Source organism: Apteryx mantelli, chromosome 3 (genome assembly GCF_036417845.1).
Source record: "Apteryx mantelli isolate bAptMan1 chromosome 3, bAptMan1.hap1, whole genome shotgun sequence".
Lineage (NCBI taxonomy): Eukaryota > Metazoa > Chordata > Aves > Apterygiformes > Apterygidae > Apteryx > Apteryx mantelli.
The window spans coordinates 53516555-53575273 of NC_089980.1; the positions used below are offsets into that span (position 1 = coordinate 53516555).

The 58719-nt window shown below is 39.4% G+C and overlaps 1 protein-coding gene across 1 annotated transcript; it reads left to right on the forward strand.

Moving 5' to 3' along the window:
- The first annotated feature begins 6228 nt into the window (after positions 1-6228).
- NID1 (nidogen 1) lies at positions 6229-56545 on the forward strand. The gene is made up of 20 exons (XM_067293373.1): positions 6229-6444; positions 15050-15349; positions 16660-16889; positions 17543-17970; positions 19099-19248; positions 20538-20789; positions 22033-22233; positions 23541-23786; positions 24838-24981; positions 26699-26827; positions 30329-30472; positions 31237-31359; positions 39866-40090; positions 40748-40920; positions 42999-43125; positions 48759-48930; positions 50922-51079; positions 51880-52003; positions 53140-53252; positions 54747-56545. The coding sequence occupies exons 1-20, from the start codon at positions 6229-6231 to the stop codon at positions 54866-54868; spliced, it is 3777 nt and encodes a 1258-aa protein (XP_067149474.1). The 3' UTR covers positions 54869-56545.
- Positions 56546-58719: the final 2174 nt, after the last annotated feature.

Sequence of the window (58719 nt, forward strand, 5' to 3'; positions counted from 1 at the left end):
AATGGTTATGTTTATAGCATCTCATAGCTTCAATTTTAACTTTAAGGACTAGAAATCTTATGAGAAAAAAATGAAAAAGAGATGAAGAAACTGCTGAAAACACTAAACTGTTGTCCACCAGTTTTCACTAACATTTTGTATGTCTCTCCAATATTTTGCCTATTCTTGAAGACTAATGTTACGATTCAACCATCCTCAGGCAAGCTTTGGAGAGAGAGTATTTTAGCCTTTAAGCACACGCTTAAGTCCATCCTCTTTTAGCAAAATACCTTAAGCTCACAAATAAATTGCAGTAACTTGGTGAAAACTTTGACATATGCTGAGTGGACTCCTGGATTACAGAAAGATTTTTGTTCAGCATGTGCGTAAGTCCATCACTGAGAAGGCTCATCACACTGCTGAAGATGCACAATGTAATGAGTGTAATGAATGTAGAAATTTGGTCAGAGCTTGCATATTATTAGATACATAATCATTCATCAGTAAACACCAAGGGACATAAAAATAGACTTCATAAGTTCCACTGCTTCTAGAGTTACTACATGCGAAACATCTGCTTTACTTTTATCATTTAAAGACAAACTTTCAGTGTAGATAACTGAACAGTTGATCAGGAGATGTCAGGAAACACAAGTATCTTCTTTTTCTTAATGGCAGAAATTTCTCCGTTCTTAGTAGATCTTGTCCAACAAAGAAAACATTTACAAGCAACCTCACTGTAGGAAATATTAATACCTAGTGTTCAATCTGGCCGAGGATAGACTCAAATAAGGAATTCTGTCCTCCATCTATGCAGGGCTTTCACAACTGTCTCTACATGTAAAGGTGAGCCACCAGATAATTTTGAGACCACATCATAAGAACAGGTGATTACTTTACTAAAGATCTCTTACCTTATCCAATCCTGTTGTAAAAAACAGTAATTAAGATTGTTGGCCTTTGTTGCACCACAGCATCATTTACCTGATTGAAAATCCGTTTCTCTGCTTTACTCATAGCTGCCCATGTTAATGATATATTCTTCTTGATGAATTTCACCAGCTTAGGCAATGGATTCCACTTCAGAAAATCGGTTTCAGAAAAAAAGTCCTTTTCCTTCTAAAGAGACCATCAAATCATGGATGGGGAAAAATTAGTAAGTGCCTTTTCTAACTTGTCATGGTTATTTAGACTCATCTGAGAAACCATGTGCTCCCTTTCTAAATTATAAGTGTTTCAACTTGTGTTACTCTAGCAGTCAGAGACTCAAGTCAGAGTTAGGCTCCATGAGACTGGATGCTGTAAAGGCACATACTGCGAACAGAAAACTCTGAGATAATAGCTTGGTTGTCACATGAAAATCTGTGCCAATGTTTCAGGCTTAATTAGCCCTTTTTGAATTTAACTTCATGCAATAGTTAAGGCTGAGCTTCTGTAGTATCATTTGTAGTTGAATTTCTAGCCACCACTAACATCAGACTAGCACCTGGCTTTTCTTTTCTTGTTCATTATCATCTTGAGACTTTACTGCTGGGACTCATGCAAAAAACCTGCATTCTTGGGCAGCTGAAATTCACATTCATTTTCATTGGATTGAAAGTCAGGATGCCTAAGAAAAACAGAAAGCAAAATTTAGCAATATTTTTGGTTTGGGTGCATGTTTATTCTGAAGTGATGGTTTAACATGAGATGCATTAAATACCATCTCATCACCAGACTACAAGGAGATGTAGTTTCCCTGTGTTTACTATTTCTGTTCTGTCTGATACAGTAAGATATCAGTGAGACAGAATACTTATTTTTTTTACTCTCACAGTAGATAGGACATAAAGGATACCTTTTCCATATCTGTCTTCCTGTCCTGTTCAATTTGCTTTTCCACATCGCATTACCATTGTTTAGAAAACAATGATCCTTCATATTGTAATCAGTTTTTTACATATATGAGAAGTTGGTTGTACCTTTTGTCTTCCTGTCTTCTGTGAGGTTTTTTACAAGTCTGAAGTCCATTCTTAGTGTCTTTGTTTGGAGTCTGTTGTTGCATAGAGCTTAAACTTTTAGATAATGACAAAACAGTAAGACTCAGAATAGGTGTAGTAGTTTTGTGCTGTGTTGAATTTTTAAATAGAAGGCTAACTGTAAGTCTTGTTGCCCTATTCCAACTCTCTCTCACTTCAAAAGAAGTCTGATTATTCTTCCTGAGTTAGAGACTCCATTCTTGGGAGACAGCAGGCGTTAGGATGTAAGAAGGATATCTTTTTATGTTTGATAAAAACCCTCATATTTTTCATGTGGCTAAATCACAGATGGGAGAATTGTAAGACTGCTTTTTTAGCTAGCCGGTTGCTGTGAAGCTGTTATTTTTCTATTCCATTTTCCATCTCATTTTTCCAAGATTATAAACTGAGATGAATAAAAGTGTTCATGCTTCTTTATAAGCATAATTTCACTGCATAGCTTCTGATGTGATAATTTTTTTCTGTCCCTTATTGATATAGTTATCAGTTCTAGTAATGGGGCACAGAAATAATTGAAGGTAACCTTAGAAATATAAATAGTTTCTCCTAGCAGCAGACCTAGCAAGGGCCTGAGAACTATTGTTTCACCCATGCTTCTTCCCCTCCTTCAGGCAGTAAATAATGTGTTGCTGCTCTGTACCATTAGATCCCAGCAGTATATCTCTTCTGTACTGACCAGGTCATCGGCCAAGTGTTACACATCCCCATGCCTGCCCAGCTGTTCTCCAGAACAGGATATGAGTTCCCAAGGAAGTTGTCCTTTTGTTGCTTTGCAATATTTCCACATGAGAGAAAAAGAAGGCACTTTACAATCTTTTATACCTGTACTAATGCAGAGGGCATGATACAATATTGCCTTCATCCACATCTCTTAAGCATCTAACTGTGCTTCAAAAATTAGTCTCTTTCTGTAGAGAGTTCAGCTGCAAAATATCCTTTTTTTTGGTGTTGTTCCTAAATTTTGTGACCTCCTTAATGATATAGGGCTCATTTAGAGTTACAGAGGGAATCTCATAATGTTCCACTCTAATGAGCCACAAACATCAAGTGCCAAGCCAGTGATTAATGATGCTCACTCCATGATCTTCCTGCAATCCTTGCCTTTGCTTGTGACCCTCTGATTCCCATGACCTTGTGTCTCTAAAAAATGTTCCTTCTCAGCAGACCTCAGTCCTATTCTTTCCTGTCATTATCCCAACTGTCCAGTTCTTTCCAGTTATTACCATATGATTACTTTTGATGATCTATCCACTAGAATGCTTCATCATCTTTGGACAGCTGAAGATCCTCATGAGAGGCCCACGTCATTGTTTTCCTTCCCCCAACTGGGCCAGCAAAGGGAACATTTTAGCTCCCTTTCTCTGTTAGAACCTGGGGAGGAGGTTGAGAAGGTCAAGAAGGTGATGTCTGAAGCAATATCTGCAGTCACCTTTTCCACATCTCCTCATATCCAGGCAGTGGAAATTTTCAAAGATATGCATGTTTATCTCTGTGAACTATTTATGTAGCGTATCAACATAGAAACTCAAGTGAAAAATCTGATGGGTTATCTTATCCCAGGACCAAACACAGAGTTATTCCTCAAGGTTTGCTCTTTAGTAATCCAATCAACCTAGTGTTGGGCAACTCAAAGGTTTCTATCATTCTGCTTCTACTATGCCAAATCTACGGTTTTCTGAAAATAGACCCCCTGGTTAGGAAGCATTTTCTGATACTTGGTTTCATGGTTTCTTTTAGTTACTTTGATCCCCTAGTTATCTGTACTTCTCAAACTTGTGCATACAATTCTTCCCTCTGTTTGGTAACACCCTTCAGATATTTGAGTTGAAAACAGTTCATATCTTTAACATGAGATGGTAATCAAATTTCCTCCCTGTTATCATTTAGCTAAGTACACATGCTCTGTTCTTTAGTAAGTCTTTGTATGTCACTCCCTCTGGTCCTCTAAACTTTTTCATTGTTTCACTCTGAATTCTCTCCCGTGGTGCATTTTTTGTGAGATCTCTCATCTCACAAACAGTCTGTGGAAAAGCAGTGTCATTATTATCCCTTTAGAAAAGGTCATTCACCTCCTTATAACACAATAAAACCTGCTCATTTGTAGCACAGGTTCTAATTGGCTGTTCTGGACATGGTGTTGCTTTGTAAACTGCTGTCATACCTAATTTGTTATCCACTAAAAATGTGATGTTCCTTTCAGTATTTAATATCTATGTTTTGAAAGATTTTGCTCCATGGTATATTAGCTGGCATTATTCCAGTTTGTTTTTGAATACATTTCTTTTCATCTTTAATTTCACTGAAGTCCTTTACATTCTCCATTCTGACTGGTGTTTGCAATTAATGTCTCCCAAGTTAATTACAACATCTGTGAGCATGCTTTTCCACCCCTTTTCCAAATCATTAATGAAGATGCTAGAAAGGACAGCTTAAATAAAATATTTTTTTGAGTCTTGGAACTAATGATTCTTATTACTCATCACAGTGGGAGCTGCATATGAGGTAAACTTACTCAATTGTGATAGAAACAATGCGATCCTCTCAATATAAAAATAGACTGAACAATCACAATATACTGACTCATGGACAGAGGATTTACAAAGCTGTTAGTGATTTAAATACAGAGCTGTATACATTTAACTCTCTAGCATTCAAATCAATTTCAAATTTACTACAAGAAGGTATTACAGTGTAAACGCTTACATGGGTGAGGAGATACAGGCTGCTTAATTGCTTGTAGTTTAGGTATCTGTTTTGTCAAATGAGAAGGAAGATACCTCACATGGGTCTTCTGAGGATAAACTAATGACTATGCTTAGGTATGGTGGTGATCCAGCCAAGAGTCTACTTTGATAGCACTGATCAGCCAGATATCCCTGAATCCACCAGTTACTGTCTTTTGAGCTGTGAAAATACAGAGAAGTTGGAGGAGAAGCTGCAGATAGCTCTGCACTGTGTGCAGAGAAGGCTTCTCTTCTTCCCAGACCACTGTGCTACTTGTCTCCGTGGTTGTCTTCCCTGAAATACAAAAGTCAACTGTAAGTAGTTGCTAGTGATAACAATGTTCTTGATATACAAGTGGGTTTCCCTCTCTTTAGGCACAGTTATAACCTTACCTTGGAATGTCCTGTGCTCTTGTAACTCACCAAATGCAAAATTGTGTTTTCTTACCAAAAAAAGGTTCTATAAGATTTTAGGAGAAAGAACCAGATGAGTGGAAGACAAATACTAATGGGGCTAATGAGAGAAATGGAATGAGCAGGTGTTTAAAGAAAAGTGGTGTTGCATCTGGCTATGTAAAATAGTGTGTATGAGTAGTGTTTCAGCTGCTTTCCCTTGGGTGCTTTTCTTCTATAAACATTCTGTTGAAATACCATGGTGTATGCTTTGCTGGACAAGATTGATTCCTTGAACACTGCTGTTTTCTAGAAATATGTTTACTTGGGAGTTTAGGAAAAGATATCAAATACATTCATTCTTCAGCTGATTCTGAGTGTTTCCTGGGAGTAGGACCAAGACTCTAAGACAGGAAGACAGAGTCAGAAAGGTCCTATATAGATATTCCATATTTCTTTTGTATATATCTTGTATCATTAATAAGTTTTCATTTACAGCTGGTTTTTGAATTTTATTTTACAATCAAATGAAGCTCTGACATTGATGGAGTTAATTATGAAACACATTTCAGCGTATTTCTTCTGTTTCTTCCAGTAATGAGCAGCTGGTGTTGAAAAGATTTCAGAAAACAATATAAGAATTCCTATTTTTTATTCATACTGATTTTTGATCCATACTTTGTTTCAGTATGTTAGCTGTTGGAACACTATTGTAATACACCGCAGCTGCTGGAAAAACTTGCAGTGCGGCTACCGCTAGAAGAGCTTGCATTTCCAGCACTAACGCAAAGACCCCACCAGTGCTGGGGCAGAGCCGTGGCTTTGGAAACGCCTGCCAGATTCCCGAAGAACTGAACTGATTTCGGGTCCGAAGCCCCTCGCTCAAGAACGGCACACCCCAACCGCGAAAACGGAGGACTGTTTCTCAGGTGGGTGCCGGCCGCGGCGCGCATGCTGGCGGAGCGGGGCCGGGGCCGGGGCGGCGGCGCCCGGCCGCCCCCCGGCAGCTATTGGCGGCGGCGCGGCCCCCCCGCCCGCCGGCCCGCCCGGCCCCGCGCTGCGCTGCGCTTATAGCGGCGGGGCGGCGCGGCGCCGCCGTGCCGGGAGCCGCCAGCATGCGCGCCGCGGCCGGCTGCCCGCGCTGGGCGCTCCTGGCCCTGGCGCTGCGCCTGGCGCTGGCCGCGCCCGCGCAGCTGCCGCCGCCGCTGCTGCTGCCGCACGGCGCGGAGCGGGGCGACGCCGCGCTGGAGCCCGGCGACGATGCGCGCTCGGCGGCGCTGGGGCTGCGCACGGCGCTGCGCTTCTACGGCGCTGCCGCCCGCTCCCTCTACGTGAGTGCGGGCGCGGCGGGGTTGGCTGCGGCGGGGGGCCGGGGGGCCGGGGAGGCTGGTAGGGGGCCCCGCGGGCTTGCTGCCCGCCGCCGTGGCCCTGCCTGGCGATGGGTCGGTGCGTGGTGGTGCCTGTTGGGTTTTACGTCGGTTGCGGTAGCGGCATGGTCAAATGCTGGTCCGTGGTAGTTCTGGTCAGAAGGGCTTACGCGTTCCGGTTGAGTTGTGTCAGGTCTGTGCTCGTTCGCTTCTCAGTGCTGTGGCAGTTGCTGATTCTTTGTGGTATACACAGTCTGCCTGGGAGGCGATGCAACAGATGGTAAGGGGGAAAGGAGCATTTAACCAGCTACCCAGAACGAACGCCATCCCCCAGTAACTTCTATGCCTTCTGTATGGGATACGTTAACAGCTAAGAAATGTCCTTGTCACGGTCTGTGTTTGTGTGCTTGATTGTGCCAAGTCACACAACTTTGACAATGGGTGTCTAAACAGCAGCCTGACATGTCCAAGATGGGCATCTCTTAGTGTTGTGAGTGCCGTTCTGTCCCTTTTCTCAATGCCTTGGGGGCTCTCTGTGTGATGTTCATTGCTTAAAGGTCTGCTGGCGCATGGGAATGCGCAGACAGAGCAACTTCAGGCTTCGTGCTGCAGACAGACCTCTGCCATGTGTGCATGCCTCCTAGCAGAATCTGCATCCCTGCGTTGTGTGTGCGTGTTTACAGCTCATGGAGGACATTTAGTATCTGAAAGTGGGATTGAAAACAGATTGCCTGGAGCAGAACTGCTCAAAGGTAACCAGAAGAAAATGTTGAAGATAGCAGCATGTCTCCAGAGCTTTGCTAGAGTCCTGGCTTGTAGCTCTGTCTGTTTTATCACTGCTTCTTCCTTTCCCCTGAGGCCTCATCTAGGATGGCAGTTGAAGATGCTAACTAGCATATTTAGAAGAGCCTTAGGAAAGGCCCAGTGTGTTTAACATGCTAATCTACTCAAGTTAAAACCCGCCTCCCTGTCCAGATAAACCAACATGCTCTAGCATCATGGGTCTAAGATATGACTTTTGGGACTAATCTACATGGGGACACTCAAGAAATGTAACTTCACACCTTCTAATTCCTTTGCTTTAAAGAATGCAAGACCCTTCACATGGCTGCTGTCATTTCAGGTTTGGTGCAGTTCACATGTACTTGAGTCTGCTTTACTACTGTATGAGGGTGTTCACATGAGGATTCAACATGCTTAAATTACATTGAATTACACTATCATTATGCCTTAAATTGTGCCCTTTTTTCACTTTCTACACTGTCCCCACCTAGATAAGCTCTGAAATCATGTCTGAAATCCAAGATCCAGAGGTATTCAAGTTATGCCTCTGTCGGAAAGGGATGTTTGTAACTGACACTAGTGGTAAAGGTGAAGTAATTTGCAAGTATTAACTGGAGTTGAGACTGCAGTTTGACCATTAGTTCATTATTGTGTCTTCACTTCTCCAAGTTTGGTAACTGATTAGCCAACCCAAGTAAAAAATACGCTTTTTGCCATAGGGACTTCTTGAAAGATAGTGGGCTGTGTATCCAGTCACTGAGAAGCACAGATAACATGTAATGTGTAGGATAAGAGGTGAAAGGGTGCAGTTTTCAAAGAGCAGTGAATTGGCTAACAGCACGAGGTTTCTTTGGTTTAGTGATCTTGTTACTTGCTCATGCCCTAAAGCAGAGGAATGCTTCCTTTTTTTTTTTTTTTTTGTCTGGAAGAATGCCTGTGTAAGGCTACTCCAGAATTGTTTTTAGGGATATTTCAGCATAATTACTGAATACTAAGGATGGGTGATTTTCATTTAGGCAGAGTTTGGTAATGACATTTCAGTATCAGTCTACATAATACCCAGAGACTTTATTTTGCATTTAATCTGTCAGAAGTATTACAAAACAGAAGCACAGTACAAAAAGTAGGGGGATAAGGAAAGGAGATGCATACCTGTTACAGAAATGTATTGAACAGTCCTAAATGCACGGTCACAATATACAGTTTTGTTGTATATTGATTGTAAGTACTTATTAAGCTATATGGTATTATTCTGTAAGCAGAATTTACTGAAGTATTGCTAGCTGATAGTAAATACTATAAATTATTTGATAGTAAATATTACCAATTTATTAACATGCAGTTATTCCAGAAATTCGTATATTAGATTTTGAGTTGTTGTGGTGAAATACGTATTTCTGTATGGTTGATCAGAATAATGTGAAAAGCTTGTCCTAATTATTGAGTGCTTGACTTTTTGCAGCTTTCAGCTTTAATCAGCTCAAAATTTACATGGCACTCTGCCTCTGTTTCTCAAACAGTTGAGAAGCTGCGTTGTTTGAGTTAGCTCTGCATATGAATAAATAAGGCAGGGAGTTCTAAGGAAGGATTGTTTAGTACTGACTTGTCTTAAAATCCCTGGCAACAAAACATTTTTCTTTTTATAGCCAGAAGAGATAGTAACTTTTTTATATAAATTGAAACATGAGGCTTTCACATACTAAAATCTCATGAGAGTATCTTCAAGGAAAATGTGATGTTTTCCTATGCAACAACAAAACAAGGTTTATAACATTGAATCCTATCGCTAACCTGTGTTGATCTGTTTGTTTTAATGGGACACATTTAGTAAAGTTTTATCTTGTTTACGCTAGGGCTTACTGAGGAGGAGAAGCTGAAGGATTTGGGATTGCTTCCTTTTGGGGAAGAACGAGAGTCCTATAAGTCAAGCTTGGATCAATTTGTTAATTGTTACTTTTATTAACTTGCTAAATGAACACTTGGCTATGTTTATATTAGAAAGTTCTACTGCTTTAACTCAGCTGGCACTTGGTTATACAAGCAAATTCAATTGTTCTGAACTCTCTTGCCTAGAAAAGTTCATGTCCTCAAATGCCTGGTAACTGGTCAGGGAAAATCTCTCATTTGTGTGAATTTTTGATTTTGTGTTATACATGCACAGGCATGCCTTTCGCTCGCGCTTGTTTGCTCTCTCGTGCTCATTCGCGTGTGCTCTCCCTCGCTCCCGCGCGCTCTCGCTTTCTCGTTCTCTCTTGCCTGTGTGCTCGCGCTCTCTCGTGCGCGCTCGCTCCCTCCCCCTCCCCCTCCCCCTCCCCGCCTGCCTCTCTCTGTCTCTTTGTGTGTGTGTGTGTGTGTGTGTCTGTCTGTCTGTCTGTCTGTCTCTGTCTGTCTGTCTGTCTCTTTTTCTGGGAGTGTTTTATTGCTTCTTTTTATGCCTCCTTTTCCTCACTTGCTTAGTTGAGCTAGGACTATCTGTAGAGTGTGTGTGTGATTTGTTCTGGTACAAACCGTGAATATATCTTAACTGTGTGTGTCATCCAGAAGTTTAACATGCTAAAAATATATCTGTTTTATTTCCTGTCAATTTAAATAGAATTATACCCTAAAAGGAAAGATGTACAGTACAGCTGGTCTTGAGACAACGCCCCCCTGAGGCCTTTTGCTTTGCTTTTCTTTCCCTTTTGACAGGAATGTTACTTTAATGAAACCCAGTGCTTACTCTGAATTACTTCTCTTTTTTGGGGGGGTTCACACTTTAACTTTCCAGTGTGAGCTTAAAAGGAACAGGGTGAAGTAAAATCATACTATTCACTATCTGTGTCAATATAAATGTATTGTTAAATATGAAAACTAAAAACATTTTTTTCAGTAATGATGAATATTCATTCTCTACACTAGAATCTCTTTACAAAATGCTCATTTTTTAATTTATTTTCATTTAAAGGCTTGCAAATGTTTTCTAGGTGGTAGAGAACCTGCAAGGTTTTTGATCAAGTATTCCCTTAACATTAAATCTGAACTGTCTCATTTATAAGCTACAAGCATAGAATGAAAATGGTTGGCGTTTTTGTATCTCCGTAATAAAATTACTTGGTACAGTTAATTTTTTAGCAATCTAAGAAATGAATAGCCAGAAGCACGCCCCTAATGGGTGAAAAGAGGTGTTAGATGGTTTCTTCTGATCTCTGCTCCCTATTCTATTATATTTAGTAATCCCAATTGAATTTTATCTTAATGTTATTTTAATCTGTTGCATAAATGGGGGGACCATGTAGACACAAAGTCTGCACACTTAAACTCTGATAAATATTTTATACTAATTCTCTGCTCTTTCAAACACCAGTCATCCCTCACAAGAAGATTTAGAGTGGGACTCAGACTGCTTGTGTACAAAAAGTATAAGCAAGAAGAAGGAAGGGAAAAACTTAGACCTGACACTATAAATTCTTACTCTCTACCTGCAACAGGTACTCTTAAGTGCCAGTTTTAAAGGTGGAGTCCACCTCCGTGCTAACATGCCTTAGCAAGCCCACTGTAATGCTCACTGTCTTTCTTGCTGTCTTCCAGTGGTACAATACAGCTGGTGGCTTTTAATTTTGAGGATAAGTCTTAGCTTTGTTTTACAGTGACGATTTATGGTGTGCAGGTGTAACAGATGTTGTGGGAACCATTCTGAAGTAGCTTTCTGTTGCATGGCTGCCTGCAATTGGGGAGTCTGTGCTGGGTTAACCCACCTTGTCTCTGTAGTTCTGTGTTCCTAAAATTCATAGTTTACTTTAGGATCTGCGGCCACTGTAAATCACAAATAGAATAGAGGAAAAATGGTCACTTTATTTGCTTCTTCTCCCCTTTTCTAACATGACCTGCATTCCCATCCTGCTTGTGTAGATTACATAGTGCTTCAATACCTTATATATACTGTTTATGAATAAAGGCAACTTCTTGTTTTTTACATGATCTTAACTTTTGCTGTAGTATTTTTCACTGTAGCATCTAAATACTGATTTATAACTTCTAACTGAATTACTTATGCATCTGGTGAGGATATAGTCCATATAGTTAACCATTTTTTTTAATCACTTCTGATACATCATGTTAGCTATTTGCAAAGTTGAGGCAATGGTTCGTCATGTTGACCATTATCCTGTATCAAGATGGCTGACTGCTGGCCTTTCGCAGGGCACATGCTCTGACCCTGGGTAGTCAAAGGAGGGCTCAAGGGGTGGGTGTGTGCAATACATGAAGGGGTGATTTGTAGCTTAAGTACCTGCACCACCCTTTTTGTGATTTGCTGTATATAGCAGTAGTAATGGTGGTCTGCATTGTAAAGGATGTTGCCAAGACATATACAGCCAAGATACCTGACAGGCTTGCATGCCCCATGCTGACTGGTTACGTACTATTGTTACCCGTGCTAAAGAAGCCTACAGCAGGTACGTTGAAATGTGCTACAGTCTCTCTTTGTTTTCTGTGAGACATATTGAGAGACTCATCTATTTCCTGTTTTGCTGCAGTAGCAAATCTGCAGAAGTGGGAAGGGTGTGTGTGTGTGAGGAGGGGCTCTGTCTTCATTTCTGCCACTACTGATGTCATCTTGGATACAGATGTTTTTGCACTGTCTCTTCAGGAATATTAAGCATTAGTCTGTGAACAGCTTGCTCTGTAGCTTCACATATCTTTTCCATTCCCTTGGAACAGCTGTTTCTGTGAGGAGCTGAGCGGACTAATTAAAATCTGGATTGTTTTTATGGGGGCCACCAAATTCTCTCCTTTTCCTCTTTGCGTTTTCGTTCTACATTGCAAACAACAAATATAGTAACCTTAGTAGCAACTGAATTCTGGGGTGTTTAGGTTTTTAGCTTGGTTTGTTGAGAAAGCAAAGATTATGAAGCAACTTCTGAACCTGTTGGTGAATTTCAATAAACTTTAACAGGAGCCTAAAATCTTTATGATCACTAGAAGTTTCATGTCAGTAGCCCTCACAGTTCTTGTGAAGTGTCCTTTAATAATGTTTCCCCTGAAAGGAAGTGTGAGTGCAGTGCTTATTAGATGCTAGAGAACGTCCTGGAAATGACTAGGAGGTATTTCAAAAGGGCCTTACAGGGATGAATGACTGCATAATAATTAGGAGATGAAATCTACTGTAGATAAATGTGAATAAGGAAAAGCAATCCTTGCTTCACAGGTAAAATGGTAGACACTGAGCTGACCGTTGTCATTCCAGAGCAAGATCTTGGAGGTGTGATTAAAAAAAAAAATCCACAAAAACATTGGCTCAGTAGTAGTCAAAAAGTGAAACAAATGTTCAGAGTATTAGGAAAGGAGTACAGTACAAACTGGAAATCATCATTATGTCACTGTGTGAATGTGGGGTTCATCTGTGCCTTGACAGATATATGTAGTACTGGCCTCCTTGTTTTCAGAAGGATAAAGTGGCAGAGGGGAGAAAAAATCAGAGGCAATGAGAAGGATCAGAGACATGGAACAGCTTTTATGCAGGGAATGAGTAAATAGGCTGGAAGTCTTTGTTCTGGAGGAGAGATTACACAAGAGGAGAGGTGATAGACTGGACAGGATTTGACAGTGTGTCTGAGTACAAAAGCTAGTGGCCATCAAATGAAGCAGGGAGCCAGGTTCAAAACAAAAAAAAAAAGTAGAAGAGAGCTCGGAGTATGAGTCACAGATCTGTGGAATTCCTTTTTAAAGGAATTTGTGGATGTGTAAAGTTTATGTGTGTTCAAGGGAAGACTAACAAATATTTGAAAGAGATCCACTGAGGGTGACTAAACAGTCAAACCACAGGGAATCCCTTCAGCTGAACATGCCTGGAAGCTGGTTGGTATTCGGTGAAGTACGTGCATGTTTTTCTCTTGCTCTTCTGAGGCCGTAAGCTAGTGGCTGCAGTCAGGGACAGGATGCTGGGTTAGCTGGTTTTGCTGTCTGAGTCACTGTGGCAATTCTTATGTTCTTCCAGGCATTCACAAAGGTTACATATATTCTGAATGTCTCAAACATGAAAAAGGTCAGTGGCAATTTGTTCTTGGACATGCAATAATCCATGTGAATGAGACAAATCTGTAGAAAATTGCTCTTTTAGTTTCACAGCTTGTGGTGCCAGTTTTGGGAGCTCTGTGCCCGTGTGAGCCACCTGGATATGTGGCAGCAGCTCCAGAGTCCAAGCGCGTGGCTGCCTGCAGGTAGTCAGATGTGTTTCTGGTATCAGGGGATCAAACACCTGAAAATATATTTGTATGTGTCTGATTCATATGGTGCCATACCCACCTGGAAGAAGGGCCTGGAATAAAAAGGTGTGTGGGAGTGCAGTCTATGCACTGCCTCAAGACCAGTAGTCTTGCTTGCCTCTTCTGCGAGAGTCAGCCCTGGTTTATTGTATACACTGTCAAGAGGGTTGGCTGTCACATGAGGCCATGCCCTAGCATCAAGCCATTTTCCATTTTTTTCAGTCAGAGGTGGTGGGCTGCAAGTAATCATCTCACTGGCCAGTTAAATCTCCCTGAGCCAGTCATGTCTGCAGTCTTCAGACCAAGAGTTTCACTTGCATTTATTAATACTAAATCTTTTTCAAGTAATGGAGCCAGTTCTCCATGTTACTGTGACAGGGCACCTGAAGAGGAACTGTCATTCCCTGCTATGAGGGAATTTACTGGATGGCCTGTATCTGTCATACAGACTCTGTCTCCTTGGCTTCTAGAGTAAGCAGCAGCTCATTGTGGTCTGCCTTGCACAGTGGCAAAAAAATTCCTAGGAGGATGGTTGTAGTGAAGTGAAAATTAGAGCAGTCCCAGCCAGTCAAAGTCTCTGTCATTGTCTCAGAAGACTTTCACCTAAGCTATTACAATATTTAAGCAGAATGGAGCAGCTTTTTGGGTAGACCTCTCTGTGTAGACTGATATTTTGCCCAGAAATTCTCTTATCACCTTCTGAGGCAGTGCTGTATTAGCAAAGAAAAGCTCAACTGAACCACTTCCATCCTAACAGCCTATGCAGGATTTCATGGAAATGGTACAACCTGTTGTGGCATGACTTCTTCGTGTATGAGGGGAACAAGAGAGAGCTGCTTACTTTCTCCTCTCCCCTTTTTCATCAGTGCCAGACTTTCACAGGAATGAACAGTTTTCTAAACTGTTCAGATTAAGCCTCCTCTGCTTTCATAGTAGAAGTTAAATTCTCAGGGGTGTGACTTCAATACAGCTTCTCTGCAGTCAGCTCTGTTTTAAACACCAAGTAAGAATTTAGCTTACTGGTTAACCAGAGGAGAAACTCTTGCAAGTACTTGCTTCCTCCCCACCATCTCCAGTCTTGCTGTTGTAAAAATACTTTGCAAGAGAGGAACAGTGAAAAAGTGAGATGAGTTTATAATTATCTAAGTGGGTCTGTGCACAGTTCTTTACAGACTCACAGAAGGGTTGCACTGGGTCTTGGTTTGTGAGACAACTGGAAACATGTGAAATGTGGGGGTTCTGTACATATTTGTTAGAAGAGGCAATAAAAATTTGAAATTTAAATACCTAAAATCTTGTTCTGGAGGGAGAAGGTTGGTTTATCCCTAAAGTAGACTTTTGGGGAACTGAAATCCTAAGACTCCTGACTTGGGATATAAAACAAAACAAAACTTGTAAAATTTCAGTTACTTCACAAATACCAGACTGACTTTTAGCTCAATTTATTTTAGAAATACAATGAAAATACCATGATCTCAAGCACATAGGTGTGGGAGACAGTCATATGAACAGTATTTATCTTATGATTTCCACTTTTTTATTAGATTGCCACTAATGGGATTATTGCAGTGAATGAACCTTCAAATGAAGAAGAATATCTTGGTCAGTTCCCAGTCAGTTTTGGGGCTATTGCTCCCTTTATGGCTGATCTGGACACAACAGATGGACATGGAAATGTGTATTACAGAGAAGATTCATCCCCAGATGTCTTACAGCTTGCTTCAGACTACATCAAAAGAGGTTTTCCTGAGACTACATTTGATCCTAGCAGTGTTGTGATTGTTACGTGGAAGCTTGTGGCTCCTTACCGGGCACCTGGAGAAGATGTTACTTTGAAAGAAAAGGTGAATGTTAAGCAGAGCTTTAATACATGTTGGACAGCAAGTTCAGCAGAAGTTTCACACCATAATCTATTGTTCTGAAGGCTTGAATTCCTTTGTGTGTAAATAAATCCTGTACAGTTAAGAATGTATTCTTTTGTTGTTGAAAGGGATGTAGCAAGATGGGAGTTTCCAGAATTTTTACTTGACTTTTATAGTATTTTAGTCATTTAGAAGAAAATGCTTAAGCCTAAATAGATGAATTTCTTTGTATTGCCCAACAATCCTTATTTTGAATCTGTTAGTTGTGATGTGGCAATAGCTGGAAATACTAGGATGTCCTGCTCTGTATCTGTGCGGTATAATCCAGCTGGCTTGCACTGTTCAACAGACTCTTTAAGTCATTTTATTTGGTATCAAACTATCCAAAATGTGATAGGTATATGGACTAGTAGAAACTTTAATTATGCTAAACTGTGAACTCATTTTCAATGGATGACATTGCATTCACAAAAAGCTCATATATTGTAGCTACTCTTTTGGTAAGAGACTATTTATCTTCCTTGATTGAAGAAGTAGGTGGCTTATTTGGAAGAAGCTTATTTTTTGTATTACTTGCATTTCATTTTCCCTTTTTGAAACATGTAAGGTACCATCCTGCAAAGACTTCAGAACATGTGTAACTATGCACTGTAATAATCCCAGCTGGTGAATCTGCTCACAATGTATTAAGTTGAGAGCATCACTGTGACTTAGCAGATCTTATTTTGCCTAACATAATTTCTTGTGCCTGACTTGGCACAACAACTGTTTCACAGTAATGGTTCCACACTGTGGTAGTGATGAGTAGCTGATGTATGAGGTACTGTCTTGATGGTTCCTACAGTATGTAGGAGTGTTCCTACAGAGAATGACAGAGTTGCAACAACATAAAACTTGAACTCTTCTTTAAATATTCTGTTTATAAATATACTCATATCAATTTTATACATCTTTCTAATTAGTCTAGTACATCACTCTGTTTTAAGGAGACTGTCTAGCATGCTCTGCATGTTATAGAATTTAGGACTGTTGTGCTTTAGGCAGCCTCTATGGCTATTTTGTAACACCTTTAACTTACCTTTTAATATTTATCAATATTTAAGCAAAAACTACCATAGCAAAACGTAAGCTTGCTTAATATTGATTTATCTGAAAAGTTGGTTGACCAGTCTATAATAAGTACATGATACATTACCTCTTACAGAAACTCAGATTTTGACTGTAAAATATCATCCTGTTGTCTATCTTGACTATTTTTCCATGAGTAAGTGGATTTTAAATTTTCTTCACAGAGAAACACATTCCAGGCTGTTTTAGCCTCTTCTGACTCCAGTTCCTATGCTATTTTCCTTTATCCAGAAGATAGTTTGCAGTTCTATAGTACATACTCCAAGAATGATGATGGAAAGATTCCTGCTATGGTTGGCTTTAGTCAAGCCTCTACAAATTACTACTTTTGGGAAAAACCGGGATCCTACAATGTCATTGCTAATGATGAAGGCACCATCAGAAACCTACAGAAGTATGCTTCTTTTGTTTGTTTAAACTCCCCAAGAAAATACCGAGGAGTTCCACATTCTTTTTAATAATTGCAGCATGAGACAATGAGAAATTACAAGATGCCATTAGCAACTGCATGAGAAATCGCAAAGTCTGCCTGCCAGTGATAAATATACACCCTCTCAAAGAATATAAGGACTTTGGTCTAATTTGTCAGAAATCCATAGTCCTGTTGTCACTGGTAGCTGCTGTATACTCAGCCCTTCTAAAAATTGGCACTTATTTAGTACTTTAACTCTTAATACTTTTACCTGTACAGTTTTTTCTGCAAAAATGTGGGCAAGAATAAAAGGGAATGTGTTAGAAAGGTCTAACAACTGTTAAGAAAATTTTTGTGGCTCAGATGTCTCCTCCTTTTGTTCCCATCTCTTTGGAGGCAAGGAGGGTAGAAGTTCTCAAGGAGAGCTCTGGCTGTGGAAGGTAAATGCTGCCCAAACTCTCAGGGGTGTGTTATAGCTTAATAAACTGTACCTATTTAGTACTATGTAGAAAAAGATAACCCAGCAGTTTTGTCCTGGTATTTCTCAGTGGAGTATAACATTTTATGTGTAGGATGTAAATATCACAGAATTTGTACTTGACCAGTTCGATTTGGCATATGCTTCTCTTTGACAGAGGTAGCAATGCTGGCAGGCAAGGTGTCTGGGTGTTTGAGATTGGTAGCACGTCTGACAGTATTGTGCCTGCCAAGATCAGCAGCGTTTTGGAGAGCCTAGAGTCAAGTGAACAAGACCAAGAGATGACTTCAAAACCGTTTATGTCAGATTATGGCTCCACTGAAATAAGACTGGAACACGTAACCAGCACTATGGACAGTACAGAAGGGGATCAGCCCCACATTACATTTAGTGTTTCTCACCTACCTGCAGAAGACTTTATGACTTCATACCAAGATGTAACAGAAACACCTTCAACTGAGTCTTTTTACGGTCAGCAAGATTTCCCAACAGCAAAAGCTCCACCTCGCCAGTTCCAAGTTCAGCAGTTCCCGCCACAACAACCCCAGGTCATAGATGTGGAAGAATTTGATGAAACTGGGATAGGTAAGGTCTCTTGTAGTGCTTGGGTCCTTGTACGGTGGGTAGGTTGGAAAAAATCAGAGATGCACATGAAATTGAGTTATTAAAGGAGTAATCTGTTTCCTTCTCACTACCTTCATATTTAAAAATCTGCACATATTTAATGAGTTTGTGTTATTCATGGAGGCAGTTAGGTTGGATGTCACCTCTGATTCAGATCCTGCCAGTTTAGTCAACTTATCCTACTAGTCAAGCTCACAGGAGAGCAAGTCTGCAATGTATCTGTGAGACCTGAATCTGTCCTAAGGAAAGCCTCCTATAGGGATACTGGTATTTCTAAAGCCAACACATTCTTGGTAGAAACTACTTTATCCATGTCTTTTACCCAGGACTGTTGTTAAAAGTATGATCTGAACTTCAATAGCTGCATTAACTGGCTGTTTCTAGTAAGGATTTTATGATCAGATCTATTGAAACCTAGTTTTTTGCCTTTCATAGACATGCTATTGAATACAGGTGATTTAATAAAGGCTGAGAATAGCATCTGCTGTAAAAATTGTCAACTTAGGGTTTCATGGCCTTGTGTTTTACAAGGACAGGATTGGCAAATCTAACTTCTGAGGGAGTGTTTATAGAAAATTCAAAACAGTATGACTGACTGCCCAGATGTTAAATGTTCCTTGAACTAGATGAGAAGATTGCCATCTCTATGAATTAATGGAGTAAGCCGCTAGAATTACAGGGTACATCAGTTGGTATGGGCTCCTAAGTACTGTATTGATGCGGTTTGTTCTGAGTTTAGAGAGGCTACTTTTTGCTTTGGTTTGGAAACCAGAACATGTTAAACTTTCTGTGTATTTTTTTTTTCACCAAGACAGTTTGTAAACCACTGTATATTAATACAGATCCACTGAAGTCAATAGAACTACACAGATTTCTAACATCTGAAGCCCTGATGTTTTCTGGAAAATAGTGGACTGTTACTTGCATATTGCAACGTTAGCATAAGTCAATTGCAGTTGTTTGTTTTCCATAAAGACAATGTGAAAAACCTGATCCAGTGAGTCTACTGGGATTTCAAAACTACACCTGGGATGTGTGAATACTATAGTAGCTACTTCTAGTTTAAATGGCTGATCTTATTTTCTGCAGTGTTCCGCTACCACACGGATGTCCAACAGACCTGTGCTAACAACCGTCACCGGTGCTCCATTCATGCTATTTGCAAAGATTATCCCAATGGATTTTGTTGCAGTTGTATTGCTGGTTACAAAGGAAATGGCAGACAGTGTGTAGCAGAAGGTAACTTTTGAAAATTGGACACACATGCAGCAATTACACATGACATTTTTGAATGAGACAACCTATTTTCAAGAGTAAAAAAAAGATATGTCATAAATACTTCTTAAAAGATTTATCAATAGAGATGTTTTGAAAGGTATATTAAGAAGTGAGCTATACTTTAAAAAAGGATTGTTTTTTTAAATGAAGCAAATTATTTTGGGTGATCAATTAAATGCATTATATTTTAGTTTGACTTTTTAGAGCAAATAAACTCCTATGTAACAGACATAACTTAATCAATAGCATAACATCCAGTGTTTATTACTGGAATTACAGTAATGAAGTTCCAATGTGTTGTATAATCTGATCTGGTCACCAGTCTAGAAATGGACAATTTAAAAGGGATGAGCAAATTAACTTTGATCATCAAAGTAAAAAGCATGGCTCTTCTTTATCTGATCCTTAAGCTTCTTTACTAAAGGGCTAATCTGCCAGGTTTTTGTTAGATATCCATTTAAACTTTGTTCCTGTGCAAGATCCATGAAGGAATTTCTTATGTATACACTGGTAATCCTCACAGTGACTTGACTCAGACTATAGATGCATTTCAACAACTAAAATAGCTGACTGCAGACTTCATGTTTTATAAGGCAGGAAAGCAAAAACTACTGCTTAGCATTCAGTTGATGGATTTTCCAGAGAAGGAAACAAAGCCTCTGATGATAATGCAACATGAGCTTATCTTAGGTACTTAGGAAATTATATATAGAAGACACTTAGTAATCCAACGTAACTACCTCTATACTTCTTCTTAAAACAATTTTTCTCTAAAGTGGGTTTATTTTCCACATCTTCAGGTAAATAATCAAGTTATTCTGAATGCCTAATGGTGGTAGCCTTCTAATAAGGGATGACCAAATTTGCATTCAGGAGGTATTGATATGAAGTGTGATCTTCCACTGAAATTACTGTATGCCACTTATGGTCAGAGATACTGTAACAACTTAGTCTGTTCATTGAGTTATCCACAGATGAAAAATTGTTAATGAGGATAACAAACATCTCTTTAGGCAGTTATAGCCATTCAGTCACCGTGTAATGACAAAAACATATATAACCAAATTCACACACTGTTTGTAGGCAGTTTCCTGCCTAGCCTGTCTATTTAATTGTTTTTTGCTTGTTTGTTGTTTTTGCTCTTCATGTTGATATTAATATCTTTGAACACAGTGAATGCTCTGAACATGTTTCTTGGAGAGTATGTGAGAACTGTCATTTTATTCTGATTCACTGTATTGATTTGCCAGGATCTCCTCAGAGGGTCAATGGGAAAGTCAAAGGAAGAATCTTTGTGGGAAATAACCCAGTTCCAGTGATATTTGAGAATACTGACCTCCACTCTTATGTTGTGATGAACCAAGGGCGTGCCTACACTGCCATCAGCACAATCCCAGAGACTTTGGGGTATTCTTTACTGCCTCTTGCCTCTATTGGAGGTATCATAGGATGGATGTTTGCTGTGGAACAAGAAGGATATAAAAATGGATTCAGTGTTACTGGTAACTTTTTAATTAAAATAGTGTTTAAAAATGGTGTTATTCTTTCATCTGGCTTGAGATAAAAGAAATGCTTATCTAGAAGCAATACAGGGTGAAAAATTTACTTGTTCTGAGTTGAAAATGGATTGCTTTGTCATGATCCTTTTCATTTTTCCTGTTTACATTGTATTGATATTGGGATTTCTATTTTACAATCAGTGCACAAGCATGTAAGTCTCTTACAGAGAAGGATAACGGATCGGCCAAGGAGAATGAATTGGCCAGTTCCCATATAAGAAACAGATTATAAGAAATTATCTGATTTTTGGTAGCAAAGTATGCAGAACTACTGCAATAAGATGCCTGTAGTCTACAAGAGGTGTAACATATTAATTGCCAGTGGTCTTCTAGAGCTACACCCTAGCTGCATTTTCACCTCCTTGCTGCCTCCCGTCTCTGTTGCTGATTTCATTCTCCTGACAGACTTCTTTTCAGGGAATTAATATCTAATTAGGTCTGTCTTAGATTGTGCCAAGGGCACAAAACACAGTGGAAGTCTGACCTCGTGAAGGTCTGAAATTCTAAACAAGGAATTTCTGCATGAGATGCTAATGAGTCTTTTAACTTGTTTGAGGGAAACCCCACTTCAGAATTAAGGCTCTTCATAAGTAGATACGGGCCTGGACTCTTACTTGTGCACATGAATTTAAGCCGTAGGTCCAGCCTGTTTTAGGAGAACACGTGCTTTCTTTTTTTTCCTTTACAGTGCTGTAGTGTGAATTTAGATTAATATCATCATTGTGTTAGCTGAGCATAACTTTTTTTTTTTTTGATTTTGTGTGTTTAAGGTTTTTCCTGGAATTTACAACATGCATTTCTCTTGATTTTGATTTGGAAATAAGTGTATTGAATCTCTTTAACTGACTGTATTTTCAATGGAGATATTTTCCCTAAAATGTACAACTCCTTTCCCATTTTAACTAATATGATAAAATCAAAGGTTTTGGTGAACTTTTTTAACTACTACTTCAGGCTTACTTGCAGCTCAGCATGTTCAATGCTTAAGATAGTTTACTTACAGTATCCAAAGGTATTATCTGTACACCTCTGGAAGTTATTTCTGTAGGAACCCAAAACATTAGCAATTACACTGCATAAAAGCTGGCAGAAAATACTGATTTATATTTTAGCTACTAGAAACAATAGTTTGATAGAAGGATTCAGAAATTACTATTAAGTGCTTTAACTAATACTGTTTCTTTAGGTGGTGAGTTTACACGGCAAACTGAAGTAACCTTTCTTGGCAACAACGAGAAGCTGGTTATCAAACAGAAATTCAGTGGAATTGATGAGCATGGTCACCTTACCATCAGCACAGAAATGGAGGGCAGAATACCTGAGATCCCCTCTGATTCATCAGTCCATATAGAACCATACACTGAGCTCTATCACACTTCTAGTTCTGGTAAGGTGCCCTAAGAATGAAATCATATGAGAGTGCATGTTTCTCAGAGTGGAAAGTAAGACAATCTGAAAAAATGTTATTTTATTGCATTCTTCACAGGTGTATTTTTGATTCTTCAATTAATACAAAGTTGTTTTTTGCCTCTTAGGAACAGGTCCTGGAAAAGGTGGATTGTAACTGAGGCAATGCAAATACTTCTAATCTTTTTATTGAAGAGTTTCTGAGTTTAACTTTCTGTGAACTGATGTTTGCAAAACACACCAGATTCCCTTTCCATTGGTCTTGTTCTTACACTGCTGATGGCAGTCATACAGCTTACAAAACTTTTTGTGGTGTCCACAGCTCTTCAGTAGGAGCTAGACTGGGATATACATATCTGTAGGGATTTTGTCATTAAGCAGGCTTTGGTCTTGTCCAGCGAAAGCGTACAAACTGTTTATGCCCCAGTACATGTTACATAAGCTGCATAGCAGTGACCATGCCATATGCTGGTAACAAGCATTTGTCAGTATCATTTGAATTTAATTTGAATGACTGACCAGAAAATTAAAACGCTCTTAATTTCATTACCAATTTTTTCTCACTATCTTTTCAGTGCTTCTCTCAATTCCTTCTTTCAAAGTCTGAGATTTGGTAAGAGCGATCTGTGTTTCATGTCACCATTTACAGTAGGATACCTCTCATTTTGCTTTCTTCTTCTTGGATAAAATCATGGGTGTTTCAACACAACAAAATCAAAGTGTGGCTGGAGTGTTGCTGCCGGCCAGCCAGCCCCACTGTCAAAGAGCAATAAAGATGCAGCAGCCTGGGGTGTACCCAAGCAGCCGAGTGCATTTGGATACTTGGGAGAATACACTTCGCTCCAAGGGCATGTTCTGATTGCTAGAGACAGCTCAAACTGGTGTAGCTGCATCATTGCTGCTCTATTTCCACTAGGGTCTGGCTTCAGTAGCCAGTTTTGAACCCCTCTTTCTGTTTCGCCTATTGTTGTGAACTGTGATGTCTTGGAGGCAACAAGAAGCTTCCACTTAGTGCCAAACTACTTCAAAGTTTCAGAGGAGTTGTTTGGGCAGTGTATGCTGTGTTAAACATCTGCCTACTCTGCAGAAAGGCTATCCCCTCTGGGGGAAGCATCACGCCCCAGAGTAAAGTTCAATTTTTAGATTTTGTCTAGGTATATTATATGGCTCGTTCTTCAAGGCTTTGCTATCTGAGAACAAAATAAGCCTAGTCAAGTGACATTTTATTCCTTTGCCTGGAAATAGGTCTGCTTTAATAGCTTCTTGCTGTTTGTTGCCATTCTACAGTGATCACTTCATCGTCCACCAGGGAGTACACAGTGACAGAGCCGGAAAGGGATGGGATTGCTTCCTCTTACACGGCTGCCTATCAGTGGCGACAAACCATCTCCTTTGATGAATGCATTCATGATGACTCTCACCATGCCACTTCTGCTACTCAGCAGCTCTCAGTAGACAGTGTGTTTGTCCTGTATAACAAAGATGAGCAGATTCTGCGATATGCCATGAGTAATTCCATCGGCCCAATCAGTGGTATGTATGAATTGGAAATCTTTCATTTTTTCTCTTTCAAGAATAGTTAAGAGCCAAGCTCCTATATTCTTCTAGCCTAACTTAGCTGGGTGCTAATGAATTAATTAGTTGCATAGGTCACTGAAAGTCTGTTTCCATCCATTAAGAAGAAAAATAACACTGTTGAAGGGTGTATTTTTACTTGGGGGAGGTGCTTATCTCCTCTTGAAATCGAGTGGAGTTTGTGTGCTGAATTCATTGAAATATTCTCCACATATCAGCTTGAATCTATTGCTGCTTAGATGCATGGAATGTATCATTGATCTTTACCTGAATTATTGTTCCTTTGTTAATTTTTTTTTTTTTTTTATTGACAGAACAAAGGGGAGAACAGGGGAATAAGATCTGCCATTGGAAAGACTAGTTTCTATAGTTCACCTTGAAACATGACACTATATCTTTGGAAGTTAGGCAGCTTATGAAATGTCTTATTGAGACTAGCTGAAAACTTGCTAGCATTTTGTCAATGTGTTTCCTTAATTTGCAGTTGTTCTATTTTTTTTTATTTTTTTTCCTGGAAAGGTTGCTTGTGAGCCTGTCTCCAATTTTTTCCAAATGCACTAAAATCAGAAGAAAGCAAAGGAACAATATGAAAATGTGTATCAGATGAGCACAGGAAGCACTGTGCTCTTTTTTTTAATCTATCTATCTATCTATCTATCTATTTTTACTCCAAAGATAAAGTTCTACTAATTACAATGAACAAAATGGGCATTAAGAATCATATTTGGGGCATAGGGTCAGTTGTTATCTTTGTCAGTTTTTCAGTTGGTTTTCTTTTTTTGTTTGTTTTTAGCTCAACAATTCTTTGCAGAAGTAACAAGGAATACAGGTGCTGTTGTCATATATTTGAGACTCACGTCCTGCATATTGCCTGCAGGGCCCCCTCTTCCTAGTGCAAAACATGTTCTCTTTCCTTATTTGATGCACACTACAAGCAATCTTCTGGGCTGTATCTTGGTCCTTCTACTTGGACAGAGTCATTATGACTAAACATGGTCTCTCTTGTCAGATGGTTCTGCTGATATTAACCGGAATCCTTGCTACACTGGTACCCATAACTGTGACACCAATGCAATATGTCGTCCAGGAATGGGGAACCATTTCTTCTGTGAATGTTCAGTTGGCTTCCGTGGAGATGGACATGTTTGTTATGGTATGAGAAGCCTTTCATTACAAAATGACAGCTAACGCAGAGTCTGGTTTCTTTGGAATGAGTTGACCTTCAGGACTAGCTATTCCAGTAAAATGAACTGTCCTAAGAGGTTGGTTTTGGGAGAGATAGTTGAGAGGGATGCTGGAACAGCCGGCATATCTGAATAACCAATTTAAGCAAATTTATCTCCCCTGAAGGGTCAAACTTGAGTATTTCTTGCTAGCTTACAAGGCATCTTTCATACCTAATTCCTGTTTTCATAAAACTTGTAGGAACTTACCTGTGAGAATTTTACTGTAAAATCTGGTTAAAATCAGTCTGCTATGTTGAAAGTTCTTGAGGGAGAGGAGGAATGGCATACGCACTTGCATACAGAGAACAGGTGCATAGGATACAGGGCTGCGATGGAGCCCCTTGAAACCATCTTTTTCAAGATCTAACTAGAAACTTTTTTTCAAGAAATCTTTCATTCTCCAGCTCTGTACAGCATTCCTGTTGCCTAAAATCTGCTCTCTGTAGTATATGACAGGATTCTGAGATCCTTTGTAAGAGTTATAAAAAAGGTTAAAGCTCCACTTCTTTATTTAGTTTTCATCTTGGCATGAAGTGTGTTGTTAGGTTGACAAAGCTAGGATTGCTTTGCAGTACGAAGTTTTCTTCTCTTTCATATTTTAATCTGTTCTGCATGCCCCAGATCATATTAGAAACTTAATAAAGGCCCCGTGCTTACTGGAGGATTTTAAAATCTGATTATGCAAGATATGAGGTACACAACTTGCAGCAGAAAGTAATGAAGCAAAATCTCCACATGAGCAAATGTCTTCCACATGTTAAGTTAGCTAAACTCCAGTTGCTGACTGTTACGTAGCACTATTTAGTAAAAATTTAGATCATTTTAGTTTTTGAACATGTGATCTCTACCTCTTATATGTGTGTGCATATTTATTAGCAGACAGTAACCTTTTGGAATAAACCTAGTTATTGCATGTAAGGTCAAAAGTCTGTACTTTAAAACCAAATTTAAAGGTTTTATCTCCAGTGTTAGTTTAGTCCGTATCTTAACATAATAATACGCATTACTTCTGTGTATTTGTTGTCTCCTGTCCTTAAAAAGAATTTGCAGGTTATTGTAGAGCATGTGTTTTTTAAGGTGTTTGGTTTTTGTTTCATAATCAGATCACAGCACAAATACATTTTCACCTCTTGAAAATGAGTGTATTAATGAAATATGCATCCCTATGAGTTAACTGAGTTAAAAAAAAAAAAAATCACAAATGAGAACAACAGCGCCAACTGTCCCTCCCAGTCTTCCAGTCCTGTGAGCTGAGCAGCAGTGTGGATTAGAGATATATGTGGATAACAAAAAGGGAACTCTCTCCTAAAGTTCCTGTTCTCCCAGTAGCCATCGCTACTTCTAATCACTTTGTAGCCTGCATTTTCTTTCTCAGTGCTTCCTCCTCTTCCCCCTTTGATTTCCTGTCCCTTGTCCTTAGTACCCTGCTGTAGCACCTCTTCTGATTTTTTGCAGATTAACTGAGGGCACAGTTACCTGAAAACTTATTTTCAGGTTACTAATATATTATAAGAGGTGTGATCTATCCAAGATATGGATTAAATACAGAAGGTTGCTGTTATTCAACAGTTGCACAGTTTCTGCTTTTCTGGCTCCTGTATTGAATGCAGCATTGTAATAACTGGAATCCTTATAATAATCTAGATGTTGATGAATGCTCAGAGCAACCAGTGTTATGTGGCAGTAATGCAGTGTGCAGTAACCAGCCGGGAACCTACCGATGTGAGTGTGTTGATGGATACCAGTTTGCAGCAGATGGGCGGACGTGTGTTGGTGAGTTTCAGATTTCTTAACGCACTGCCTGGCTGATTTTGGGTTGTGCTTTGTCTCGCAGAACCAGGAGACAGAGCTTCTAGGAGCTGTGCTACTTCTAACTTGAGTTGAATTTAGAAGTTTGTGCAGCAGTTATTGATTACAATCCATTAGGTAACCGAAGAAGGTGCCTACAGTACTTTGTTTTCCTCTCATAAAAATTGCCCATTCATATTTTATCCAAATATAAAATGGAATTGTTTATTGAATGCTTCTACCTTTTCTGTACCGTTATTTAGCTGCAGACTTCACATGGAAGCAAAATTCAAATTTGTAAAAGAAAAAGAATTAGTGGGAGCCATTATTAATTTGCCCTCATTTCACAGCATCTCACTCTCAACACTAGGTGTTGCATGTATTACACCATCACTTTAAATCATTTTCTGTAGTCTTGAGCTTTGGCTTTTTGGAGTTTGTTTTTTTTCCCCCTTTGTTAATTCTAATCCAAAATAAATGTTTCTGATTCATCATTTAAACAAGGCAGTGCCCAGGTCAAAACAAGTGTGTCTAGGCTATTTGCAGGCTTATCCTGAAGTGATTGTTAACCATGCAGAAAAGAAATTACAACTGCAGATCATTTCACTGAAAAAATCTTTGGGATTCTGAGGAAACCTAGCTGGTGTGATAATGGACCATTAAAGCTCCAAATTCAGTAGTTGTCACTGAATTATGTTTATTTAATGTTTTTAAAACATTTCCCTATAGGAAGCCTGAGTTAACCTGTGCTTGCCAGACTAGATTCTCTTACCAAGGGCTCTTTTTTCTTATTTGTTCTGTTTTTTCACTAAAATGTAAAAATTCCATGTGGTAGCTGCAGAGTTTGAAGGTGTTTATGTGGGTTGTGTATTGAAAGCGAATTTTCCTTATAGAGGGAAAACCCATGAGCTTTACCCTAGTGAACATTAAGCTGCTTCTTTTGGGTGTCAGTTACATTGCAAATATTAAAGGCTGTAAACCCCCAAAATCTACAAATGGCAGATGGAGAAAGGGTTATGACTCTTCTGCTAGAGCTCCAACTGTCTGGTTTTTGCTGTTTGACTGTTGAATAATATTTAAGGCAGGGTATCTTATCTACTTCCAGTTTGGAAGTCTCCTCAGTGGGGAAATTTCTCTGGGCAGAGAGGATAGGATATAGATTAGCTTTTTTAATTAGAGTTTTTGTCTTAATTTTGCAGCCTGACAGTTTTCATAAACACTTATTTTTGCATCATACTCTCCATACCTGATATCAAGGGACAAATCAACAAGTTTAAAGTGCAGAAAACAATTACATGCTTTCACAGTCTTGGTTTTACTATTCCAAACATGCCAAGCCCTTTCAGCCTCATCTTTTAAAACAGGCTTTATTTATTTATTTATTTATTTATTTACTTTTTTCATACTTCTCTGATTAGCCTAGTAACGTTGCATGCTTAAGTTTGAGTTCATATTTCTTGCACCTGGATGACAAGACCTGTACACACTGTTCCAGTGTGACTGGACCAGTTCCTCTCTCTTTTGAAAATAACTGAAACAGGTGGGGGTCACCTTTGCTTCTTTCATGACTGCTTCATGGTGGCAGCTCAGTTACCCTGTGATCAGCTAATCCATTCAGATCTCTGCTCATCATAGCTGTTCCCAACTGAAGAGCCTCCGTCTTACCTGAGAAAGTTGCATTACTTCCCCTAGATGTGGGACCTTGCATGCTGTGTATTACATTCCAGTGCAAGTCCATCTCTCTGGTCCAGTAGGAGTTACCATTTGCATCTGCTCACAGTGCACCCTGACCCTCCCCTTTATTGCAGAACAGTTGGAAAAGGCAACTTCCGCCAAGATACTGGAAGGGATAGGGTGCGATGTGGGAGTGGAGCTTTATACTATTTCCATTATATCCACCACTGCCCTTTTGACGCTTCGACCTGAAAGGAAACCTCCTTCTCTCCAGGCATGACCTTGCTGGCATCATTATACCCCTTTCCCATGAAGCTGATCTGACACACTTGTTCCAAATGCTTATTCCAATTCCTTGCTTAGCTTGAATGATTTCAGTTTGATCCCTTCCTTCAATCAAAACCAAATTTTGCATCCATAAGTCTGAGCAGGCGGAAGATGAACTGTATTTTCCCAAAGGGATGAAAATAAATGTTATGGTGTTCTTGTTCCCCTTCCCACAGGGGAGGGGTTTACAGCCCATAGACAACTTGAACTCCTGAAGAGACGGCAGTTACCCTCTTTGTGCTTTTGCTGCTTGCTCTGGGATACCAGCTCTGACTCAGCTTTTCTGGAACTGCAGCTTTTTCATACCGGCTCTGTGACTCACCAAATGGCATAATAGAGTTGTGAATAAATGCTGTTCTCTTATTTGTAGACTGAAGAATAGAAGGACTCAGGGACTTCTTAGGAACTCAGAGTCTAAAATGGGTGGTTTTAAATGCAGTCCTAAATAGGTAATTTTGCAGTCTAAAACTTACTTCATCAAGTAGAACATATCTCCTAAATGATTCTAACAATGTCATCTCCCCCAGAGAAATGGAGAAAATGGCTGTTTTCAGATCTTGCTATGATCACAAGATTTTGTTATTTTCATGCTGATACTGTGGTAGTTTCCATCTGTGTGTGTGGTGAAAGGAGCATTGTAGAGTCTGCTCTCAGCACCCTGACAGCTCTTAGTAAGAACTGTGTAAAGAAAGCCTCAGTGATGCCTTGCTATAGCAGCTGGAAGTCTATTCCTAGATGCACATGCTGCAGACTTGTGTATTTCTGGGATCAAGAATTTTGTAGTATTTTGCCTCTTTCTTTTTTAAATATCATGGTCTCCTTTACTCTTCCTTGGCATATCAGGTAGGCATGGGGAGAGCTCTGGAGACTGGTTGAAATATATTTGTGTGTAAAACAATGAAATGCTGTCAGAGTCACTGCTGTCAACACTGACAAAGTAAGTTATGGAAAGCTGCAGGACTGGTCCCAGCTGCCACAATTAGTCAAAATCTCTCCATTAGTTGGCAAATGTGTTTACCTCCTATTGAGTGAGTCACAGTTCTTATTTGTTGCCAAGTGACAACAACCCTGGGTCAATGCTAGGTTAGTGTAGCAGGATATCTAATAATTCCCAGTGCAGTGAACTGGCCGCTTAGCTAATATGTGAGGTGTCTCTGTGAGATTCCTTACATTTCTTGTTCCAGGACTCTTTTCTATAAACAAAAGTATCTTGGATGTTAGAGTCTGTGACTGTGGTAGCCTTTCTCTCATACTGCATGTTAACAAACGTTTGTGAGATGCTGAGAGGAGTCAGCCCCTTTCTTTGTAAAACATTGTTAAACATGTAATGTCAGTGAAAAGGGAGATCTCGGCAAAAAAACCCTTTCCTTTCTCTTTTGTATGCTTTCACAGCTGTTCTCTCTCTACAAATGTCTTACAAGCTTCAGACTTTGAGGAGGGAAATTCAAATTTTCATCTCTTTTTTTTTTTATATATTACCTGCAGCTGTTGAATATGCCATAAACCATTGTCAGACAGGCACACACAACTGCGACATTCCTCAGCGCGCCCAGTGTGTATACACCGGAGGGTCTGCCTACATCTGCTCATGTCTCCCTGGCTTCTCTGGTGATGGGCGTGCCTGTGAGGGTGGGTAGCACTATTTGTTGTGGGTTTTTTAATACTCTTTATTGTACAACTCGGCTGGTTATTGCAATGTCCTGTAGTTACTTCTGATTTAAAATAGGAAATGTCATAGCTTAAGCCCCCCAGGCAAGCACTACATTAAGCTCTTGTCCCTTCCTCCCCCCATGTTTGAATTCACTCTTCAATATTTGTGCTACAGTTGGTCAGAGATGAGTTAGGTATAAAAATTGCAATAGTTGCAATAGTTAGCAGATCAGATTGTCATCTGCTGGAACTGTTTGCACTATATTGGTTTATATTATTAAGGTGGTGACACATGATGCTTAGAATTCTGAATTTGTAGAAATGCTATACTGTGTTTCATTTCTTTGGGTAAGGCTGCTTCCCCACTACACTCCAGCTGACATGTTGGAAATCTTGCTGGCCAAATCCTATCCCTCTTACTACATTTATCTATAAGTTATTCTAGAATACTGTGAGTTAACAGTGCTAGTTACCTATCAACATTGCTGATTTAAGAATAGGGTGCAGGGATTTGTTAAGAGCCAGAATCTAAAATACATGCATACTTTTTTTTCTTAGCATTTCTGTACAGACATTCTTCCAAATTCCAATAATTCTAAATAAGTCTATAATTCTAATCAGATATCCTCAAATAGGTGCCTGAAAGTCATAAAACAGATTTGTACTTTAATTCATCACTCTGATTTGTAAGTTATTGTTCATCAGGAAGAACAGTTATCTGAAACTGATCTTTTATTTTACAGATGTAGATGAATGTCAACAGGGCCGCTGTCATCCAGATGCTTTCTGCTACAACACACCTGGGTCCTTCAGTTGCCAGTGTAAGGCAGGTTATCGTGGGGATGGTTTCCGGTGTGTGTTAGGAGGTAAAATTTTATAGTTCTTGAAAGTAGGACCAGAAATATAATTTGGGAATTGGATGACATATGTTAATTTGGTTCCTCTCTGGAACAAATAGCGTATTTTCTTATTATGGTCTTTATTCTTTCTCCCACAGTCTCTCAAGTTTTGAACTTCACCAAGCTTGTTAAAATCTGTTTCTTGGCTGCTATCCCTTTTCCTGCTCAATATCCCCTGTATTATGTTTTAATTGTTCTATTCCCAGTAGTCCTTGGTCCCAGGCTAGTGGTATTTTTTTGATTGCATTACATAAACATTTGGTGACAGACTGATTCTGTGAATACTTTGTTGCATTTCATTGACATTACCAACAATCCAGATGTTTTATGGTAAGTGGCTACTGTGTATGCAGAACAATTGCAAGAGGAAAGTGAAGGATAAAACCAGAGTACCTGCACTGGTGTCTTCAGCAGGATCTAGATGCTTGATTTCCACTGTATAGCTAATAGGAGTTCAGAAAGCCTAACTCCAGTTTCTAACTAACACTTAGATGTTTCTGTTTTCACTCAGCTTGTTCCCTATTCAGCAGAAGGTTCTTTACCCCCCCCCCCCGGCACTTCTGCTCTTGCATGTATGCCCTGCAGTTTGGGCCTTGAAGTATTAAACTCCTGATCTTGAAGGCATGCTAAAAATAAGAAGTAAGGAACACTGAAGCATGAAGTAGCCTTGCTGTGCTTACTTTCATTCAAAAGTGTGGCAAAACCAGGAGACAGCACTCATGTTTTGCAGAATGGTGCATACTCTCATTCAGGAAATAAGGCCTAATTTCTGAGCAGATTCAAATCCCCTTTTCCTGCTTCCTAAGATTCTTGATATCAGGCAAGAGACCCTGCACCTCTCTATAGATTGCAACTCTGAACTGTGCAGCCCAGAGTACAAAAGTCATAGGACCAGAATGGAAGAAAGCAAGAAGCAGTGTGACTGAGTAGGCTGTCTTTATAAATTCACTTCTGCACTGTGGTCTTGCTGATGTCCAAAGTCTTTGATAATTCAAAGCTGTGATTTCTTTTTTTTTTTAACATATGATTTTTTTAATATATAATTGAAATGCTTGCCTAAACATGCTTGTCTGCATGACACAACATCACTACCTGCTGTGTAGCTGGAACATACTTTCTTTCTTTGTCCCTCTGCCTACCACCATCATCCCTAATTCTGAAGTTTTTACTTTTTTGCACAATTGGGTACCAATGCCTTGAACCAAAAAGGCAAAGGAGCATTCATTGGAAAGGCAAAAAAAATTGCAAGGTGATTTCTGTTTATAGATCATATTTATATGACACTTCCTCATGTCCTGAGCAGTACATGTGGTATGTCAAATCATCCAGTGTCTGTAGATTTTTCTTTCATAGGTAGGTTGTAGGAGGTTTTGCAGCATTTAATTCTGAAACTATAGGTTTTGTCACTTTATGCCAGTCTTCTAGTATTATTTTCACTTATTTTTTATGCATGAATGCCCATTCGTATTTTCATTTTAATGCCAGATGAATGGAGAATTACCTAGTATTTCTGGCCTCTGTTAAAATATTTCTCAAACCAACCTACAGATAAACGTGCAGGGTTATTCTTCCTAGAGGAGAAACTTGATGTGGGTAGCTTCAAGCAAAATCGAACTGTAAAGCTTACAGTTTTTCAGTAAGATTTGCAGAGGCAGAAATATTTCATGTCTGGCACATCCCCTTTCTTGTAGCTGAAACAGGTAGTTTGGTAGACTGTGATACTTGAATTTAACAAATTAGCTTTATTACCAGGACATATTTAATTTCTTCTGCATATATATGATGGTTTATTTAAGCTTTTTATTGAAAACAACATCTTTCCGCATATAGTAGTCAGTGTAGCTATTAAACTGCTAAGTACAGTCTTTATATTTAGTAGTAGCTTTATATTATTTTTGCTGTTGATTTCTTGACTTTCCATACTCTTTACAATTGTATCTTGAGTGGGGATCTCTCCTAAAATGGTGTTAATGGTAATAACAAATTATTTTGGAGGGCTTTGTATCTATTGTTTCAATGGGAGGGGATCTGCCAGGTTTTGTTAATCTTCATATGTGCCTGTCTTTTTTATGCTGTTCTGCATTACCAGTGGAACATGCTTTAGAAGCACTTGCATCAGTTGATTCTGTTCATGAAATGCTGTGAGCAGAAAAACTTGGTAGATGAGAAATCTCGCTTTTGCTGAAACCTGTACAGGAGACTATTGCTTTTGCCTTGCTAGTCTGCATCAATGGCAGTGCTCATGATAAACTTAGCTGCTCTTCCCTCAGAGGAGAGGTAATGGAACAATAGCTGCCTGTGGGATGTCATCTATTGCTAAAGCAATATGTACTTTTACAAGCAAATATCCAACAATCTGACAGTTAATCGTTTCCTGTAGTTAGACTCAAAATATACTTTCTGAAGCCTAACAAAAGTGGCTTAGTTTATTTTAGCACCTAATTTGCAAAGCAAGTTGTTCCAGGATGGAGCTTCCAGATGAGAATCTACTGTATTCAGCTTTAATTAGAGGCTCTTTCTTCTCCTTTTTATCCACTAAGGTTTTGATCTAATTAGCCTCAGCCAAGTCACTGAAATCCTGGTCGTTAACAGCATGGAAAATTTCATTCATCCAAATACTCAGTTCTTTTTGCTGTATCTTTTTCCAAGCCATGCATACAATTGCTGTTTGTTTGGTGTCTATTATTTTATGAAACATATTGTTGAATATAGCCACTGCTGAACAGGAACTCTTAAAACAAGTAGAGTTGACAAGTAAAATGCATTTGAGTCGTACATTTTGGTCTTGCATCAGAACTTTGCAAAAAACCTATCAGTTTTGGCTTTAGAAATCACTTTTCAAGTCTTGTAGGCAAAACGCTATAGGAAAATGTCTGTAGTATTGCAATTATTCCAGAGTAAGCCAGTGGGCTAACGAAAGAGTTAATGATGTTGGAATGTCCCACTGCTCACAGCTATTAAGCATGTCTGTACTTCATTATTTCCTCACGCTTCATTTTTCCATTTCAAAAAACCAGATGTCTGAGTGTTTCTACCCCTGCAGACCCCAGACACTGTTTACTAAACAGAAACAAATCCAGATTCTTGGACTGGGAGTATGACCATTAAGAGCCATACACTAGTCCTGTTAGTCTGTATACAATCCATTTCACATGAGAAATGCACTTAGAGAGCAACACTGTAAGTGAAGGATTGCAAAGCAAAATGAATGGACAAAGGGAAGTGTGTTATTTTGTTTGCTTTTGTTTTTACCTCTCGTTTTTTTGGCAATGTTTGAGAACAGCAATTAAAAATCCTAGTATAGCTTCTTGTGATATGTGAGGAATGAAGTGATCCAAATAAGAAATTTAAAAGTACTCTTCGATTCTGGATACAGTTTTAAAGCACTTCTGTAACTTTAGCTTTTCAATGTAAACCTGTTTGAGTAGCTATATCAGGTTTTTACAAATTTTTGAATGATGTCACAAAACTAAATAATTGAATTTGGTATAATATATCAGGCTGTAATTCCTTCTGCAAAGTGGAAAGGAAGATGTCCTCTACATCCCTGTTTCTCACCCTTTATTCTCAGTCTCAATCTTTCTGGAAAAATCCATAAACTATCTTGTGCAGTGCTGCTGCAATAGCTTTCCTTCATGACCAGAAAGACTTTGAATATTCATATATGGCTTTTATTTTTTACACATTCTGCTTGTTTTTTTGCTTATGCAGGGAATATGTATATGCATATTTTTCATCTGACCCACTTTCAGTATCGATGCTATTTTCAGTTCATTTTTTCAAGTTCCATGATATATTTTAGTGACTTTTAAATTCAAGATTGCTAATGGTGGTTTATAAAGCAAATGCAAAAATTTGTTTAAAACATATAATGCAAATTTAATTTTCTGAGGAAAGCAATTCATTTTGCTTGAGTTCAAAACGCACCATTCTATTTATCTAGTCCAACTTGTGTGTAATGTGGTCCATGAAACATTACTTCTTTGTCTGGCTCATGATCCCTGTTCTGAACTACAGCTTCTCTTTTAGGAGCAATTTTCTGTACGCTGGTTCAAATTTTCACTGATATCTTAAACTTTGGATACCAGAACTGGACACAGTAGTCTGTGACTTATCTCATGAATTCCATGCACAGCAATAACATTGTTTCTCCATACCTGTGCAGTGTTCCCCGTGTATATGCTGAATTCTTTTTTACATCCCCTCAGACTCCCTATGGCATTCAGCTGGGTGGTCACATTGAATTGACTATCTTCTGATAGCTTTTCTTAGTCATCATTTTCCAAGATAAGTCTCCATCTTTAGAAGCTGGTCTACACAGTGTGTTCCTGAAAGTATAACTTTCCATTTGACTGTGTGAAATGACTGTTGATTTAATGAGCTCAGTTTATCTAGTCACCAGGTCCTGTCGTTCTCATCTTTTGCAGCTTGTCTTCCACAAATCATACAACCTATGGTTGTATATTTTCCTCCAGAATCCTAATGGAGAAATTAAATTTCTTAATAAGGAAATTTAAAACCAAGACTAAAATAAGGTGGGAACTTATTAAAGATACCAGTACTTCATGATATTTGCCCTTTGACTCAGGTGTTTTTCAGGTTTTAACCATTTATCAAATTAAGGTAACCTATGGTATAGTGCTCTATTTAAAAAATAACACTGTCTTGTAGGCCCAGGTAGAATGCCATATAGAAATACAAATTTAGCCTTGAAATAGGCATGACTTATTTTCCATTTTCTAGAACCAGGAATAGCAGTAGATGTAACAACACAGTTATACCAGGTAAATATTATTTGCTCTTAATTCCTATTGTAGTTAGTGGAAGTTTTCGTTATGCAAGAGTCAAAGAGATCAGAAAACTCTCCTAATGTTAATTGTTCTGTATCTCTGAAGAACTTTGATTAGATGAAGTATTGCTATGTTTATATTAAAGGAGAAGCATTAAGAACCTTTATCAGACTGGTATGCTGAAGGAAAGAAAAGTTACTAGCTGGAAGCTGACTTACAAAGTAGTCCCTGTACTGCCTGAATACATGCCAACTCTTGCTATAAGTTTTGTCTAGCTTGTATTGTTAACTCATCAAGGGAAGGAATGTGCTCTATTTACTGTGTGAATCTCATCTTTCAAACTCAGTCATAGCTAGCCTCATTTCAGACAGTTAATTAAAAACAATTTAAGGTTTGCAAAATCAGACCATCTTGTCTTAAGAGCACTGAGAAAATGTATGACTATATAAGCAGACTGTTTATTGCAACCAGCTGTCAGCTCTATCTAAGTTTATTGTGCTTCCATTGCTGCATAGGCTACAAATGCTGGGCTGGGATTCAGCTTGCTTTCCTTTAAGTGTCTCCAGTTAAGCTAGCTGTTGAGACCGTCTTTATAGTGAGTGGAAGTCTAAGCGGCAATTTACTCAGAACTTGATTTAGCTAAGATGTTGGTGTCTACTTCAGGATAACATGAGTTACCCCCTGGATAATCCACTGACTACGTTGACTAGATTTCTTTCCACTTCAAAGGAGACTGTGGCTATGATCTGGGTACCCACACTTAGTCAGACTCCCCACTCCTAGTTGGGAACCCTAACTCTTAGGTTAAGAAGACTTTTTCTTGCGTTCACTGGCCCAGTGGTGTCTGTCTAACATGTGCTCATGTTAGGGAATAGCTGCAGCAAAAGGGGTTAAAACAGTCACCCTGCAGCATGCCTAGAGGTGCAGGGAAGGTGCTGCTATAGGATGTGTGAGATCTTGTTTAGCATTTGCCTGGTAAAGGAAAGGTACATACTCTCACTGCTGATCTCTTGGGTAAAAAGTGTTTAAGTAAGACTAACTTTTCCCTTCTTCTGAATGTGTTTTGAGGGAAGACTGGAAAGATGCCTACCTGCAAGTTAGTGAGCTGTAGCATGGAGCATAGTAATTCTTCCCATGATTCAGAGAGAAGGAGGAAAAAAAAGTACAGTATGGATACTAAGTGACTGGTTTGGACTGACATAACTTCTTCTTTTTTTTTTTCCATTTATAAATCATAATATTAGCTAAATTCATGGTTATGAGTTGAAATTGGTGGAAAACAACCTTTGAGGACTAGTTAAAATGATTGAGTCTTCATCGAATGGAAATGATGACACTGCTTTTATTTCTTTTCAGAATATTTCTTTAAGGTAGACAACATATTGTACTTTATACTATTAATAATGTTTATCATAAATATCTATAAGAAAGACTTTCAGCAGCAGAGGCAATAGGAGATCTAGTTATCACTGAAAGTGAGTGGAAATGGAATTTTTGCATCTCTTTATGCAGTGGAAAATCTGTGTTGATAGGCTTTTAAAAAAGAAAACATATAATATGCAGTCTTCTAGAAACAGAGTTCTGACTTTGAAAACTAGTTTTTGACTAGTCTCTTGACTTTAGTAGGACTAATTGCATAAGCAGGATATTTGTGAGGTGGGTTTGATTATTGCAATATAGGTACTCTTCAAAACTTCCATCAGTATTCCTGTTTCAAATCTGCAGTTATAAATGTGAGTTATGTCTTGAAATCTGAACAGACATCAGTATTTCAAGTTCCCAAGTATAGGAGCATATTCTGTGTATAGTAGCTGGGTCCCAGCTGGGAGTTAGTACATTTGTTTGCATAGTTTATATTTGCTAACTCCTTTTTCATAAAATTTATCTAGTCTGTTTAATTTGAAAAATTGCAAGCCATTTATAAGATGACTGAGATTTTCTAATTCTGGGAGTTGGGGACAGGAAGGAAAAATGGCCGGCTTCTAGAATTATTTTATATCCCCGCTGAGGAGGAGCTAATAGTGCATCTCAAAGATAACACGGATGGATTGCAAAACAAAAACAGGATGGGGTCAATTTACCAATACTCTGTACCCCCCTGCTTTCTCTTGTGAATGGTGCACATAATATGACCTCTAAAAGAGCAGTGTGGCAACACCATCTATTATTGGAATTCAATACTTTTTATCTACGTATTTCATTGAATGCATGCAAATAAAGTATGAGGTAGATAATGAATGCCTTCCTTTGGGTTCTGGTTGTGTAGGTTGTCTCAGGGCTCTCCACCACCCACATTAAAGCTGAGGCCAAATATTTCAGTTGTTTAGAGTGAGCTGTTCTCCAGACATTTGTATTTCTCTAATTGTATCCAGGTGCATGAAACTTGTCCAAAGCTTTTGCTTGCATAACTAGTGTAAATAAATAATAAAAAACCCAACTATGCTGTTTTGTATTTGTGTGACTGTTGCACCGCAGTAGTCTGCAGGCACATGGGATTAGCTTTGTGTTCAGCAGGGCTGGGTCTGGCCTGAGCCACACAAAACTAATGCTGTCCACCAATGCAGTCCATGTATAAAGCATGAAAGGAATAAATGGAACTGTGGTGTTTAAGCCTCTTCATCAGGCAGTTTGCAGTAAGTATTTCTAACTGTCTATGGAAATCATTGATAGGAAGAAGATAGGCTCCATAATCACAGCTCTTGCTCTCCCAGTGCACAGAGCGCTTCAAGGGTCTCAAGTGTAAGGTAGAACTGACCCAGATTTGGTTATCCAGAGAAGGGAAAAGGTTATTTTAATAAATGTTTTAATTTCATTAGGCTGTTTGGCATCTGGAAGGATGTATTGATCTAAAAACATGTTCCCGATTGCATGAGAGATGATAGCATATGAAAATGTATTTTTTCAGTCCAAACTGTTTTAAAATTAAAACTAAAAGAACAGATTATCCCTGAATTTCCTGATCATCTTGAAAGTTAATCTTTCCTCTGTAATCTCTACAGTAACACATATGCAGGTGATGTAGCCATTGCGTATCATATGTTTCTCTGTGTATGTGAGTTTCTATGCCTATCAGGCACTGGACAATCTGTCCTGGCATTTCCTTTCTTTGGTCCAAAAGTATGAAATGGATGCTCAAATTTGATGCCCAAACTTTCAAAATCCTAACGTGCATCAGAGCAATGAGTTGTCACACTTCCCAAGTCCTACAGAGAACTTGCCATCAGTCTCTTGTCATCATTTTCTCTTGTGACTCTAAACGGAGACTCAAGCTTTATCCACTGTATTGCCTGACTAAATAGTCAGATTTTAGGACCCATGGGTAGATGCAAACTGATTAGACATTAGGGTAAGCTTAGTTTAGCTCCATTCACATGTTTCTTGCTGATGTGCCCCAAGAGAAAAAGAAAGGGATTTTCAGCTTTTGTTTAGGACCCTCTTGGGTAGGAAGCTGTAGGGGGTGACATTGAAAATGACATAAATTTAAGGCAAACACATCACATTTACATAGGGCAGACTGTTATGAAGGTGCCCTGAAAGCATACGCCTTCAAGATTTGTGACAGTGCCATGGTCCTCTGGAGATGAGAATGCTTATGTTGTAACTGGCCAGTGTACATTAATTGTGAACGGAACAAATTTATTAGTTAAAAATAAGAGTATTCACTGAACTGTATCTTTTCACAGAAGTGGAAAAGACCAAATGTCAGCATGAACAAGAACGAGCTCTTGGAAGTGGAGGCACTTTCTTCCCAAGAGAAATGAGAGTTGGTCAGTTCGTTCCCCAGTGTGATGAGCATGGGAATTACCTACCCACTCAGTGCCATTCCAGCACAGGATATTGTTGGTGTGTGGATAGGGATGGAAATGAAATTGATGGCACCAGAAGTGGCCCAGGAGTTCAACCACCATGTAAGTGTCTAAAGCACTTGTTTTTTGTGGGGATGTCTCTGTTGGAGTGCATTGTTTCCCAAATGCAGGGCTTGGTCACATTCCAGAGATACAGTGCTGGCTTGGAGCAGTGCAGGCCTCTTTTATCCCAGTGATCATATGTCTCGTGCTGCAGCCCTTTGGTAACTCCAACATACACTGTTCCTCCAGCCAGTGCATCTGGACAGCTGTGGTGAGCTCTGAATAAGATGGTTGTCTGTGTTCTTCCCTGCCTTGAAACTATTGGGTTCTCTAGTTCCTGCCTTCTGGGAGCTGTGACAAGTCTGAATGTGTGGCAACTGACTGTAGCCTCAGGATACGAAGGATGTTCCTTCCTTACAGCTTCCTTACTTCAGCTGCAAAATAGCAGGAATGTTCAAATAAGCTTTTTCAAACATTTGAAGGAAAGCAATTAAAGAGCTAAACATGGAAAGAGTATTATGTCAGTTGCTCCTTCTCTATCATCTAAGGAGAAAAATTCAGAAGCTTTCTGCATCTGATTATAGTTATTAGTTTCCACTTATAGGATTGCTTCATCTAAGAAGCCTAGCTATAATTGTGTCCCTGTAAATAACATGGACCCTTGTTATGTTGTACAAGCTAATTTTGTTTCCATCTGTTTCTTTCTTTATTAACAAGGTTTGAGCACAGCTGCTCCTCCTGTTGTTATTGGACCCTCTGTTCGACCAGATACAATACCTCTCCCCCCTGGAACGCACTTGCTCTTTGCCCAAAGTGGAAAAATTGAACATGTTCCGCTAGAGGGAAACAACATGAAGAAAAATGGAGCAAAAGCACTCTTGCATATTCCAGTAAGTACTGTTCTATAAAGGGTCATGAGCTGTGGAAAGAACTGCAAAAAAGATAAAAAGTGAGAGGTTTTGTTTTTTATGTCATTTGATTATTTAAGTTCCAAACTCAGGTTTTACTCTTCATTAAAATTTCGGTATCCTGTCACTTTGTCATTGAAAATTCTTGACCTGATTAGTAAAGGACCATAAAACTGAGAAATAGAAAAAACTATTTGCCTTTAAAGGAATGGATCATACGGCAAAAATCTAATATTTGTGATCTCACATGCCTCCAAGAGCTCATCATACAAACATTGCTACACTCACGCTTTCATTGGCTTTCTGTTCATTTCTGACTCTGGTATAAAAATCCAAGAGACCTAGAAGAGCAATAGGAGAGGCAACTTTTTCTCACGGTCCCTCAAAATTCTGTCCTTAATCCTAATCTCTTTGTTTTCTTCAGTCAGTACCCTGCACTTCTTGGCTATAGATACATAGATTTTTTTTTCCCCTGTTTCCGTCTCCATTTGTAGACTCAATGGGTGGTAAATCTTTTTCCCACACTTCTCACCACTGTTTTGAAAATCTTCTTCCTTGAAAAAGAATCCCTGATACTGAGAACCTATTTTTTCCATCACCTGTGACACACCAACTCTTTCCACCTCCAGCTTCATCACATCCATTTGTTCTGTCTGAAGCATGGGATTTCTGTTTTCACTCCAGCATTACTATATTTATAATAGCTACCAGGTAGTGTGCCTGGCATCTTCTGTGTGTTGCTGTGAATATTTACTGAACCAAATACTGACCAAATTACACAGAGTCAGTTCAGTGAATAGTACCATGAACTGTGCTGTGATGTAAGGGAAAAATCAGGCTCTGTCCCTTGTCTAAAGCATTGCTACAGTCATGTTTTAAGTAAAATATGGTGTGCAAATAGGGTAGTTACACTGATACAGAGGCACAATTCTGAATCCTTGTCAGCTAGTCTCATTACCTACCTGATCTAGCTTAAATAAATTCATTAAGAGTACATTCAGGAAAGAGCTTCCAAAAGATAAGATGCAATTCTTAGTTAAAACTTCTAATTAAAGTGAAACTTTTTTTTTTGTTAACAGTGCTGTCTCTATTTTTGGTTTTCTTTTTTAAGAAGATATAAATTTCTGTAAATTTTATAGCATTGCTTATTTGGGAAGTGACAGTGTGTAGCAACATGGAGATGTCCAGATTGTTTTATAGTGTACAATTTTAATGTAGGCTCAGAAATAAACACATCTCTGTTTTAATGCATGTTTAGGGAAGAAACATGCTTAGAAAGTCAGCAAATTTCTAAGAAGGTACTGATCTTCCATTTTTCATCCAGTGAAAGAGAATTTTAAGTTACAAAAGCATCAAAAGACACAGACTGAGGAATCAATATGAAATTAGTGTTTTGCCCAGAAAGTCTTTCTCATTTGCTTGGAGGAAAAAGTTTCAACTCTAAATTCAAACTCTAGTCCCATTTTCTTCTGCCTAGACTGTTACGTGTATATGTTCCATGTTCCTGAGCATATTCACTGCAGCAGAATGGTTTATGGAGTATTTATTTTACTGGATAAACTGTTTTTTTATGTTAAAACTTATGGTACATAGGTAACACTGCTGAAATGCAGCCATTGTGAATGGATTGGTGAATACAGAACAGCAGTGAGACTTTATGAAGTCATTATTCCTCCTTGAAGGCAGAGAATAATTGAGAGGTAAAAGCAGATGAGGAGTAACACAGTAAAATAACAACATGAACCTTCTTTAAAAGGATATGCAGATGAAACTGTACAAGTGAGACCCACAGTTCAACCCTAATATGTACAATACTTCTTTGAAATAAAAGAATTGTAAATGCTGTCTGCTAGTTAAAAGGGACTTATAACTGAAAATATTATTCTAAGCTACTCTGCAATGACTGCTCATCCTGCCCTTTTCTCTGCCTGCCTTCCCCCCCCCAGCTCTGTCCAAGAATGTTGTTGTTTCAGGCTTGAGACTTAGACACATAAGCTAGTACTGCTGGCAAATATTTGTTATTTAGTATTAGCTCTGCTAATTTGCTTGTTGACCAACAGGACAAAGTTATTATTGGAGTTGCATATGATTGCATGGACAAGATGGTTTACTGGACAGACATCAGTGGCCCTTCAATCAGCAGAGCTAGCCTGCATGGTGGAGAGCCAACAACCATCATCAAAACAGGTAGCAGCATAAGTTTCTTCATCTTGCTCCACCCTAGGAATGGCAATAGGGACTTGAATTTAGTAACAGACAGTTTCCAGGTGTTGCCTGAGCTCTAGCATTACAAGTTGGTACTAGTTGGGTAAGCAAGGACCAAAAAGCATGGATAACTTAAATAAGATCCTCTGCAATAGCACTTCATCGGCTTCTGCCTCCTGAGACGGGCAAGAAGTCTGTTCTTTTTATATAACCTAAGTTTAAGGCCAGAAATGGGAGCAGCTCATCAGTGATATGTTTCTGTTCTTACTTACAGTTGCTGTTGCAGGATACTGTACCTATCTAACCGTTGCATGTTTTGTGAACATCACTGGGAACATTTTAAAGGAAGGTTAGGGGATTTGAAGGATGAATCAAGTTGCTGTGTTTTTTTTAAAGCACATGTGAAGGTACTAACAGGTGTGGGGTTCATAGCCTCACAGTTTGGCCTTTTGAGCGTGCCCCAGCTGACCCTCCCATGAATGTTTAGAGGGTTTCTTACCATTTTACAGTCCTAGACTATGCTCATGTTCTTGCTACATTGAACAAAGCAACCCCCCCCCCCCTTTGGATGCTTTGACGCTTCTAGAAGGGGTCTTGAGGCAGGCTCGAGGTCTTGTTCACCATGCTTTAGTGCTCTCCACCTGTGGTGTCAACCTTCAAGATGCCACCAAGGTGGGGCAGGACAAGTAGTACTTCCAAGGCAAATTCCCCAGGTCATGACACACACTCAGGACCTCACTTTCCTATGATGATTGGCCATGCTATGCTATGCTATGTTATGTCCAGCCTGGCAGCCTCTGTGTAGCCCACCTATGTTATAGTGATGTCATGTCAACCATACTGATCAGAAAATGTGGTCCAGCATCTTTTCTGAAAGGCTCCAGTGTCCCTGGCCATGAGGAGTGGAACATATAGGTAGTCTAAGCTCAGACTGCTGTAGATGGAGACGTTGTTCCTGGTTACAATGATTTAATGGCTCCAAGATGTAAATATGTGAAGAGGGGGGAAAAAAGCATAAATAAACGTGAAGTTGGGAAGAGTTAACAGTATGGGTTAGTTTTTTATGGAGGAAAATCACGCCTTATCTGTTAGAGCTTTTCAACAGAATCAGTGAGCGTGCAGGTAAGGGTGATCCAGTAAGTACAGTGTACGTGGATTTTGAAAACGCTTCAGTGAAGTTCTTCACAAAGGGCCTTTGAATAGACTAAGTTACCATGAGATTAGGGGGATGGTCCTATGGTGTATTAACAGCTACTTATTGCCTGATTAAAAGGTAAGTGACAAAGGGTAGCAGTAAATAGCTGATGTTCACAATAGAAGTAAGTTATCATTAAATCCTAGGTCATACGCTGGGGCAGACCCATGTTGTTCAGTGTATTTATGATCTGGAAAAGGGGATGAATGGTGAGTTGTCAGTTTGCTGTTGGACAAGTATTGAATATAACTAAAACCAAAGCTGACTAAAGAGTTGCAGAAAGGTCTCATATTTTGATATGTTCACACAGAATACCATATGTGTGTGTGACTCTTAGATTTTTGTTCTGGCAAGTGAAGAAGGTAATCCAGTGGCCAGGTGAGGTTTGGTTATATATAGACCTTTTCTCTCCTGTTTTCTGCCTCTGACAGCTGTCTGTTCTGCTGAGAAAGGACTGGTAAGAAGGGAGGATGAAGAGGAAAACTCTTCTCTGTTTCTGGGTTTGGGGATCAAACAGCTGAAAGGTGGTTAGAAACTGTTTCAGCTGCAACTTTCCTTTCTTATCATTAAAATTGTAAAAGAAAAGTGATTAAACCCATTTTGCTCATTTCTGACCCTTGGAGTTGCTCAAGGCTTCAAGAATTAGGCTAGAGGGTATTGTGCTTTTACAGTTCATGTGTTGTTCTTACACTGTTTCCCCAAAGCCTTTGTTGCTGACTGCAGTCCACGTTCATTTTCATTAGAAGGATAAGTATACACCCATCTTGAATATAAAAACCTTTTGTAAGTGGAGTGAAGTGAGCAGAAGGACAGGTGGGGAACCAAGTGAAGGTGGAGACATTAAAAAACAACAGCAAAAGTAGCTGGAGGAACTTTCCGAGTACTAGAGTCCTCAGGATACTGGAACAGTAGAGGCAAGATACTGGAGTAGGTCGCCCTTGGTTTTGATCCTTTGCAGCTGTTGTCACAAAAATTTAGGAAATTATTTTAGCAAAACAATGAATCAATTTTAAAATTCTACAATAAATTTACCTTTGTTTTGTTTTGTGTGTGTTAAGTATCTGCACTTGGAGTTTGTTTCAGAACAGCCATTGTTTGCTGTGACTGCATTCAGGCTTTCAGGGGTAGCAGAGAGATGGGAGCAGCCTGGATCCTACCATTGCCCGAGGAAGAGAAGAGGGAGAGCTTAAAGCCATCCCTAACTAACACAGTAGCTATGGAGCTTGGTCTTTCTGTCCAATGTGATGGCTGAGATACTTGTGAGACTTTCTTTTCAGCCTAACATGTTTAATCTAACAGAGACTCTAATTCCTAGTGGGGGTGTATGCCTCTGCAACTATGAATTCAGCGGGGGAAGGGTTTCTAATTTCCACTATTGATTGAGGAAGAGTGTGTGTGCATGCCTTGAAAATCTTCCAGTGTATAATATATTTTAGAGATATTTATGAAAGCTTTCAACTAAATTTGATTATTCTAGGTTATGCAAGGTGCTTACAACATAGCAATGCCATATGGAAATAACCTTGTGGTTTTCATCTTCTGCAAAAACATCATACGTGTAAAGGCATCTCATGACTTCTGTTGTCCTGTTGCTTGTATAGGATGTGGATGGCACTCCTGAAGACATGTTAAGCAATGCTGCTTTTTACTTTCTGTATAAAATGTTAACTGGCTCTTCGATAAGGAATCAGAGCAATAAGGCTGAGTACTCAGTATTTGAATGGATGTCGTCTTTGCTGGGCATGGCTGGCCAAAACTGAAACTTTAAAAATGTTAGGAAGTAGGAAAATATCTCTCTCTCAGAAGACCCGTGAGAATTTCTGTCTTTGTTCTGATCTTTGCCTTTTTCCCCCTGTGAGCTGCAGCTGCTTGCTTCAGTTCACATGTATTTTTGTGGAATGCACTTTTTTTTTTTGTTTAAGCTCTTGTGATTCAAGTTGGGTTGCTTTGCAGAGACATGTTTTATTGTGGGGCCCCATCCAGTTCTCATCTGCTTCTGCAGATGTATAGCCTGTGGAGACTTTCTGAGCTCTGCAGCTGTGGAGGCAGGTCTGGAAGGAGAGCTTTCCCCTTTGTCATAATTGCTTAAATCATATCAGCCACACATATTCGTACGAGCCTGTCTGTTTCCCAGGGACAGAGCCTGTGACAGGACCTGGCCTTACGGCAATATAGCAGGAACGCAGTTGTGCTCCTGGAAGGATGGTGAGGTGGAGGGTTGTGATACATGAAGTCTGTATATTTCCTTACCTCTTCGTGGAGGCCAGTTTCTTCTGGCTGATTGTCAGCCAGACAGGAAAGAAATTTACTCTAGATTATTTTAACTGTCCTGGCTCATAGCTGAAAAAGGAAGTTGGCCAGGGAACAGAGGTTCCTGGGAACCAGTGACAGCAGATCTCTTGCCTGCTGCTTCTTCTGTTTTCTAAAAGAGACTGGGAACTCTCTTGCCACCATTCACTCAGTGATCTTCTCCTCATCCCAGAGGCTGGCTGGGGATTGTCCCTATCATCACCTCAAAATGAGGCCACCCTCAGCAGCTCCTGCCTTTAGCAAAAAGGAGGTAGGAACATTTTGGGGTCTGACTGACATGTGAGGTGGTTCCTTGCAGATGACAGGTTTAGCTCCATGTGGGCACTTGGGGAAGTAAAAGCAGTGGTGTGATGTCAGTGCACCTAAGTTAAAGTATGTCTAAGTGCCCTTGAGAGGAGTAAAGAGAGAGCTGATTAACATTTACTTTGTTGGGAGCCCCCTTATGCGTGAGCTGTGAGTCAGAAGCAGTGAGCTACTTGCCCACATCTTATTTGTTCGTTTCCACCTCTTCAACAATGGACATGCATCCAAAATGTCCTGTGTCCAGGACAAGTTTAATCTATCCAGATGAGAGAGCAGAGGCTATTTAGAGTATTGTGCAACTTATTCACAACAAAGTTGCAGTAGCAAATTTAAGACAGCTCCATCCAGTGTTCTGGCCCAAATGTCTTTTCTCCAGAAATGCAGTTTGTGTCACATATTGTTTGTTTAATGGCTATCAGTAAATAAACTTGAGAATTAATAGAAGGCCAACATGCCACATTCCCTCATTCTTGGACATTTACATGATGTATAGATCTGTATTTGAAGGTTTCCTTGACAGCTAACTGGTACGAAGGGTCATTTTGCCTCTTTTGGAAGTGACCACATACAGTCTTTTCTATTTCTTTTGGAACTGTAATTGGAGTTAAAAATCTATTTGTACCTGCCTTTGGCTTCCTTATATCCCACACAGACTACTAGTTCTTTTTCAATGGATATATCGATCTTGAAAAGCATAGAGCAGTTTTTGCATTGGCTGAATTAAATCTTCAAGTGCTATATATTTATTCTGCATCCTTCATTTGAGTTAGAAACTACTAAGGCTAAAGCAGTAAGGTCATTATTTGCTATTTCCTGTTGCTTTTGGAACAGCTAACTGTCCAAGGAAAGCTGTGCACATACAGTACCAAAACATGTTCCAAAAAAATTGCTCTGCAAAAACAAAGAAATGGATTTAAATTCCATCAGTTAGCTAATGTCATTATCTCTAGTGCTTTGGAGCTTGATTATCTTCTAAGTATTGCATTGGCTAAAATGAGAATAAATCCAGTTTTCAGAGGGGTGCCGTGTATGCCAGTGCTAAAGAAGGGGGAACATTAAAGATTATAAAATACATTCTATGTCCTGGCTTGCTAAAGAGGGTAAAGATAGATTCTGATAAACTCTACTGTGTTTTCTCTGCCATCAACTCTTAGGGTCAGGGTGTAGCAGAGCAGTCTATGTGTAAATTGGGTTAGACACTGGTGAAACCCTATTATCTGAAGAGAAGAGTGACTGATGCAAGCCTTTTATGTTAGACAGCAGTTTCTGTTGGCTAGCACCTGGGCAGTGTGACCCTAAGCAGAGAGGTGTGCAGCTCCATCAGTGTCATCTACCCACTTCAGTTATTGCATCGCAGTAAACCAATGCCCATGAAGTACAAGAAACAAAGAGCTAGGGAGGCTGCTGCCTGGCTGCTGCCCTGCCATTTTGCTATCCTTGAGCCCACAAGGCACTCCAGGGCTCCAACCTCTTAGAGGTGTACTGGAATTCCGGACAAAATTCTGATGTGTTCAGTAGTGACATAAGTATTAGCACTGGGATTTGCTGTCTTTCCCTGATTATAGATCTTTTATTTATGTATCAGAGACATCTCCAAGAGTTCTGTGTATATAAACTTCATAAGGCAAAATACATAGTCCTCTTCTGATGTGCTAACGTATTCCATATGAAGTGGCTTTTGTTGGACCACAGTCAGAAAACTGTAAAAATACTCTTCTCAATTAAAAGCTGGGAATGCTTATGAGGCTGATGCTGTATATTGGGAATAAATGTGATGGCTAAGGTTGTTTTCTCTGTTCTCTTGCAGACTTGGGAAGTCCTGAAGGAATAGCTCTAGATCATCTAGGTCGCAACATCTTCTGGACGGACTCTCAACTTGATAGAATAGAAGTGGCTAAGCTGGATGGGCGCCACCGTCGTGTCCTCTTTGACACTGGCCTGGTGAACCCTAGAGCAATTGTAGCAGATCCCATGAGAGGGTACAGATATGTTTTCAAGAAATGCATGCAAAGCTTGAATATTTTATTTTATTTCTTTAACATGAGCATATACTCTATGTCCATGTTTTTAGACTGTCTTCAGACAACAATAGGACTGTATTTTCCTAAAACAACTAACAAACAAAAACTAAATAAACTACTTGAGTGTCCTATATCTGAGTAGTATATTGGAAATAAAACTTGTTTAAAATGCAGCTATGTAATCCCATGATATTTTATTGAGAGGACTATCAAATGTTTGTTTGCACCTTGCTTTCAGTACATTGTTTGCAAGATGACAAGCATTTCCCCTATCTAAAAGAATTTATTTTTACAAGATTACTGGAATAAAATACTAGATTAAACAATTTGATATTTTCATTTTTCCTGTACAGTGTCCCTTTTTCAAAAACTCCCATAGTGTCTTTTCTGTCATCATTTTCATTCCTGTCATTCAATTGTCTGAGAAGATCCTATTAAGCTTTTATCTGAAGGTACAAATAACTATATACTTTAAAATTGGGCTTGTAAAATGGAATCACAGAAATAGCCCTGTGGGGTTTCAGTAGGACAATTTAAATTTTTTCAGGCTATGGCGCCAGTTTGCAAAAACAGAAGCACACATACTTTTACGTAGTCTTTGATCTGTTGACATTATTTTCCCTGAATATTGGAAGAAATACAGGGAAAATTAAAACAAATAGAGTGCCTATGGTAATGCCGAATGGGTGTTCATTAATTTCTGAGCTTGTCTGCTATTGTCTTGGTGCAATTTTCTGCAGCAAGGCTACTGCTGAGAAGAGATTTCAGTCAAAAATACTCAGAAGCACAGAAGCAGAGAGGCTTTCTTTTTGGTCATGAATTTCTGGAAAGCTCTAATAAATGATTACTCAGTTGATGTGAGGCATTTGGAATGCTGTTATGTGAGAATTCATTTCTGAACACATGTAGTGTATTGTTCAGTGAAAGGTTTTTGGAAGATGCATCCTCATTCCAGATGTTTGCAAACAAGGTTTGCAGTGAAAAAACAATGCCTACAGCACTTGAAATTGCAGGTGGTTGAAAATTAAATGAAAAAATAATGGCACTGACTTCTCTCATTTATATAATATAAACCTTTCAACTAAGTCAGATATTTGTGAGGTGAAAACATCTGTGGATGAGCATCAAGTGACAGCAGGGTAGAGAAATCAAATGCACTTAATTGTGTGAAGGGTGGGGAGAGGCCCAAGCATAATCAGCCTGATGGGAGACCTCTGTTCTGTGCACAACCCGCTGACTCTGGCAGAGCTCTGGGTTCAGGTCAAGCTGCACAGACTTCTCAGTTTCCCAGTAGATTTATTTTTCAGTGTTAGAGAATGAACAATAAAGGTGCTTGCCTTTAGGGGTCATGTTAATTCTCAGCCACAGAAAGTGCATCCAAAGAAAAAATGATCACTAGAAAATGGCTGTTAATAATAAGGCATTAATGAACTAATTGCCCTGTCTGGGTTTTTCTCATGGCCATAAGCTACTCTGATCAATTCTGTTGTGAATTGCTTATTTGGTGCACTGAAAGGAAAAGGTAATTTTGAATGAATCCCATAAATGTATGCCAAATGCTCCTGCTGCTTAACCTGAGCAGACGTTATGGGCAGTGAGGAAGGAAGCTCTAGGCACACATTCTGAACAATACTCAGAACTGTTGAAATAGAGATGTTTTTGCCTGGCATCTTGCAAATAATATACACAATGTAGGGAAAGCATTTTGTGTGTGTGCGCATGTGTGTGTGCGCGTGTGCTTCTTTCTTTGTTTTTTAATGGGGGTTATAACATTTGATACATCTTTACTATACTTCTCTTCTGTATTCAAGTGCAATATGGTTCTTCTTATGGCTTTAACTACTTTGTTTTTGGTTTTGTTATTTTTGTTTCCTTAGAGTTTTCCTTAAATTAAGAAAATCATTTGGGATCAATCAGTGTCTTAATTCTTGCCTTTTCTTCCTCTTAAGAAACTTGTATTGGACTGACTGGAACAGAGAAGCTCCCAAAATTGAAACCTCCTACATGGATGGCACGAACAGAAGAATTCTTGTTAAAGATGATCTGGGGTTACCAAATGGGCTGACATTTGATACTTACTCCTCAATGCTGTGCTGGGTAGATGCAGGTAAAGAGATGATGAAATGTATGTTCATAATAATAGAAGACTTAAGTATGTCCAATCCTGAAAAGATGGACAGCTAATTAATGTTTATAGTTCTTTGGGCTACATCTTAGACTTCACACTTTGCTCTTTGGCTTTAATAATCACACTTTATTTGTTATTAGCACTGTAGAATTTGCATGAGGATGTGTGCAAACTGCAAGATTTAAATTCTGACCAGGTATCTTTCTAGGAACGCAACAGGTTTATATCTATGTTTCTTATATGTAGATATATTTTTAAATAGTATTTAGCCCTTTGTATAAGAAGTTGTGTTGTCATAGATAAGAGTTTAAGACCAGAAAAATATATCAGCTCATCTTATCTGACCCTACAGAGTATCTTCTTGTCATTACAAAGTTGCATTTGTCTCTTTTTCTGTTTTCCCTTATCTTGAAATCCCCTACTTAAGGTAAACCTATGGCTGTTTATGCTCACTGGGGGCGTTCTCTGGGTGTGTAGTAGGATGCTTGTATCTGTACCAAGAGAGTCAGCTTGTGAGTGATGACCATGGCTATATTGGACATGTGAGAACCTGTAAGTTAGGTGTGGTGCTGAACAGCATTGTCACACCACAGTACTTTCCCATCCAGTCTTTGGCACGTACTGATATGTGGCATGGGCAAGGCTTTGGCCAAGTAGGGTACTGGAAGACTTCCAGAAATTTTTACTATGTTCATGTCTGTATGCTTATGCTTATCCTTCATCCCCCATGAGAGCTCTCTTGGTCTGCTACAAAGACTTAATTGTTTCACTGTACTCAGGCACCAAGAGACTGGAATGCATGAACCCTAATCAGCTTGGTCGACGAAAGATTGTTGAAGGAATTCAGTATCCTTTTAGTGTTACAAGCTATGGGAAGAATTTATACTACACAGACTGGAGAAGGTATGTTATCTGCTAAAGAAATTATGGAGTGCTTTTATCTGTTCTTCCCTCTGGCAGAAACTGAAGTAAATACTGTGTTTCTCATTTTTGACCACTCGCGCATTCCTCCTTTTTTTCTTTCCTGGCAATAGCTGATGCAGGGCGGAGTGGATATGTAGAGTTGACCTATTGATGTTGCCAGTTAACTGGGGGGAGGGGGTATCAACTTGATGGTTCGTCCTCTAAGAAAATGCTTTTAATCCTGAACATTTTTGGGAAAGGAGTGGGAGTTAACATGTTTGCCTCATGGCTGTACTTACTGTGATGTAGAGGGCAGAAATTAGTCATTTGAGGCTTTCTATCCTCAGTATTAACTGAATGTTCAACAAGAAATAAGAAAAAGACATTTACACTGTCTTGACAACACTGTCTTTGTTGCAAATGATTTAAAACATCTAGACATTAGAGTTTATTAGAATTCCCAGAAAAAATTACAGACCATGTATTTTTAAATCGGTATTTTTACTTGAGGTTAATAGTGATATGGGCTGTATCTGCAAACCTGTTACACAAATTATTCCATCAATTGCAGCAGGAAGAACTATTAGTAAGTGTAAGAATTTCCAAGCTAGAATGTAATAAATAGCTCTGAAATACTGTTCTAGAATAGTCTTGTATAAATGGGAAACAGTGTTACAGTTCTGTCAGTTGACCGCACTTTCGTTCCTAGAAAGAAATGACTGCTTTTGAATAGCTGTATTCCTGTCTTCTGGATATCAGGCTCCAGCTGAAATACAACATTGTTCATAATCATTATGCATAATAACTAATATCAGCTATGCCACTGAAAATATTGAAGAGGCAGAATATGGAGAAGTGTGTCAAAACTACCAACAGTTGTGTTCCTTTAGAGGGATGTAACTCTATGTTGGAAGTGGCTCCCTGCTGCTAGATCTCTTTGCTGTCTAGAATGAGGGTGGTAATGTGTTTGAGTTGCCCAGGAAAGCTGGGGTCTTGAGGGATTTCTGCTTCTGAAGTCATTGCCTAATCATGAAAAAAAAGCAGCTCCAGATTCCTTCCCCCCTCCCTTTTTTTTTCTTGCTCCCTGTACTTCCAAGTTCATCTCACTTCTGTATATTCTCTCCTGCATACTGAAGGGATGCTGTTGTAGCTGTGGATCGCTCAATTTCAATAGAAAATGATAACTTCCAGCCTCACAAGCGTTCTCGTCTCTATGGAATCACTACAGCCTTTGCTCAGTGCCCAGGAGGTAATCCAGATGTTCCTCAAGTTTCTCCAGCTGTGCAACACCTCAGCATGTAAATGACTTTATCGGCAGCTCCCGTTGGGGGCCTGCTGACCAGTCTAGGTAGTTAGTGAAGAACTGGTTATTGCTTAGATTTCTGTTTGCTGAGAAATTAAAAACCACTTAAAATTTGTTCCATAAAAGCAGTTGTAGTTGCCATGTGGAACCAGAATGGGGAGGGGAAAAGGGGCCTGTTTTGTCCTTTATGGAAAGATCAAGATGAGGATTATGAACAAGACGAAGATCTGATATAGCAAAAGCTGTTATGTTGCCATCATCTAAACTGAATGCTATATTCATGGCTAGGGCCTTTTATTTACTTATTCTTAACTTAAAACTATAGAAACATCATGGTCTTCCAGATGTCCTTAATGGGATCCAGTGTTTTAAAAAAGGAATGTTCAGAAAACAGCAGGTGGTAGGGTGGGTGGACTGATCCTTCTGCTCTGTGAATGTTAAGATTCTCAGATGTATTATTGAAAAGCCTCGTTTGAAGCTTAGAAGAGAGGAAGTTGATAGTCTTGAAATAACAGTTTGTTCTTTGGGGAGCAATACCACTGCTCAGTTATGTTGTTTTTAGCAAATTGCATTTAGAAGAGTTTGCGTTTTTATTATTACAATGCTGCTAGAGTTGTAGTGGTTCTGGTCTTTTACTTCAGACCAAAAAAACCCCCCTAAGATAACTTGTGTTCAAATTGTATATGTTTTTTATTATACATATTGAATAATTTAAGTGCATGTTTCATTCAGAGTATAAAAAGATGCATATGAATATCATACTTAAGAAACCAGTTATTTTGTTACTGCTAGTTAATTCACAGTTCCATTGTGGTAGGCACTGTATGAGTATAACAAAACAACATTGTGTGCTTTGAGTAAATGCTTATGTTTATATTATTCAGAACCTTGGCATCATTTCTCTCTCATCATATGCCTGTTAAGTGTTTCTTTCTCTCTGACTGATTTCCTGTCACCTTCTTTCCATGACACTGTCTTCTTTTTCATTTTATTCCTCAACATCAGTGTTCTCCCCTGCCCCTAGTTTTTTTGTTTAAATGGATCATTCCTCTGTGTTTTTGTAGTGGCTGCTATCCAGGGGTGATATCCTGTACAATTTTGGACTTGGTCCTCTTCTGTTTCACTTCTATATTTCTTCACTCACTATCTCTTCATTCTAATGTGTGTGTGACCACTCAGCCAGTTTATAAAGCGCGTTTCAGAAACAGCCCAGTTTCTTCATTTTGCTTCTCCTGCTCTGTCACAGATATCTGGATCTTTGAGGTAAATATCTGAAGCTGACACAAAGGATATGGTGACTCCCATCTCCCCAGAGTTTCACTCTGAACCTCAGTGTGGCTTGTCTTTCTAGTGTAGTCATGAAATCTGTACTTTTGGGGAATGTGTTTAGTGGTTTTATTCTTGTTTTTCTTTAACATTTTCATCTCTGTTCTTTTTCAGGACATAACTACTGTACGGTGAATAATGGTGGTTGTACTCACCTTTGCCTGGCTACCCCAGGAGGCCGTTCTTGCCGCTGCCCTGACAACACAGTTGGAGTGGATTGTATAGAAAGAAACTGAGCATTAAAACAAGCTAGAGCAGCAGGCTCCTTTTGGAAATGCACTGTAAATATTTCACTCCTGTCAGCACAATCAGACCCTAAAGATAGATAAGTGCTCCATGCTGCCGACAGCAGGCCACAGCAGACACCTGCAGCCACACACACTAGCAATAACCATTTTGTACCAGTTAGGCAAGACTGGGCTGCCCAGGTTGGGTCCAGCTGCTTCTTGTTCCTTGTGATACTGTCTTCTTGCTTTTAAAGATGATTGTGGGGGCCTAGTTGCACCTGTGCTGGGCTAGGAGTTAGTGTCTCTTGTCAAAATTAAAGTACAGAATAGAGAGGGTATGATGTGACTCAATCCTGAGACAGGGCTGTACCTTGGAGCATGCAGCAGTTCATCTGCGTAGTGACATGCTTAATCCGGCACAAGTGCAGCTGGGCCACAGCTTTAGCTGAGAAGCAAGCATGGGGTCCCAAGGATGAATAGATGTGGTTGAGAACACCTAGTAATAACACACATCTAACGCCTAACTGCATTCCTTCCACTGCCAGCATCCTTTCATTTTCAAAAATTGAATCTTGCCTTCTGCTACAGAAATGCCTTATCCATTTGCTGACAGGGTAGTTATTACCCTGCCTGTTTTTAACATTTTCACTGGTTTTCAAGAGATTTATTTTTCATCTGGCTGATGTGGGTTCCGGAGTAGTTTCCTAAAATCCACAGAACAGGTTTTAGATATGGATCTCAATTGTTAATTGTTCATCAAAGAATGGGTGTTGATTCATTTGAATATCTTTGTTTTTTAAAGAGACAGTCACATTTGTTTGTTTCCCGAGGATTTTTTAATAATGTTTCTATGTTTGATCCTATATCATAAACCTGAAAGTGATCTTTGAATCTCATCCTAGCCGTCTTTCTTTTTTAGCAAACTTGACATGCCTTTTCACAGACCATGAGAAACCATGGCAGTTAAAAACCTGATTTTCAGAAAGGTCACCTGTGTCTTAGGGCTTTAGAAAATAAGTGATGGTGATGCTCCATTCATGTGCCAGTGTTCAGTAACAGCAAAAAGCTATACTGGAAATCAAAGCGAAGGTGAAATGTTTTTGTTATCACCACTGAGTTTGGAGTGGGGAGGGAAAATGAAAATGCACATTCTAATGTCAAAGCAACAGTACGTATCTGGGAGTGAAGTTTAGCTTCCACACTGTGTGTTGGGAGGGCAGCTTACCTGCAACAACAGACCAAAACAGGGCTTGGGAGCCTTCTGTCAGAACACTACCCTTCACAGCCTGATGATCTGAGCAGTAAGCTATTAACATCCCCATTTCCCCACTTCCTCTTCAAACACTACAGTCTCTGGGCAATTCTTTTCCAGGTCTTAACAGTTTAAACAGAGACAATTCTAAGTCTTAACTATGTGACATCTTCCTCTTTAATTATATATTTATCATAAAAGTAACAAACTATATAAAACATTTTAAAATTCTTTTGTATAACTTTTTATAACTGTTAATTCATTTTACTCATACACTTAATCAGGTATGTCTTACTGTAAATATCAAAAATGCATTGCAATGAAGGTGCTCGATAACTCTTTCTCCAGAATTATTTGCATATCTGGTGAAATATTAAAGTTTACACTCTGTACAGGTATCTACAATACAGCAATAAAGATTTTTGTTTTTTTAATTTTCTATAAAAAAAAAGTGTGCCTGCAGAAGAAGGAAGTGATACGTGGTGTCTCAGTTTCCTGTACAGTTCTGGTTTTCAGCTAACTCTCACAGCCAGTGATGATACTTCTGTTCTAAGATACAGCACTATCGGGAAAAACTGCTGTTTGGTCTTCTGTATTTTCAGTATCCTTCAGTAGGATACTTTTATTTAAAACAAATATGTGAGAGTACTTCTTAAAGAATATGTGGCTTCCTCTATTTTGTGACTTGGATGACACAGACTTTTTATTAGTTGTTAACTGCCGTTTAACGTTGTCAAGTAAACATAATTCAGTTATATGTACTTTAAACTTCTGCATTAGTCCAAATATATGGGGAGCATTAGACTGGGTGGGGAGCAGAATCTGTTACTCTGCTCAAAGATGCTCTGAGTGCTGAGGTTTTTTTTGATGCCCCACCAGCATCAGCATGCGGCTAGAGCTTAATGATGGGGTTGCTTTGCTGCCTGGCATCACAACACTGTGTGGCTGCAGGTTTGCTGTGCTTGCAGGACAATTGCAAGCTACCTGAAGTGTGGCCTGTTGGAGATGGTGATGCTGAGGGTTAAGCTCCTGCACCTTTACTGCTACAGTGCATCAGTGCCTCAGTGGGGATAGCAAAAGGCTGTAGGTTAGTACTGAGCAGATGGATTTACTACTACCAAAGTTGACAGCTGGAGAGCAGCATGCCTGGCAAGTGAACCATGGGGAAGATGAGCAGTGAGACAGCAAGCAGGGCTGCTGGGATCTAAGGGGTTGCGTGGAGTTGCAGGAGATTGGTGCTGAGCCATGCTGGGGGCTACACAGGGAATTGCAGGTTATCTGCCCTTTAGAGCATTCCTGGGGCTCATTCTTTACTAAATGCTTTTTGTTTTTTTTTAATTCTGATCCCTTAAAATTGATAATTGCCTGCTTTGTGTTTGAACCAGTACAATATTACTCCTTGTGCATTAAGAAAATTATTGTTTACTAAGCCCAGGTTAATTTGTGCAAAGCAATGAGCAACTACAAAGATGTCAGAGAAAATACACCTCAGCATACAGAACTTTTAGTGTTAATAAGCGAGTCCTAGAGTTCTGACTTAGTCTGTAAAGTAGAGAGAAACAATATTAGTATGAACTGAGTTTCTAGACCGAATGGCTATCCGTTAACTCCAGTATCACATCTGACAGTAGCTAGCACTAGATTAGAGTACTAGATTAGAGATTAGAAGCTTCAGAAGATCTGTGCCAGCAGTATAGATGTGGCAGACCACCTGGCTCTGAAACAACCTTCAGGGTTCCAGGCCCTAAAAATGAGAAACTTGTTTAAAGCTGGAACATCAGGTTTTGTTTCTCAGCATATGCTCATTGCTAGCTTCAGCTGTTGTCACTCTGTCAGGGTGCAGCAAGGACAGGTTGTTCCCTCAGGGAAAGGGAGCCAGGTATAGAGCATAGTAACAAGGCCAGCAGGAGCAGTGGTCTCACCAGCAAGGGACCAGTCCCACAGTACCCAAGTGGGGGGAGCAAGTGAGGGTAGTCAGGTTCAGCCATGAGACCAGATCACCAGGCAAGTCTGAAGTGATGGGGCAGGTTCAAAGTCAAGCTGGGAAGTCAAGTCAGGGTGAGGATGAGGTCTGGAGACAGTGACCAGAGTCAGACACAGTCCAGTGGTTGCCAGGCAAGTCCATAGTGATGAGGCAGGTCTGAGGTCAGGGCAAGGAGAAAGTCCATGGGTCAGGGTCTGGATCAGTGGAGTACTTCACCAGGCACAGGCTACAGTGCAGCTCAAGCAGGCCCAGGGTGAAAGTCTCAGCAGGGAAGGAGGGTTGCTCTCTGAGGCGCCTTTTAGCTTTATTCACACCTCTTATCAACCAGCTGGCCTTGAACAACCAGCTAAGCTGCTAGTGAAAGGGTAGTGTGCTCCAGGCCCTGACACTCTACGGATTCATTATTCTGATAAACATCTACCTCCTCTTTGAATCTTGCTAAATCTTTTGGTCTCTAAAGCATCCTGTGTGTTGAATTCCATATTTTAATCGCAGTCTGGGGGAGGAATCTCATCCTTTGATGAGATTTGGAATTAGCCATTCCAGGGCGTCTGTCTCAACCTATCCTGTTTTTTCAGTTAAATGTTCAGGAGTGTTTTGAATGAGACATTAAAAATACGAATT

Coding starts and splice junctions, on each gene's coding strand:
- NID1 (XM_067293373.1), top strand. CDS start 6,229: ATGCGCGCCGCGGCCGGCTGCCCGCGCTGGGCGCTCCTGGCCCTGGCG. Junction 48,931..50,921: donor GTAGCAGATCCCATGAGAGG/GTACAGATATGT, acceptor CTTCCTCTTAAG/AAACTTGTATTGGACTGACT. Junction 53,253..54,746: donor CTTTGCTCAGTGCCCAGGAG/GTAATCCAGATG, acceptor GTTCTTTTTCAG/GACATAACTACTGTACGGTG.